The sequence below is a fragment of the Ctenopharyngodon idella genome, chromosome 10, assembly GCF_019924925.1.
Source record: "Ctenopharyngodon idella isolate HZGC_01 chromosome 10, HZGC01, whole genome shotgun sequence".
NCBI lineage: Eukaryota > Metazoa > Chordata > Actinopteri > Cypriniformes > Xenocyprididae > Ctenopharyngodon > Ctenopharyngodon idella.
The window spans coordinates 21,522,257-21,594,345 of NC_067229.1; the positions used below are offsets into that span (position 1 = coordinate 21,522,257).

General features: G+C 37.7%; 1 protein-coding gene across 6 annotated transcripts; it reads right to left on the bottom strand.

Moving 5' to 3' along the window:
• Window positions 1-6,098: 6,098 nt before the first annotated feature.
• Window positions 6,099-54,808, bottom strand: LOC127520532 (ephrin type-B receptor 3-like). 6 transcript variants are annotated; one of them, XM_051908748.1, is made up of 16 exons: window positions 54,257-54,808; window positions 28,939-29,003; window positions 23,415-24,087; window positions 20,101-20,256; window positions 18,994-19,329; window positions 17,235-17,359; window positions 16,700-16,862; window positions 16,383-16,491; window positions 15,363-15,415; window positions 15,130-15,252; window positions 13,846-14,093; window positions 13,198-13,413; window positions 12,950-13,099; window positions 12,672-12,865; window positions 10,761-10,916; window positions 6,099-9,355 (listed from the first exon to the last, which is right to left on the bottom strand). In XM_051908748.1, exons 1-16 carry the CDS (start codon window positions 54,318-54,320, stop codon window positions 9,247-9,249), a joined length of 2,940 nt encoding a protein of 979 aa, XP_051764708.1. In that variant the 5' UTR covers window positions 54,321-54,808; the 3' UTR covers window positions 6,099-9,246. The 6 variants fall into 6 exon arrangements, with proteins under 6 accessions (XP_051764708.1, XP_051764706.1, XP_051764707.1 ...); XM_051908746.1 differs by having other exon boundaries at window positions 15,043-15,252; XM_051908747.1 differs by having other exon boundaries at window positions 15,130-15,264.
• Between the last annotated feature and the right edge of the window lie 17,281 nt (window positions 54,809-72,089).

Below are 72,089 nucleotides of genomic sequence, written 5' to 3' on the forward strand. Positions count from 1 at the left end.
ATTTAAAAGTGTAAAAGCAATAAAAAAGTACTTTCAACAGACCATGAATAAGCCCCAAAGCGCGATTCTTTCCACAGCTATAACGGGACAGGTTTCCGTCATTTTGATGGATAATAAATTGCATTTACCTATGAATACAAACCTGGAATGAGATGTGAGGATTTGAGGAGAAAAACGAGAGATTCTTTGTGCATTTTGGTGAATTATTAATGGGATATATCAAAAATGAAATCGGGAGAACAGACCACAAATGTGCACTATATGTTGTCCTTTTTCATACTATTACAGCGGAATGCAAAGGGAAAAAAACAACATAATTATGAGGAAAAGAATGCAGCAACTGAAAAGAGCTCTTGACACAGATATTCTTGTTATAACATGTCATGCTAAAATACCAAGCGTTACGTTATTCTCATGATGTCTGAAAACAAAACATGAAGGAAAATTGACAGCTGATTCAGTCAAACTGACGGATAAGCTTTATTTGTAGGGTAACCTTATGATTTTAAATGATTCGTTTCAGTCTTTTTAAATGGACGTTCTCCAAACTGGAATATGCCACCCGCAATTCAAAACACAGTAGGATTGTCAGGAATAAGGTGGATAGTTGTGTGGCAAGCAGGATTGCTAATGAGCATCACCTGTGTGCCACACCGGTCTCGTATCTCATGGAGGAGCTTCGGAAGCAAAAAAGGAGGAGCAATGACAGTGCAGTGAAGAAAGAGAAAGGACCAGGCCTGGATTTATGTTATGTTTTGTTTATGTGTGTGTTGCAGTCGTCTGTGAGGGGCTGCCACTTTTACTTTAGTTTTGTTTGTTTATTTTGATATTCAAATATTGAGTTGAAAGTTCGCTGGTTCCCACCTCCTTCTTCCCTGAACAACAAATCTTGCTACAAGTTACAATACAAAATAAAATGTAGATGTAAATGAGTTGTGCACTTAAAGTCTACTAGAAAATACACTTAAAGTATACTTATATAAACTAAAAAGTGGGCCAGTTTAGTCTCAAAGTATTGAAAATGAAATAGTATACTTAGAAGTATAATACTAGTAAATTAATTTTAAGTTTACTTCTTACATAAAGTACACTTTCATATACTTGAACTTAAGTTTACTTAACTTTACTCTATTTTTTTTTTTTTTTTTTTTTTTGTATGGGTAGGTAAGTAATTGGTTACAGGTTCAAAATACATGCAACATGTAAAAATAGCCTGCTTGACAAGTTTCAGTCTTTATAGTAGATCATAATTAATATATTGTTTGAGTAATGACAGCGCATGGCAAACTAATCCAGTTTAGGGTGCGCAGCTGCGCTCAAAGATCTCAACAAAGGCCTGCTTGTTGCACCACTGTCAATGCAGGCTGCCATTTTGGATGGATCAGTCAAGGCGAACAGAATTGTTTTGGGGGTTGGAGGTTAGAATGAGATAATCCTGCTTGATGTTGTTGGGAAAGTACGGTGGAGCCTTCCCTAAAGTCAAAATGGAGAAAAGCCTCGCTTCTAGAGATCTCTGTTTAGATAAAGTCCTGTTTTTCGACTTTTAATGACATGGAAAACCAGAGGACAATGTAATGTCGCCAACACCTTCTGCTATTTAACTTAGACTGAATCAACAGGAAAAATACAGTACTCCAAAATATGCATTCAAGCTCATTAATCACAGTAAATACAGAAGTGAAGACATGACAAGAATTAATAAAACACGTTTTATTAGTCCCCTGGTAAGATTGCGGTTGTTCTACCAGAAATCCTAATGAAACACTATATGGAATAATGCATAATAAGAATGTGATTTGTGACCGTTCAATAGATGACCACTGGAAAAATAACATTTGAAACCCTTAATGACACAGATATATCATACTTGTGTATTAATTTTCCATATGGAACAGTACGTATTTTCTGCCTCGTCTTGGCATTGGCCTCAGCTGCAAACACAGTCCGCTGTCAACTCCTTCTCCAAAACAGCACACATGAGCACACAAACACCCCCATTCTTGTGGGAACCCTCTTCCAATTAAACGTTGTGGCACTGGGCCTGTAATTAGCGTTTCCAGTCAGTTGCTGTCTGCATGTTGCTTAGCCGAGACAGGCCTGATGCTAAACGGCACACTATTTGTCCAACAATTATGTCAGGTCCCCGTGTCATGGCACAGACGTGACCAATTAGTCGAACCTCTGCACCGAGTGAGAGAAAGAAAAAAGGGATTAGAGCAGAGGAGATGGGCGAGGATGAAAACAGGGTGAGGGGGAGAGGAGTGGGCGGAGAATGAGGCGAATCTAATGGGAATAAGAGAAAAGAACACATAGAAAGGCTTTTGCCGGGAGGGAGGTGGAAGGCTGCTCTCTCTCTCTCTCTGTACTTTCTGTATTTTCTGAGGCTGTACTGATCATTTCTTTAACCAAAACATGGTCCACAATATTCATCAAAGGATGCTTGGTAAAGCTCAGTCTATTAAAAGAGTTTGTGAAGCCTGTGTTTATACCGCATTATAAAGGTTGATGTAATACATCACTATGTATTCATAAAAGCTGTCTTTTGTAGGTTCTTATGTAAAATATCATGGTGTGCACAAGAGACTCAACTTACAATGGATTCCGATAGAGATTGACGTTAGCATGGTGCTAATCTAACAACACAGTACTCTTATTAGCATAAAAAAACAGCAGAAAGAAGTTGCATCCTAAATGATGCACTATACATGATGTACTTATGCGCTATGTACTCAACTGTGCAGTGTATCAACTTAATAAGGTTATTTTGTCATTCATCACAAAGTCACTGGAAGGCAAGCCTGCAACCTTTAGCCAAAAAAAGCGCAACGGCTAATGCTAAGGCTCCGGCTGTGGCGGTACGCAGGGAAGGTGTTTTGAACGGTGGGCACTGATGTCACTTGCATTACACAATAGGCTGAGAGGTGCCGCACGTGATTAAGTTAGCCGTTACGCTTTCTCCAATGGTAAGAGATACAGACCCTCTCATCTCCCTATAATATACAATCTCTGATTCATCATCAGAATCTGATAGCCCCTCCCCCTCCGCTAAGTAATTAAAGCTGCAACAGTTGAGTGCTGGAAGTGGTGTCCAACATCCCACACTTTCTCCAATTAATTAAGTGCATCATCTGCGTATTTAAAGTGCACTTTCTTATTTGTAAGTTTTAGTATGAACTCACTGCTCACACTACTACAAAACACCATGAAATAGTGCATAAGTAGTATGTGAATTGGGGTGCACCTACAAACTAATAAAAGTATTTTAATGACACTTCTTAGTATTAAATGAAATATACAAATAAATATATAATTACTATCAACATTTCTCTCCCTTCCACCATTTTGAATTTAGGTTGTCACTGAGCTTGCCACAGAGAATCCTGTGATTGTCTTCTGCATAAAGTCTGCAAAGGATGAATAAACTATTGAAACAGTGCAAATGCAAAGCAATACTGCTCTATAAGCACATAAATCTGCGCAAACGCTATCTTTTCATCTAAAGAACCTTTCACGTCTGCTCTTGTCAAAACATTTTGCCATATAGGATGTGCGGTTGCCCCGTCTGGAAGCACCTCTGTTTCCCTTTCCAGTCTGACAACAACTCTTGTAATGTCATGGCTCTCACCACAGAGACTGACAGGGACTGGTTGCCATTGCAAATCAAGAGATAGCACACAATACAAGCACTGTGTCATCACATTCCTGTCCCATAATATCTGTCAGGGCTTGCTTAACTGAATCTATTATCTGGTACGGCCCAAGGAACAGGGTTTGGTGTGGTAAGATTTCTTTTGTATTCTCTCTCTCCCTCTCTCCTGTGCAGGCAACAAACAAGTAATCCTCCTTTTAAGGACCTCTGAGCGTATTGCCACAGTCCTGAAGAAAATGTGCAACAGCACACAGCTCCTTGACAACAAGAGAAGGAGAAAGAGGCCTATGTAAAGACAAAGAAATTGTTTATATTTTTCTTTGTTTTCTTAGTTTGATACTAGCTCTTGGAAAACATTCTAGCATCATTTGTTTGCATACACCACTTGTATTGATATTTTATTTAATGCACTGGAATAGTGTTTTTTTTTTTCTTTTACTTTTGCTTAATGCTTATTAATATTTTAAAGCCTATTTTTGTCTAGTAAATTGTGTTGTGCAACCAACAGGCAGAAATTTATACACAAAACAAAGCACAAAAGACAAAACAACATACACTTAAAACCAAAATGAAACAAAACACAACAAAACAAAGCATACAACACAAAACAAAACTTAACAAAGCACAAAACAAAACAAAACAACAAAACACAAAATAAAACAAAACAAAACAACAAAACACAAAATAAAACAAAACAAAACAAAACAAAACAAAACATTAGACAAAACAAAGCAATTAAACCAAACCAAAATATAAAACACCCTGAAAATCGATGTTCAAAGCCATGCCTCCTCCAAAACACATGAATGCATACCGACCAGAAGTGAGATGACCAGAGACAATGTTATTGGATTACATCATGTGTCATTCACCAGTGATAAAACTTTACAGCACAGTGAGTAACAGTACTACTAAACTAAAGTTAAGGTGATGATACACGGGGCAACTTTTTGAGCAATGTTGCCGGGCAATGTTGCTTGGGCACTTTCCCATTGAGAATCTATCTGGATACTTTAGATCGGTCTTGGGCAATTTTCTGAGATCCTCCAATCTAGCAGCTGATCACGTGACCGGCTTGGAGAATTAAAAAAAAAATTCAAACAAGATGGCGGCCTCTCAGCAGCAGTGGAGCAAAGAAAAGCAGCAAAGAAAAGCAGAGTGAACGTTGTTATGTGTCAAATGCAAAACAGGGAATTCACCTCATTTAATGCTTAAAATACCAACAAGTGTCCAATTTAATGTGCGCAGCCATCGAATGTTTTCAGTTAAATACTAAAAAGATGTGTTTTGTTTAATGTCTGTAGTGGTGTATTCTGTAGGGCATATGGCACATGAAAGTAGCTCTTGACGCGATTGACTGGTTTGAATCTACCTTTTGCTAAACTCGCTTTTCTCCCTTTTCCTATCATAAATCAGATCAGGCATTTATATTAAATAAAAAAACGAAGAAAATATTTGAAAAGTTGAAATAAAGTGTCTAACAAGTGTTTATAATAAAGTATTTATTGGGCTGGCAATAGATTCGCTCCTCTCTGATTGGTTGCTGCCAACTGTCCGTTGCCCTAATTAGTTGCCCTGTGTCTCACCAGGTTGCCCGTTGACAGCAACATTGCTCAAAAAGTTGCCCCGTGTATCATCACCTTTTGGTTGTTGCTGTTTGCCTGCCATTCTCACTCTGTCTGCACAGCATACGTGAACGCGCTGATGACGTATGATGTCTGCGTGAACAGGCTGCGCAGTGGTATGCAAACACACGTTGACTGACAGGGAACACTTGCTATCATTTCATACGGACTGAATGTAATGACTGAATGAACATTTTATGGTTCTACGCCTTCCAGCAACAATATATATTTATAAAGATACATTTAGACCGCTTAACATAGTGATTGCTACATGAGAAGACTTTCAACCAGCATAACAGAATCACCTATTGTACCTTTAATTATTATTTGTCAAGGCCCCCTTTAAGTGTGACTTAAGTGTCTAAATATTTGGGGGCCACTGTTTACAATTCTTTAGAAAATAGTCCCCTATTGTTACTAGTGGCATGCCATAAAATCACATATTGCTAAGATAACCAATGCAAACTAAAGTAATAAAACATCAAGGCCAATATCTCGGCAGTTATGAAGATTCTCTATTTTGAAAGTTCAGAGCAGTCTGAACAACACATCAACTCCACATACTTTCTCACAGTCTGTATCTGCAAGGCAGGTGCCCTGACCTATAAAGATCAAAGCCTTCCTCACTCAAATACAAGGCAGAATGTTTTATAGAGGAGAATGGTCTTAAAAATCCTCAGGCTTTTCAATTAAGCAAGAATTTGTGGCCCCAACATGCCTGAAAAAGCTACCACAATTGAAGATTTCGACAACTGAACATGTCGATACACAATAACTTTCAACCTTAAAGTAAGCCACGCAAGAATACACACAGCAAAAACAGGTATTTCTTAAATAATTTAATTGCAAAAGGGGTTTTTAAAAATATTTCTACAAGAATGCATTATTTAATCGCTGTTTTTTGTCTTCACCATTAAATACATCTCAATGCTTTCCAAAACAAAACAAAAAGAACAAGAAAAGAAAATATTTTGAAATGTGTCTTGCTTCTCCTCAATATAAGTACAGCACTCAGCAGACATTTTGCTTTTGCATGTCAGTGATTTGTGATGTGATGAGAAGACCGTTTTAACTGCTTGGGAAGAAAAAAAAAAAAAAAAACATTTTTTTTGCTTAATTTTTAATATAAAAGAGTAACTTTGAAACTCAGGAAAAATGTCACAGAAGAACAAGAAAGGAGTGGAGGAAAGAGAGAGTCCGAGATTGGCACAAAGTTACTGAACCAAAATCATGCAAGTTATGTTCCAAAACTGCTTTGATAAAAAAACAATGACAATAGCACCTTACCTAAATACAGTCATACACACAAACATACACACACTCAAATCCAGTTATGAGAGAATATACCATCAGACATGTTGAATGTGACAAAAGCAGCTACGTTTAGTTCCCGAACGGCTCTGTAAGTTAGTTGCAGTGCAGATAGGAACTTTAAGTAACAGGGTTCATATACATCAAGATCAAAAAAGATAATGTCTGTCATCATAAAATCACTTCAGTGTGTTATATTACATGGAGCTCTTGTAATTGAGAAAAGAGGGAGCCATTAAATGATTTGTGAACTTATGAAACGAAACCACAAATAGAGGAGTACTGAGCAGAATATATGCAGTACCATTTCCCAAAGTGCAATATATAAGCACTGAGACTATTCTAGACACAGGTTTTGGTAAAAACGTTCTGTATTAGCTTCAAGCTTTAGTTCTTGACCCATCCGACATGCTACTATTTTGCATATTTTATGTCTTTAATGTTTGACGTGGGGGCATGAAGTCTTCACATAACTACTCAGAGCAGACCAGAACAGAAGACAAGAGCCATTCAAAAACTGAAATATGCTGGTCATCTGTCGCTGCCAGGCTGTAAACAGCCTATTTGCAAGAAAAAAAGATGAGCGAGGTGAAGGAAGGCTTAGAAAATGTGGAAGACAAACCAACAGTGTCAGGAAGTATAACATATCCTGCCGCCCGCATAGCACTAACATGAATTTCCATTGTAGTTGAAGATCTCATTTGAAAGCAACCCCGGAAATCTTGTAATTCCAAAAATATGATTGCTTGAAAAAAATTTACAAAACGCTTGGTGAGTGAGCTTTACAAAAACATATCTTAGTGAGTGAGCTTCACAAAAGGGTATCTTGGAGAATTGTTACTAACAGTTTCTCTTTGTGGTGATGACGGAAAGGCTTAGATTTAATATTGAAGAGATTTACTAGGGATCTGCCCAACATTGATGAGATGTTCAACACCTCTATTCATTTCTCCTAAACCAATTTCAATGCACTTCCTCTGCATTAATTTTTCTCGTCAAAGAAACATCATGTCATTCCAAAATCTTTTGTTTGTTGTTGCATGTCTCTTTTTGAATGTCAGAATATGCTGATTCAAATTTGTATCAGATCTTTAAATAAATTAATCATTCCTTTTGGCCTCTTGGGATATGTTAAAGTAAAATACAAATCATTATAAATTGGTATTTCTCCACATAATATTATTGATTCACAAGTATTAATATATAATATAACTGGAGCTCCTCATCACAAATTATTTCATGCATTTGTGCTCCACTGTGGAACACAACTGAAATGTTCATCTACAGAATATGTGTGCATAATCCTTATACTCTCCCTTTGTTTTATACACATACACACAGAGAAACGCACGCACTACAACATAGTCATTCTGACACGTACACGCACTCATTTTAGAGATGGTCAGTGATTAGCACTGTTTTTACACTGAAAGTATTTTGTCTTGTTTTCCAGGAAACAGCTAAACATTCTTAAAACAAGATAAATTTACTTGAGAAGCAAAATAGTATTCATTAGATTTGTTTTCTTACCCAGTTGAAAATTAGTTTGTTTTAAGCTTATGTTTATTTTTATAACCCTTAGTGAATTATGTTAGATTTATGCTTAACACAAGACAAAAATAGGTATATAGATATATTTATAGATATATTCTTTGAAAACAAGCCTTAATATATTGCACAATTTTGCAATCTTTTTTAAAGGATGTTTAGACATTTTTCCTGGAAAAAGACAAATATATTGATTTAAAATTATTTATTGCAGTGTAGTACAAGTTATCACAGTCCTTCTCATTTCTAACTGCTAAATAATCCTGATATAATGGTTAATGACCAGCTAAATGTCAACCCATTGTGGAACAGAAACTAAACAGGGTGAGGGAAAACAACAGAAGAGAATAAAAAGAAAACATCAAGTGAAATTGTGAAAACATAGCTGAACTATGAAAGCATCCTGAGTTCACCAGGTATATTCTAATAAGTCCTTTTGTCAGTTTAAACCTGGTGGACAAATGCAACTTCCTCAAATCCGGTCCTGCGACATCCGTGATCTTTCGCCCTCAGCTGTGCCTCTCCCTCCTGTCCGTTTGAGGCATGTGCCCTTAAATAAAACACCTTCAATATGAAGATGGGGATTAAGCACAAAATCACACGCACAATAGAACATCTGCTAGCACTGGAGGGATTCGTGTCCACGCGCTTTGTGAATTTATATTCACTTTTAGTTTTTTTGTCTTTATATTCAAGTTATGCGTACTATTAGAAGAGTTTCTCTTCCATAAGCAATGTCCATCCAGGAGAGTCTGTCCCTCAGAGTCAACTTCAGGGAGAAATGCATTATGGGAGGCTTTGGAGATTGGGCGAATCCCAGCCAGCCTCACAAAAGAAAGTATCACACGCACGCATGCAATCGCCAGTCCCATACCGGAGCCTCGTGAGCCAGGCTTTGGGATATGGGCTTTCCTCTCCGTTCTTAAAAATAAGTACAAAATAATCTTATCTAATCCTGTCGTGTGTAAAATAATGCAGTCGTTACAGGAAAACAGGAAAATGGAAAAGAAAAAGTTGTCCGAGGCACTGCAAGCCAGTTTCATCTGATTAGTGGAGATGATCAGGCATCTGGGGTCGTCTGTTAGCTCTCTGTAGAACAGTTCCACCCCCATTTCAGACCTGGACGGGCAGCGTTTGGTTCATTTGCAGTCTCATGTCTTGAATGCTGCCGAGAATCTTCTTTTGGTGGCCGGCTAATGTCACACCTATCCGTAACAGATCTCTGTAAAAAACAACAACAAAATAAAAACCTTATTGCCACTGTTATAAAATAAATACTTAATAACAAAGTGGTTTCTAAAAGAGAGAATAGAATTGATATTATTCAAGCAATAAACTCCCATGGGAATGTAGCCAGGTGAGCAAATCCCTTTAGCAAATTGTCACTGGGTTAAGCAAATAGAACAACCCCACCCCTTGGCTACTAAACTGAGACAAGTTTGTGGTGCAAAACCACTTCTCAAACTGGAGGTAAGTCAAGCGTTGGTCAATGATTTGCAAGGGTTTGCACCTAGGGCTACCAGATGTTAAATTTCACATAAAGAAAGAGCTATTAGCGTAACCACAGACATGACTTGGAATAATATTTCACTGTGCAACAGACAGCAGTCATACAGTAGAATGAGTGTGTAAAGATTACCACAGGCTTTATGATAAAAATGCTTCCTGTTGTTTCATAGGCTGAGGTAATCTAATCCCTTCATGAGGTTTTAGTTTACACAGCTACATGTGTAGCTAAAAGCTAGCACAGACTCGTCTTTTACTCTTTTTTTTTTTTTTTTCACCTTCCGATAAGAAAAAGACTGCAAGAGGATGGACGTTGTCAGGGAGCAACCGGCCCTGTGGCGGCCCCCAGTCTGTCTGCCCTTCTCATCTCTACAATCGCACAACATTAGCAGAGTAATTTCACACAATGTGTAAAAGTGTTTTCTCTCTTTTCCCTCTGTTGGTCCCATCAAGCCAACAATGCTGGATAAAATGATAATAAATGGAGCCCATTAGGAGAATTACTAGTCATTAAGAGCACAAGAAAACCACCGACTGGTACACCTGTCAAGTTGCCAAATTGAAACAAATTACCCCTGCCTCCATCCTTTATTACACTTTAATGGGCGTGATGAATTTATAATTTTTTTTTAATTTTTTTTCTTTGACACCAACTTCTCTCTTCACATCTGTGTAGACAATTAACATGGCGACAAATCATGGAATTCTTTTTTTGGACAGTGACCTTTGTAAGATTTTTTGTTCATGACTTTTTTTGAAGAAGAAATGTTACAGTAAATTAAAGCGAGATGAGAAGAATAATCAGATGCTCTATCACTAACCCCGTTCTGATCATTAAAATATTGAATTTCCTGTTTAAAACTTATTGTCTCTTTAATTCCCTATTGAAGTTCTGTTTTAGGCTGTTTTTACATTGGTTTGATTGCTTGATCTAAACCAGAGTTTGATTCCATGCAATTGGCTCAAGTCCATGCTACAAGCTCCATTATAAAATCGCCCTTATTCCTTACTGGAAAAATTAAAAGTTGGAACAATAAAAAATGCATGGTGCCTTGAAGTCAAACTAATGTTAGACCACCAAAACAAAGAGGAGAATTCCAACAAATGGTCCAGACACTCACTCTGCAGTCATCTGGGCCACCAAGTCAAAAGAAGCAAAGCCAGCATTGAGGAAGTTGTCTCGGTAGCGGCTCATCTTGATGGCATCCAGCCAGTCGCCCACAGTGGTAAAGGTGGTGTAGTCAGGCACACAGCGGTCGAGGAGCGGCTGGGAGGCCCTACAGAGAAAGAGAGGAGTGGAGATAAAAAGAGAGAGAGAGAGGGTTAGGTCACGCCAGGCCTCCACCACCAAAACCTCACCCCCAAACCCCCCACCACCACCTCTCCTGGCCTGTAGGGCCTGTACCTGCCACTGTGGCCTACTGGCTGGAGACATGCAGGGGCCTGCCAGAGAGAACTTCAAGGAAGCTGTGGGTGTGGGTCCATATGAAGCAGCACATTTATGGTCTTAAGATATGTTGCCTAACATGTAATTGATACTTAATATGCTACAATTCTATATTAATTGTATTTTATGATTCTATATTCCTTTACAATTTTCCTTATGCATGGCTTGATTTATCCAAGTAGGACAAAGAAGGTGTATCCACATCTTTTGTTGGTCCTGGAGCAGCACCCCTATTGTGATCTATTTGAGTAAATCATGTTTGCCTGCATGCACACAAACAAGATCCTTCTTGCACAATAGCACAACTAAATGTAATGTCATGCACAAAAGCAGCCATTTTAAATTAGACAAAATCAACAGAGACCAGACTTGATCTATGCCCAGATTTGGGTCTTAATAACTAACAATGAGGTCTGGGCAGTGGGGATTGGGAGGCAAAGTTTGAGAGCAAAGACACTCCTGTCTGCAAGCTCTCTGCTCTGCTGAACCTAGCTGTCTTTTGATGGCATTAGATTAATTAACAATTAAAAGCATAAGAAAAAAGTTAATAAGAATGGAACAGAGGCTCTATTGAAGACAAGGTCTGTAGATGGATGGGGAGAGTGATTTTTAATAAGCTCCTGCCTTTAGGGCTGAAGGGTTTGTGGTCATTAACCTGGAAGGCAGCTTTCCTTAATGGAGCATTGTTAGAGCTGGTCTGGCTCTCACATCTTAGGGACATTGACTTTAAGAGAACACGGGAAAACTGTACGAGAAAACCAAAAGGATAAATTTCCATGCATAAATAACCTACCCTTAACTCAGCATAGAGAGTAATTATTAACTAAACAAACTGTTTTTAGTTTAGTTAAGGAATGGATCACTAAAGATATTACACAGTACATCAAGTACATCGGTACAGGAGCCCATCTCTCATTCTTTCTTTAAGCTCAGCAGGCAGGCCACCTCTCCATTGGCCCCTTTAAAATCTTGTTACTTGCTAATTAAACCATTCCCATCTCTGAATTACAGTAACTAATTATTCTTCCTTTATCCTATGATCATTGCAGAGTAGACAAAGTGTCTCCCACTGTTTCCTGGTTGTTGGACCTATGGCCCAGAGGCAGGCACCCCGAAGAGGGTCAAAACCCGCCTGAAGCTTCTTGCTAACAATTACTGTGTGTATCACTGAAACAATACAATGCTGATCAATTCTATTATATAGTGACTGGCATCTTATGTCATTAAATATCTCAAACAGAAAAAGCTCTAGTAAGTGTAGACCCAAGCAAGCATCTCAGGCAAAACAATCAATAGCCCTGTGATGGTGCAATTAAACTAAATGTTTTATTGACTGAAGGTAATCTTAATTTCTATAATGTCAGAGTTTCTCAGCTTACAATATTGTTTGTCAACTGAAAATTATCTGAAATCAATGGTCTCTTAATTTAAATGCCTCTGTAACTCACAGGGCCTAATTCTGAATTTAAAATGAAAGAACCAGTTTGAATAAGTCTTTAATACTGCTTGCATTGTTGAGAAGATACAAATCATGCAAACATATTAACTAACATGCTAATATGAGTCAGTCCATGTGTGCCCTTACCCAGAATGTGTGCTGGTGACCACCTTAAGGCTGGCGGCATTGCGAATAAGTTTGTCCAGGGTGTTGACGATCTGGGAGAACTTAGGTCTCAAGTTCCTTTCTTTCACCCAGCAGTCTAGCATAAGTTGATGCAAGGCAGTAGGGCAGTCCATGGGTGGGGGCAGTCGGTAGTCCTGCTCGACTGCGTTAATCACCTGTTGATCAAAAAATAATAATTGTTTGGCTTTAGTTTACTCTCAAATTAAGTTGAATAGAGGCAAAGTAGAGCAGAAACTCACATCTTGGTTGCTCATGTCCCAGTATGGGCGTTCGCCATATGACATCACCTCCCACATCACAATGCCGTAGCTCCAGACATCACTGGCTGAGGTGAATTTCCTATAAGCAATAGCCTCTGGAGCTGTCCAGCGAATAGGGATCTTTCCCCCCTATAGATGCAAGATCATACAATGATTTTTAACCTCAGTTAGGAGCTAAACATTTTTAATTGCTATACATATTAAAGGATCAAGGTGTGAATGCTGACCAATGAGCTGGTGTAGGTGGGGTCAGTGGGATCATCCTCCAAGAAACGAGAAAGACCAAAATCGGACACCTTACACACCAGGTTGCTGTTGACTAGAATGTTACGAGCAGCCAGATCACGGTGCACATAGTTCATGTCGGACAGATATTTCATGCCAGCTGCAATGCCTCTCAACATACCGACGAGCTGGATGACTGTGAACTGTCCATCATTTAGCTGTTGGAGAGAGAGAGTGGGAAAATCACAGACCCATTCATAACAGAAATGTCTGCTGTCTAAGTGTTTTTAACTTTCCAGGATGTTACTCATCAGCCAGCTGATTCATCTTTGAATGTCACAGCTAGCAGCTACGCTATTTGTCATCTCTATTCAGAAAGTTCAGGATGTTTTTCAAGGGGATAGGTGAGAACATCTCTTTTTTTATTATTATTAGTTTATTAGAAAACTACTGCTTGGATAAAATGTGTGCTATAACCACAGCAATTATGGTATTCATTTTATGAAGTAGATCACTTTTTTTATGAAATATTACTTGCATTTCCACAAATGTTCCACAACAGGAATCCAGGCATCAAACTAAAAAATAACTAAATAACTAAATAAATAAATAAATTAATAAATTTTATTATGGGAGTAATCATCTCTAACCCGGAGAAAGGAATCCAGTGCTCCGTTCTCCATGAACTCAGTGACAATCATGACTGGCCGACTCTTTGTCACAACCCCTTCCAGGCGAATAATATTAGGATGATCAAATTGGCCCATGATGCTGGCCTCACTCAGGAAGTCTCTTCTTTGGCGCTCTGTGTAGCCTGCCTTCAGAGTCTTGATGGCCACAATGATCTCACGCCGTCCAGGGAGCTTCAGACGGCCACGACACACCTCTCCAAATTCTCCTACATAGGTATTGTACAGACGAGAAAGAGGCAGAAAGGGTGGAGAGGAGAGGGGAGAGTGGAGGAGTGTGGGAGAGAAAGGGGAGAGGGACAGTTACTGGTTAGAATCAAGGAGCCAGGGGGAAGCAGGGGGAGACAGCAAAAGAAGCCAGGGCTAAAGGTGATGCTATTGGAGTGTATCCAGGGGGCAAGGGAAAGGGTAGGGTGAGGTCAGGAATGCTTAAATGGGAAAGGGTCTTGGAGAGTTGTTGGGGGTTGGGGTACCAAAAAGGAAATGGAAAAAGTAAGGCAATAGAGGAAGGGGTAAGGGGCAGAAGCAGCGAATGCTAGGGTGTGGAGGGAGTGAAGGTAGTAATGTGGGAAGTAGGTGGGGACAGAAGCTTGGGAGGATTGGATAGCTTGCGTCTGCAATCTAGGCCAATGTGTAAGCAGGTGCAAGAGAAACAGAAGGGTCAGGGAAGGACATGGTAGGGGTTCATCACTTTAGACGAAGCTGGGAAATAGCAGGTTCAGGTAGCAGCGTTAGATGTTAAAAGCCTTGTTTGTTGGAGTCTGGCATGGGGCTCCTCAACTTCATTCCATTACAACATGGCTGCAAAGTCTTACTGAACCAGAATCCTACTTCTCTTTGCTTTTGGCTCTTAGAAACTAAACTGCTAACAGTAATGTTAAGATGTAGAAAATTTACCAAACAAAGGGGAGTGGTCTCGAGGGCAGGAAGGAGCACCATGGACGGAGAAGTTAACAGGTCATAGGGTCAGGAGGACAATTAGTTGTCCAAGAGGTATAATCAGGCTCAGGACAGGCTTGGTAAGTTAGCAGGAATGGTAGCTCTATAGTTAGCTCTGAAGATAACCTCAGAAGCTCCATTTTGTAAGTAAAGCTGTTAGAGACATTGGTAAGGTGCTAAGGGATTGGATTTTGGAGCGGGATGAGTTGATTGAAGTACCGCTTGGAGTGAAGTCCTCTAAAGGTATGGCCTGGGTGTGCCTAGCTGTCTTCCCCCTGTTGCTCAGGAGCTTGTGTTGTTGGTTACCTGCGCCAATGACCTCCTCGATTTTCACACAGGAAACGTCAATCTCTTTGGCAAACTCGCGGATGGCCTCATTTGGGTCCTCGTAGGTGAATGGGTCAATGTAGACCTTCATCCCCGGAGTGACTATAGGGGATTCAATAGTGCGAATAGCCGTATGAATCACACTGCCATAATACACAAGATTTATAGCATTGTTAGTCATTCAATGGCAAGTAAACTCTGTAGAGACTTACTGTATTGTTGGAGTTTTTCTGTATATTCTGATTCTGAGCCATTGCGTTGCTTCCTGTTAACCAAAGACAATACAGTCGGTTACAAAAGGTTCATGATTTCTTAACTAAATGTAGGAAAATAAGTATTTTGAAAAGGACCTTTTTTTTCCCTGCCAGCCCCTTCAGGGACATAAATTGAGGTCGATTAAAGAAAGGGAATGATATGACAATTAAGAGAACAACAGATTCAGCCTCAAGAGACCCTTGTCACTTCATTTGACTGAATGGTGGAAGTGAAATCTGCATAAAAACAGTAGCAGCATTGGTTGTCTTGCTCCAGTTACATACTAAGGAATCTTTACTGCCACATTGTTTAATTCACTCCTGTCTTTTAATTCTTTCCTTCACACTTTCTCCACTATCAGTCCATTAAATGCAATGCAATTTCAACCCCCCTCTAGTACATGTTAATGCAATCCCTTTGTTGTCTAACTAGTAACCGGGCCAATAATACCCGCTGGTGATTTGTATCTCATTTCCAATTCAAATTCAGTTCCGGAATATGCCAAGGCCTACATTTTTTTAATCGCAGACAAGTTAAGATACTGAGACACACTGTGCTGATTAGAAAGAAAGAGAGTGCAAACTGAGAATTTTTGCATGATAAGGTTTTAAACACACAGCTGCCTTGCCATCAGCTGTGGAGATGGAAAGGTGGCCACAAGATGGAAACTGCCAGTGCCAACGATCACCAGGACACTGCGGAGTTCCAATGTAGGGCACATGCACATTTGAGACCACTGGATACAATTTACAAAGTAAAAGACCCAAAATAACTGACAACCAAAAATGAATCTGCTTCTGAGAGTGCCTAAAATGCATCCATTAATTGTCCAATAGGCTCCAAGCAAGCATTATAGGTGACTAAATTACATATCCATTCAAAGAGTTTCATAGGTATACTTTGACATCTAATTATTTCTTCGACATTTGATGTGATTTGATGTGATACTGAAAATAATTAAGGTAAGTAAAATTTACCTGAGGCAGACAATGGCAATAACCACCACAACAATGATGAAGACCAGCCCTGCCGTTAGAGAGCCCACAATGAGGGGTAACTGCTCCTGTAGAGTCTTGTCTGCATCAGCTTTGTGAGGCACACAAAGAGAGATATCATAGGAAATATTCAAGAGAATCGTATTTCTCAGATCTATTTATAGCATTTATTTTTCTATGAGTGTTATTTATAGGATTATTAATGCAAAAGTTCCTCTTAGATTCACACCAATGCTTGATATGCTTTGGAAAGACATAATTTTATGTGATAATCTAGGAATATAGGGTGTTTTACATACTCTGGTGGTTGGTGCTGAAGTCGGTAGGGCTGCTATAGCGGCCATACCCAGCCACCGTTCGGGCTCGAACCTGCACCACATACGGCGTGCCCGGCTTCAAACCCTCGATGCGTGCCGAGCTACGCTGGGCTGTCATGGTGTGGGCAATAGCTTCTCCCTGGTCCTGTGGGAACAGTGATAAAACAAGCCATATAAAACCAGCCAGCACCCAAAAGAGAGCGTCTGGCAGCTCTAGTTTAATCTGTCAGTACAACACATCAAACACGGAGCAGATATGCCTGGCTCTTTCTTCTCCTCTATGCAAATCCTCCTGCCTCCATCCCTGCCAAGCACCGACTGCCTCGCGGTATCAGCATTCAAAAGAAGGGGATGAATCAAGGAAGGAGTTAGGGAGGAGAGTGTTAGGGTATGAGAGAGAAAGAGAGGAAGGGTTGATGCTGTTGTCAGGATGAACGATTATGTATAGAGCAGAGGATGACAGTGGTGGAATTGTGATTGAATGCCTTTTGCTTCATTGACTTACACTGGCTCTTACCTTCTCATGGTATTTAATCTCGTAATCCAAGATGATGCCATTTGGTTTTTCAGGGGGGAGCCAGGAAAGACTCATGGCGTTGGATGAGGCCCCCATCAGGTGGACAGTAGGAACTGCAGAGGGAGCTATGTGGGGGGAAATGAGAGAAATCCCATTTTAATGAAAACTGAATTTCTTTTTCTTTTCTTTTTTTTTTTTTTTTTTTTCTCCAGATTTAGAGCATGGTCACATTCAGGATTACCAAAGAGCTGCTTTGAAGTATAAGCATCAGACAGCCCTTAGTCTTGGGCACTTTCGGGGGCCCAGCCTCTCAAACTACACAGACAGAATAGATTCTTAAGTCTCTTGTGAAAAGCACCATGACAGACAAACCGGAAGGCTTGGTATCTGGCAGATCCAGTCCACACAACTTACAATACAACCTACACACACATGCAAATATGTGTATAGCTGCACACACCCTCTGTTCACTCCCTAATCTCTTGTTATGGCCCATGATGCCTTCTTCTTACTGACTGCCTTCCACATATAGATTAATCTTATATTTTTTATATTGTGATATCATTTTCATGATGATTATTCACATTCTTTCCCAATTCAATGTAATGTGATTAATGTAATGCGTATGACGTCTTATTGATTGATTTCAAACTCTAATGTATCTTTTGTTTAAAGAATGAAATGTGACATTTTCACCCATATATTTGTGTTCACAGAAGTTCTTCCATAGCACCTTACTTATCTTAGCACCCAGTTTTACATAATCTATACTGTCCCCATTTGTCCTCAGACCTGATGTTGCCGTCTCCAGTTTCTGATGTTATCAAGTTCTGTTCACACACTACAGTAGCTCTCAACATCCCCTACTTTCTTGCCTCTGTCTCTCTCTCCCTTGCTTTTTCTTTGTTAAAAATGTTTTAATCCCCAGGTCCGGCTCTTTGATCCTTTCCCTAGTAGCTCTTTATTATTCTGTCTGTCTCTTTGTCCGCCTCCCCCAAATGCTTGCTCTCCCCAACCCAACAGCATCCACCTCCTAACCTAGGCCTTGCTCAGAAAAGCCTCACCCTGAAAACAATACTCCCTGGGCAGCCTGCTTGCTTACTCTCACCCCAGGATTAAGGGGCCTCATCCTGTGGAGACAGTGGAAGTAACCATGACGTCCCTTGAGCTGACGGCCCATATTTATTTTTTGTCTTAAAAGGTGGATGAATATTCAGGCACAGTCCTAGGAGATAATCTTCTCATAGACTCTCCTGAATTTTTAGAATCATGGGGGTGGGCTGCTGTGTGGGTGTGCATGTCACCCTGGGATTGACTTATGTGCAACAACAGCCTGGGTCATATTACAATGCATGTGGTCAATCCCTGATAGCAAACAGAGGCATTCTTGCAGCTGGGTGCCAGCATAGAGTGCTAAGGAGAGAGTTAAGCATATGTATGACTCTAATAGCTATCCTGAGAAGACCAGTGATCAAATAAAATCTTGTATTAAACAATAAGAGGCTGTTTCCACGTGGTTAATGCATCTCCACATCTCACTAACCCTGGAATGCTCTAGCCTAGAGTAGCTTAGCTTTGCTACTGAGCATTATAGCATAGCTGTCTGGCATCAATGCATTCAATGGGCTGAGCTCTTTGAGTTAGTGTCGTGGGTTGAGGTATCTTAAGATAACCATTACAGTGTTTTTTTTTTTTTTTTAACCATGGTAGCTGGTTGACTGATAACCAACTTGAAGCAGAAACAATTCATTCAACTCACCAGCCTGGTTGGTGGTGATGTTAACAGAGGCAAACTGAGGTGCATAGGGACTCTTGTTGGAGACTCCATTGACGGCCTGAATCTCAAAGCTGTACTGGGTGTGAGCCTGAAGGTTTCTGACCGTCACATGTCTCTCAGTAAGCCCAAGGTGGCGGGGAGAGATATCCACATTGTCATCACACCGTGTACAGGTTCCACGTTCGGGCAGACATTTCTTACAGATGACGTTATAGAGAAGGTCCTCCCTTCCACCTTGGTCACGTGGCTCGCTCCACTCAAGTACAAGCGATGTCTCATTTACAATGGAGATGACACTGCGTGGAGCTGACGGAACAGCTGCAAAAAGAAAATATTTTTCTTGTTATTCTTCTGAAGATACAATTAAACATTTCAATCAGTTAAGCGCTTCTTGTTGTGTTCAGATAATTTAGTATTCATAACCCTGTCTAAAAGATCATCCTAAGGTGGTCTCCCTGTTTAGTAAAGCTGGTGTTCAGTTGGTCTAGCTGTTTGGCCAGCTGATTTCCCAATGCCCAATTGACAAGTTCCCCAAACTCCAACACAACTATCAAGCAGTGGAAACCAGAATGGTGAGCAGCTAAGAACGTCAGACCACATTAGGCTTTTTTTTATTTATTTATTTATTTTTTATGCAGAAAATGTAATCAAATTGGTCAAATGGGGCTTCATTTACACTCAATGCATATTAAGCGCTTTCATGTAACTAAAATTAAGCAAAACCTTGTTTTCCCACTTGTGCTGCTCATTTAACATCAAAAAATGGCAAGAAATGCATGCAGTGTTCACGTGGGAAAACGTTTTTTGGATGTATCTGTTCAGAGTGCTGACAATGAACACAACCAAAAAGAAGCTAATAAAAAAAACAGGAGAAAGGAAAATGTTTTGAAGCAATCCTAGCATTCTCCTACTTGTTGGGCTGTTGATAGAGAAATTAGTTTATATATAACTGAACATATAAATGTATATACAATGTTTGGATCGATGTGGCTTTTGAGAGCAGAGAACATGGCAAATAAACAACACTGTTTATGTTTAGATGAGATCATGATGGGTGAAATGGTGGTTTTAGATGAAGGCGTTACTTACTGGTGCATCCTGATTCAGGTGAGTCATTGTCCGCCCGATAATAGCCTGTCCTGCAGGAACAGATGCTGGCAGCTCCAGAACTTGTTCGACTGTTGGGCGGACATGGGGAGCAGAACCCTTCACCCTGCTTGGACTTGAAGGTGCCTGGACTGCAAGCTAAAGAGATAAAGAGTTGTTTACTTTGACCATTAGAGATAAAAACGATAGTTGTAACTAAATATTCACACCAAGTTTACTTTTTTACTACTAATTTTCGATGTATTGCTTCCATCTAGGTATGTGACAAAACATTTCATTGCATTCAACAGCAAAATCAATAGCAATTTCCCCTCTGCAATTTGCATTTTGTGAGCTCTGTTTGCCTTAATTTTCCTTTTGTTTTCCTTGCCCACAGTATGCAGTCTAATCCTTTCCATCTTGGCATTGTAAAATACGAAGGCCCACAGGTTCTTGCTTACGTATTTGTTTGGCACCATTAATTTGCTGTTGCTTTCCTCCAGGGAAATAACCCCCTCATGACAAGACGAGTTCCAACAACATACCCTGGCCTTGCATAAACCACATGCGCATATGCCAACCGTCAACTTCAATTACAAACAGATGCCTGTTTGTTCCAAACAAGAGCACTTTTCGAAATGAACTCTTTCAATCAATACTTAAACACAGGGAATGTCAATGTTGTACCACAGGAAGTGTCCCTCTAAGATAAACAAAGCATATTGAAGACTACAAGGTAAAGTGTGAGCTGTTATCTTATGAATACAAAGATTAATGTGTCATTCACAGGTCTTTGGCCTTTGTGGAGCTCTGACACCATTTACCGAGATTGTGTACACGTTTTATCGCATCTGTGATAAATGCAGAGGTGCTCTACTGGCACACAATGTGGTTGTGATCTTTCTGCTTGGAATGTCACCTAAATGTCTTGTTAAGTGATCAAGGAGCCAGTTTTATGTTTAATAACAGCAGGGAAGGAGTATGACACCAGTTCCCAGCCTTCCGAGCCATTTTATCAGTAGTCTCTAAAGCGTAGGATCAGCAAATAATGAACAGTTGCTGTTTTTTGGGGGAAAAGATTTGAACATCTGGTTTCTGGACTGATAGTGTTCAAAGCAGAACACACCACCAGTGTTCCTGGGGTCACCTTCTAAGTTATCTTTCTCAGAATGTGCAATATTGACATAATGCTTCATTAGTGCAGGAATACTGTTAACTTGGTTAACTGGGGACTTTGTTTAATCATTAATCAGGGGAGGCCAGAGGTAGGTCGTGAAGAAGGAACATAGAAAACAATTCACATAGCATTAAAGATGAAAGAGTGTAGGCCTTGTGAATTCGAGTTTATCGCACATAACGTATCACTTTAGAGATTAATGAGTCCTCAGTGTTTTGCCTCACATTTCAGAAGTACATAAATCAACCAAAATCTTGGGGAGACAAATGAGACTATCTAGATTCCAAACCCTATGAAAGACTGCTTGAAATTCCCCTTCAAAAAACTGAGGCTGTTTTCTGAAGGGTTGAAAGTGCTGATTAATCGCTTCCAAGAAGGTAAGAAGTCAGCCCTTTCCTTTCATCCTCATCCTTCCTCTAGCTACACTCCTGACAGAGCAATAGAGAGAGGAGAGGTGAAAGAAAGAAAAGAAAATGCAAATCTTGTGGCTTTTTTATGAGTTCTCTTACTTGTGCACTCTCTCCAGTACAGTCTATTGCACACACTCTATTTCCCAAACCTTCTTCTCTCTCTCTCCCTCTCTCATTGAGAGCAGAACATAGGACTTAAGGGAGTGATTAGAATTTGTGGTGAAATTGGAAGCGAGGAAAAAGAATGGATAGTAGAAATATGCAGCGCTACGAGAAAAAAAAAAAACCGTCTTGTCGATTAATATTCATGTGAATATCCTAACTGTGCTCTGGCAGGGTATTAATGAGACCAACGGCCTTCAGATGAAGGCAAGCAAGAGAGAGGTGACAGAGAGATTTATCCCTCCTTTAGTTTCCGGTTGGCTTGATTAGAGAACATTTTATCAGGTCACTGCTGCCAGGGCTTTCACCTTGAGCCACCACAAGCAAACAAATGAGTTTTTAACTGTACATCAGGCAGCAGATTTCTGAGGACTGCCCACTCTCCCCATGGGTATACACAGGTTTATTATCAAGTTGGCAGTAGAAGAAAAATCCTTTATTACTTTGACAACGACATACATTTTCTGAATAAAGTGTGAAAAAAATAATAATGTGAGTGGTGCTTGCCTATGCAAAACTCGCTTCCACTATGCTAAGGTGTTGTAAGTTGTTTTCATGGCATTGTTATGCATCTCCAAAGGTGTTCTTTTTAGGATACTATGTGGTTGCTTGGGTTTGGGTTGGCTAGGTTAGGTCAACAAGGAGTTGCAATGTGGTTCCAAAGGCATTCTTTCTTATTCTTTTTACCACACTATATAGTCGCTATGTGGTTTCTTACTATCTCAAGTAAAAAGAGCCTACAAGTCTCATGATATTCTAGTCCCTACTTAAATGTAAATGTACAGGATTTTCCCCCTGATTTATTAAACACCAGGTGAAAAGTGAAAGTATAGCTTGGTAGTATATGATTTTTAAGGCATCATTCATGTCCACAGCACACAGTAGGGTAGTAACGGGCCACAGTTTAATACTCAGGGTAAAGTATTTGCTCAAATCCACAGCCCTCATAATGTTGATGTTTACCTTAAACACCACTAATAATCGTCTTTTCTCTATACACAAATAATTTGCTGTTCAATTTAGTTCTTTATCCCAGTGGTTCACTTCTCAGTGACTCTGTCTTTGTAGTTCTTACAATGTGTTGGAACCAACTGTCTCTTTGTGACCTTTCACTTCTGGTGCCTTGACTGTCAGGGTTACTTTTCTATCTCCATCTTGTGCTCTTCATTAATGTTTCACTGCAGCCCTTGCCCTTGGTCCGCAAATCGATTCCGGTCTCCTCTCACTCCCAGCTCTCCATTTGACCCCTGACCTCCCGCTGTCTGCTCTGCTCACTTTCATCGTGGCTATGTTACACGCTGGCTTAATTCACCTCAGTCTGAACCTGATATGTTTTTCAGCAAGACCGCTCCTTTCTCTCAGCAAAATGTTCCACTCTGATAGACATACAGACTCTTTTACTTATTCATTGCTTTGCTCTGCTTAAATTGAGGTCGAATAACCAAATTTGCTGTTAGGCCAAACACCTCAATAAAAAAACAGGATGATTTGTCCATTTGGCTTAATGTGATACCAGGAGATAAGACAAACTGCACAGTGAGAAAAAAAACACATATATCAGCACTCACCTTGACACTGCGTCTCCTTAACTGCAGGCTCGAACCCAGCCATGCAAGTACAGGAACCTACAGGAACCATCCACTCTCCATCTCCATTGCAGTAGAGTTTAAGAGGTACAGACACCTCAAGAGCATTCGGCACACAAGTGCCTGGGGCAATGACTAGTGACGTAGCCTCGGCTCCTGTGGCCGTCTCTGGGAAGACGGCAAAATTGGCAATGGTCGTGGAACACTTCTTGTAGAAAACTCGGACAGAGATTAAAGACATACAGGCGCCCAGGTCCTGGAAAGCCAGATAGAAGCCGGCCTTGGAAAGTGGACCAAAACTGCGAATCTTAGTGTTGACTCGACCAGACTCCAACATAGAGAAGCTCTCATCCGGAGCAATGGTGTCCACCTTAACGTAAGGATTCTCCATCCAAAAAGGACTGGTGGCGGTGGCCGAATCCGAGTCAGACTCATAGTAGAACAGATTGAAGGTCTCTTTACATGATCCTGGAATGTTGGGAATACTGTTGCAATCTCGTACGGTGAACTTCATCTCCACATAAACACGGAGAACGTCCTTTCGCGGGATGAAATCACTGCGAAGCCAGTTGTTCTGGTTAAGCTCACGAACATTGCACACTTGGTATGTTCGGATGGGGTTCATGGCATCGTCGTAACCGCTAACTTCCTCCCACTGAGGAAAAAAGAACAGAGGGAAAAAAGAGAACACTGTAAGTCATAGATATACAACAACTTACAAGTTCTCCTTTGGAATGAGCTAGCACTTAATATATACTGCATTTGAGGATTCTTCTACAGAACAATAGCAATAACAAATGTTTTTATCTAAAGTATGGTACAATACGCCTCATTGTCAGTATTATAAATGAAACCATTCTCATTTTGATGTTATCCAGGGCTTTAGAACTCTGAGGTGTTACGCTACAGTGGTACGACAGGCAATAAATTGCTCTTTCTCAGCTACAGCCCCACACGCCATAGCTAAGAAACAATATAACAGAGGGAGCAAGCTGAGAAAAAGAGTGAATGGGGCAGATGAAAGAGAGGGGAAATTAAATTTTGTGCTTTTTGGTTTGTGCCTTTTCAATTACACATTGTGTATGGTGTCATTAAGTGGGGAGCTGCACGATGGTCTTTCATCTGCGTTCACCAGTTCAATGAAGAAACCTGCCTGGCAAATTCATCAAAATTACCGTGGAGTTTCAGAACTCTATTGAATAAAACAACGAGTGGATGTTTACCTCATACCTCGAGTGTGGAGTACTCTCTGCTTCACTTCACAATCAATTACTGTTCAATTAAACCGTCATGATTGTATTGTATTCATGCAGATCAACAAGCAACATTCAATCCTCTACCTAAATGATTTCTCTTATCTACCAGAATTAAGAGTATGCTTCTTTTGAAAAGACAAGTGAAATATGTCGTCAAGAGGTTGATTGTTATTTTGGTACTAAAGGCTGCATTGTGCATCCTACATTAGCATGTTTACAATGAGTATACAGGTCTCAGTGACAATGAACGGAAGTTTTGAGCGGAGATTTGGTGATTTGAGGAGACATTAGCAACACCATGAGATGCGACAAGGTTGAATATAGTTAGAATATAATATATACGGCAGCTACTAATGGTAGTGCAGACTGTGGTCAAGTAAGAACACCTACTAGCCCATACTTTTACATCAACCTCTTCTTGCTTAAACAAACAGCATATATCAATGAGAACTTATTTATCTTCAATTTGTTAAAGGATCAATTAGAGTAATGCTCAGCCTTGGGACACCATCCCACCTCTTTTGATTACAGTGAGTTCAATTTTAGAGCAAGAAAAAACAATCCTAAAGAAGAAAATAAGCTGTATACAAAAAGGAAAAATAAAACTAGCGCAGCATCAAGAGATTTGTTGAGAGAGTAGCGTAGTGTTTGTGTAGAGGTGAAGTCTTTAATTAACACAGCGATATGGATGTTGTGCGGACAGGCCATTCATCCCTACGGGCCCCAGGGACCCCAGGCAGGCAGGGCTTCCAGAAGTCCCTGCTTTATCACAGCCTTTCTGAGCCAAGAGTGCTGAAATCAATAATAAGCATCAGGTCAATGGGACAGGAGAAAGAATGAGGTGTAAATGGGCATTTAGTTCAGTGGAATAAATTGCTGAGAGAGTAAGGATGGGAAAGAGGAAGTGGCCTACACATTGAACTGGTTTGGACTTCTTTTGGCATAAAGCCACAACAAAACATTCCTCTTTCCAGGATTAAGATTGCTCAATCAATTTCTTTTCAACTCAGTATTAGGGAAATAAGCCTACAAATGGTGTTTTCTACATATTAAACTTTGATACGAGAAAGTACTGTACACACTTCAGCTTCAAGTTGAATATTTATGCACAATCAATTTTTTCTCCTGCTGCATATCTTTGATTTGTTGGGGGGGGGGGTTACTGTTAATTTACTTTAGCCAAGGAATGATGGTTCATGTGGTTTATTTATAAATATGTATAAGTGCATTACAGCTTTTTTATACTCAGTTTGTTTATCTTGGAAGAATTAGCAGGTCAGGTTTAAGCAACAGCAGGCCATTATGTTTATTTTTCCTTAATGGTGTTACAGTCTGTATTTATCTGTGTTTATTTCTCAGGTTACAGGTGTCAGACTAATGACTAATAGAGTCTCTCTCTCTCTATCTCTCTCTCTCTTTATGGCAGATTAAGTGAATATAGAAAAAGAGCTGCTGTGTCAGGTTGGGAATTATTCCAAGTTTGTGCCCCTGTTTTTATTATCTTGGCACAGTTCCCACTTTGGTTTTCTGGGTGCGACATACCATTGAACTTAGTGTCACACAAAATTAGAAATGAGTCTGGCATAAGAAAGAGAGATATGCAGGGTGCCAATAAAGCCAGTGGGTAAATCTCCAAAAACAAAATCATATTTCATCCAAAAAGAAATAAGAAATTGTATTTAGCAAAAAAAAATAAAAATAAATAAATAAATAAATAAAAAATTAGACAAATAATTATGACAAGACAAGGCACCCTTTTTCTTATAACTGCAAAAAATAAATATAAACATATTTACTTTACAATTACAATAATGAGAATTTCATGGGAAAATATGCTGAATTGTCATGCAGTGAATGCAAAAAAAATCCTACTTTTCTTAAATACAGTATTCATTTTTTTTTTTTTTTAATTATTATTATTATTATTATTATTATTGCCACAAAATATATTTTCCTATTTTTTATTTTGATTTTGGTTTTAATGTGACCAGTTTTCATACAATTCACACCAGCAGGGAGAATATTTCAACTTGAGAATGAAATAAAAGGTCTCCAGAACACTGTGATATTTAAGGCAAGGACACACTGGTGCCACATTTCCCCTGTCTGTCCTAAAATACAGAAGGGAGGCGTGGGTAAAATGTATAGCTGTGTGTATGACAGAGAGCAGAAGGGAAAGAATTGGAGAATGTATGTCCTGAAAGGAGGCATCTGTTGGGGTGTGAAGGGGTTGTGCTTTGGCCCATTGTGCTAGTGAGTTTTAGTGCTTTAATGGGGGTGGGGAGGGATATTTACAATAATAATATGTGGATGGGGAAGGTGAGATGCCAGTTGATTTGTGTCTTTGGGGCTGTTCTTGCGCTTCGGTGCATTGGTGCTAAGTTACTCGGAAGTAAAGGTTTTGGGGAGGGGTGACTACAACAGCTGAGATGGTATGGCTGGGGGCAGGAAGGGCCAGTGGACACATGCAGAACCCTGAAGTACAGGATATAGAGAAAGAGAGGTGAAGACCAAAAATCGGAGAATTACACAAATCCGAACAAAAGAAGTAAGAAAAGACAGCAGTCTCTGGGTATTGTGAAAGATATACTGAGCGAAGGATACTTCTGCTGTGTCTGCCAAAAGCTTGTGGGCACAAATTTCACTTTTGGAGAATGAATGTAACACAGCTCGGGTGAAATCTGATCTGGGCATTGGCTTTATCTGATGAAACTCAGAGCTTCCTGTGTTTAACATGCTATATTTGAACAAGGCTGCAACAGGACTGTTTATAATACCTCTTGATTTAAAGGTAGTTTAACTGTGACATTTATGAGAGAATCTCACGAAAGATGTCAAAAATATGTCAGGTCATTTTTAACACTCAAATTAAAGATTTCAATGGAAAGAAATAAGAAATTAGGTTTGTCTTGAAAAAATTAGGCTACTCTATATTTTGGAATAATTTTAATGACAATTAAGCACACTTTTAAGTGTCATCTCAGGCATATAGGTGATGCAATATATATATCAGTCCTTCCAGGATTTCGTGGGACTTTTTTCTGATTTTTGCAGCCTAAAATGACTGAATTTGCAGCGGCTTTTCTCCAAATTTGCAGCAATATTTGCGGCATTTCTTGTTGTTTTGCAGTGAAAATATACCACAGACAAAATTCTTTTAACATTATTATTATTACTCTTCTGACCTCGAGAACCATTGCAGGGCTCCGTACTAACATTTGAGGGCAGTAATACCGGTGCCATTAAGTTCTAAGGTGGCACCAGCCCCTGATTTGGCAGCTCTGTGAGGGCTGACAGAAAAGTGCAGAGCTTGAGTTGAGATGCAGATAATATTAACTTATATTTTATTATTATATTTAATAAATATATACTAGGGTGTGGAAATGACTAATAAGTCAATAAGTGCTCCTCTGCAGCATCTACTACATTGGTAATTTATTGCATTTTTTATTTCTAAATAAGTGTTTGCTTTCCTACATCGTGAAACTTTTAGTTTTACAAATGGGGACAAACTATGGAGGATGAACAAATTATGTTTTGGACATCACATGAAAAAAATAACATTCAAATTAGGCAATATTGAAAAGTTGTGTGAAGCACTTAAAAGCATTCGAAAACATTAGTCTATTTCTGCCAGTTGTTTCTGTTAGTGTTACTACGCTACACTTAGCCTCACAGAATTCTCTGTTAAACCACAGATATCAGATCAAACCGTTTCAGCGTCAACACTGTTGGATCTGATATCTGTGGTTTAACACAGAATTCTGTAACGAATTTGAATGCTTCTCACAAGATTTCACATTGATATTATTAATTCTGCGGTGAATTCAAGCATTTTCTTCCCAGTGCTGTGTAATAATGGTGTTGTGTGTTCGAGATCGGCCCGCTGCTCTGAGCTCCTGTCTCGTTGTCTATTATTGGTCCGAGCTACGCAGCTCAAACGAGTTGACTAAATGCATGTTGCGATGATGTCACGGGACGTGTCTAAGCCCAAAATCTGCGGCAATTAAGGAAAAATGCAAGCTCCTCCGAATATTGTGGAGTTTGCGAAATCCTGGAGGGCCCTACAAACAGACCAGTTCATTTTTTTCTTTTTAATGTTAGGGTGAAATGTGACCTGGAGAGGATTTTTTTTTTTTTTTTTTTTTTTTGAGATTCACCTCATACTTTATTTTGACTGAAGGAGTGGATCAAATAAGCATAATGTGCTCTCAGGTTAACCAAAGTCAAACACAACAGTAATAACTCACCCCAGTTTCAGGATGTGAGGTCCATGCAAGTTCAGTGGTGGCCCATTTGGTGTCCATAAGTGTTTCTGCAGAAAAAAAAAAAAAAAAAAAAGATCCACTCAGTTTGAGGAGCAAAATTAACAACGGGAAAAAAAAAAGAAAGAAAGAAAACTAAATGAAACGGAAAACCTTGGGAGGAATTGATTTCACACTGTGAATGACGAACTAAGCAACACATAACAGTTACTGTCCATATTGTTAATAGGTAGGCTATTAATGCATTGTGGTAAATTCACGAGTGCAGGAACAGAGAAACACTATCATGCTAATCAACAGTGAAAAGACGGTAGAAAGGCAAAACAGCTTTGTGGGTGATCCAGAAGGCATTGTCAAAGATTTATGACAGCCCTCCTCTAATTAGATTTAATTAGCCGTGTATTTGCTGGGTGGGAAAGAAAAGCTAAGTGTTTTTGAAAGACAACCCGTTACCCTTCCCACACGTACACATACACAAAACATCCACACACTCGCACCCTTAAGCTAGCAGCTGTAAAACTCAAGAGGATATATAACAGAGCAAAAGAGTTCTTGAATAGCGCCATAAAACTCTCAAAAGGAAGATCTTCACAATTTCCTCAATACCCAATATGTTCTGCCTGTCTGTTTTTTTTTTCTTCTGTTTTTATCCCACCAGCCATATGTGCAGCTCTCTGTTTTTATTATAATGAAAGCACACTCACTCAAACATATTGAGTCAACCATTTTACCTTCCGCCACCTGCTTTGGCTGTTTATGTGTAGCAGTTGCAGTTACAATTCCACGTTGTTACTATGGTTTTACTAAATTAGATTGATGGGATTGTTTTACAAGTGCACTGAAATCATATGTTAGGGAACAAAACATCGAAGTAAGTTTATTGTCCTCCAAAATGAGCGCTAAACCCGGTTACACCTGTTATTAACATCTGTTCCGGGGGTAAACAGGGTTTGAAAGTTGTCAGAAATGCATTTGTGACTGCGATTTAAAATGCAATTTAAAAATAAATAAATAGCTGTCTTATTTCAAACAATAAACCGTAAAGCTCTCTTATTTTAATGGAAAACCACCAGAGCTTCTCTTTTGTTGACAACTGCCAGTTTATAAGCGCTTCTCATTACAAGTTTGGGAAGATGATTGGCACATATTATGTTCCCAAATGCACACTATAATTGTCCCTAACTTCATGTGAAGCAGCATTTATGAACGGAGCTGCTCCGAGACACTGAAAACACAGGATCATAAGCTGCATGTGTGTCAATGAACACAGTGCCATGATTCACTTTCGAACACGCTACACATATATTTAATTATGCCGCAAACAGCCATATCGCAATTTAGATTTAATTTCAATCAATCGTGCAGCCCTACCGCTTTGTGTTTGTAGCACATTGAAAATGCATACTAATGCCAAAGTCCCTTTAAGGTAAGTTATGTGACCCTGCGGCCATCTTTAAAACTATTTCAGTTAAGCAAGTGCAGCTTCTATCTCTTTGAATGGGGAAACATCAAATTCTCCAAAGCTGTTCACCAAGCTTACGATTAAATTTCAAATTTGAAATCACCAATAAAATCTGACAACAACTGTCTCATAAATATTGGTTCTAAATGCTCAAATCATGACAAAAAACAAAACAAAAACAAAAACAAAAAAAAACACTGCATTTATCAGGCTGGACCTGCCAATGCGCATTTTCAGTCATAAGCACGCGTCTCAGAATACATAGAAGGCGTGACTTAATCTGCCATATTGTATGCATCACTTTCTCCCATTCATAGTAATATGAGTGCACTGTCTTTGTATATCAAAAGTCTTTGCTGATCCGTCCCAGACTACATTGAAAGACAGCCTACTCACCTGTCAATCAAACTTGATATTAATAGAGTTGTCTAATTTAACCACCTGAGATTGTATTACTTGAGACAGATGTTAATACCAGGTTTAGATTACTTTTATCTTCTCTACTCATCTTTGTTTACTTGTAAAAACAGACATGAAAAATGTGCCTGCTGGAAATATTGAACTTGATTGTGGCTACTTGAGATGTTTCAAACACTGAGGTCTTTGTACAATAAGTAGAAACCGTCTGAAGCAGTTGTTTATTCTTCATATAGAATATGCCATTGGTTTCCTATTAGGATGTCATATATTGTAATGGGACCGTTTGTCATTTTGTGTTATTGACTGACAAGTCAGCTGACATTCAAACACACTCCACAAAATATCTTGTCGTTTAAAAGAAAACCATAAGTCAGCTGCCAGCTGTGGAAAAGCATACACGCAGGTACTAGCGCAAATAAAACGGCAGGCAAAACCAGAGAAAAAGGAATGGAGTGAAAGAAAATGCGTCTCAGTTCTGACTCAGTGAAACAGGCGGAACGTTCGGGAGCATGCGGCGATTGACTGCAACCTTCTGTTTTGTTTGCGTTTTGTAAGCTGCGCTGAAAAACAGCAAAGCTGAGCATTGTGTCAGCTGAGCGCGCTTTTAGATGAGGAGGCAAGTCCTGGCTCAATGTGAGAGCGAACACAGTGGAGGGTGACCCACCCCTCACCCCAGCCCGCCGCAGTCAGGGGGGGCGAGAGGCCGTGCCCTCAATGCGACAATTCATTCACACTCCAGCATGAAGCCTACAGCAGCACCGAGACTCCATTACGGCCTACGGACAACTTTGCTCCAGTTAAAATGGCTCCACACAGGGAACGTTTTGTTTAAGCAGCAGAGAACCCATGGTTTATTTCCTGTTTCTCCCATTTCTCAGGAAAATCCGAAGACTCTGGGTAGTTTCTGGCAAGATGTTGAACCTGATTGACAAGTGCTCTGAAAAAAAAACCTTCCCTTGCGCAATCAGTCTAGCATTGGATGTTTGAGTGTGAAGCATGGGCAAACTTTGAGCTATAAACCCAATGACATAAAAGAATCCACCATAAACTCAAGTTAGTGAGGCAGAACATTTAAAACTTGAAATAGTAGGCCGACATATAAATTAACTGCCGTAAAATGAAACGCAGGTTTACTTATTCACCCCATGTTGACTTAACTGTCATAAAAATCTAAACTAAATATTTTGGTTTTTCAAACTATAAAACAATAAAGTATAATAAAATAGCAATAACATACTATGTAAACTACTTAAAAGTACATTAACTAAAATATATTTTTAATAATAATGTTTATATATATATATATATATATATATATATATATATATATATATATATATATATAAATAAAAAAAAAATGTCACCACTATTGTGTAAAGTGATAAATGGTTTGCAGTTTATAAAAACAAAAATAATCATTATACATATGGCTATATGGCTTAGTAAGGTTTAGAATATCCTCATAAAGTCTCAAAATGTCAGAAAATGTAAATATGTGAGTTAACTAAAGCACATATCATATAACATAATTCGAGGAAAACTGGCTTGTAGCCAAATGTTTAGAAGGAAATATGGAAATATGTGTAAAATTACTGTAAATTTGTTTTTGCTCCAAACACCTTTTTTTTTTTTTTTTTTTCACTGAAGTACAAGAAAATAGCAACAACATACTATTTAGACTACTTGAAAACTATATAAACCAATTATATATATATATATATATATATATATATATATATATATATATATAATGTCAGCACATTGTGTTGTCACAGGTTTTTAAGTATTGTGTAAAAGGGTAGAACTTTATATTAACTTACTATATATAATGCCGTTGTATAATGTTGAACTTATGTAAATATGTCAATATTTTAATTGCATATTAATAAGGTCTCAAAGACTCAAAAATCCCAGGAAACATACAAACTTGAGGTCACCAAAGCACATTTATGGAAGTATGTGTAAATTGCTAAACAATAAGTCATTGTTTTTGGTTCAAACACTAAATATACAAGTTGCATGGCATACACATATTTAGAGGAAATTTCTCATTCATAGAATTGCATGTTAACACACACACACACACACACACACACACACACACACACACACACACACACACACACGTATTGATGTAAGAAAGGTCAGCTCTTCCATTCTAATCCTCTAATGACAGAGCAGCGTTAATAACAGAGGAAGACAGAGAAACACTTGGTCTCTGAAACAACACACACACACACATACTCATTCTGCGGGTTTACAAGCGCCTTAAAATATTTCTTTGTTCCAGTAAGCAATTTTCTTTAAAAAGAGGGGTATGTGAACAAAACCACCTCTATTGATACAAAGAATGTTCAGTGGATTTAGAAACTGACTCACTGCCGTGTGGGCAGACAGGTGAGAGATTACTGCAGGATTTCAGCCCAACTGCTTTCAGCTTTAGCGATTCCTTTTTTCCGTGTTGTTTGGAGGTTAGAACTTGTGGAAAGCAAGGAAAACTCAATGTGAAACAGCCAAGACTAAAATAATTAAATTTGCATATATATTTTGCATTTAAGAAAATTACAGGTGAAGTGTGTACTTTCTGCACCATTAGAATTGTCAAATGGAGCTGAAAAAAAAAAAAAAAAAAAAGTTGTTAAACTGGTTTTCTGATGACTGCTACTGGTCAGTCAAACAAGTAGCCCTGCCCCAAACACTATTGCTTTTGGTTGAGCCAGTATTGTTGTGACAGCCTGGTCAAAAAAAAAAAAAAAAAAAAAAATATTATATATATATATATATATATATATATATATATATATATGTGTGTGTGTATATACACATTAAATCAATCTAAAATATAATTTATTGTAAAATGTATCAAAATATACATGCATTTATACATTTATTCAATTTTACTGTAAACATTATTAATACAATATTTTCCAATTTTCTTTAATTATTATGATTATTTTAGCCCAGATTTATCTATTCCAGTTAGCATCTAAAGGTTTGCCAGTTTTATCTACTGCTGTGCTGTTGTGGAATCGTACCGAACGACAGGCTTAAAGACGAGAAAAAAAAAACAAGAAAAAAAAAACAATGTCACTCTCTGTCTCCAAACACTTGAGCTCTGTTTTGCCACCCAACATTGAGATCTGTCAACAGCGTGGGGAAAACACTGCATTAAACGTATTAAAGCTATTAGACTGATTGCTTTGTATGTGCTTTTGTTGCTGCTTTTATTAGCTGTTGGGGGGTTTGGTGAAGCAGGCAGAAAGTGGGGGAGAGATTCTGGGAGAGAGAGGGAAAGACGTTGAAAGAGGTTGGAGGAAAGTGGGGTGGGGGGGATCCTATTTAAATTGAAATGTGGTGAGCGGCCCAGGCTTTTGTGCCACACTGGAGTGTGGTGATTAGAGGAGTAGGCTGCTTTTGGCGAGCTGGTGTGCAACCTCTAATTGGCCGACGGTTCTTGATGTAGGTGGCTGCATCTCCAACACCCTGAATCCTCCATGGGAATTCCATGAAAAGAGCCTCCTTATTCCCATCCGTCCACTTGCCGTCAGTCACGACACAATGCCTGTCACTCTCTGGGCCATTTACGTACTAACAAGGCCCACTGTCAAAGTTGCAGATGTAGCTTTCATTTCATGATGGAATTACTATAATTTCCGACCAGTAAAATCACCCATGTCTTTGTCGAATTTGTAATTGTACAGTGGAAACTCTTAACTTCAAGAAACGCAGACTTCTCCCACTTGATTATTGTTGTCATTTTGTGCTACATTTACATCTGTGCCCAAGACTTTTGTCCAAAGCTACATATAATGTATTAAAGCTTTGAATTAAAGCATAGTATATACGTTCCCATTCTTGTCTTCTTCACCAGTTGAACATAGAAACTTTATTTTAAAGAACATTTTAAGTCATTGTTATAATAGTATTTTGTCATGCTTTAAAGAAATACACTTTTTTTTTGCTGTTCAATAGCATATTTTAACTTTAAAAGTAATATTGAATAACACAAAGTTAATATATTTTAAATGTACAAAATTAAAACGTCATTACACATATATTTAAATACATGACATACAAGTTTCTATAGAAATATCATTACCATAAATGCTTCTCAGTATATTTGGCAGTACACTTTTTTTTCATATTTAAAATAATAAAAATAACTATGTAACTACATATAAAGATGTACTACTTAAGTACATTTTACATTTTTTGACACCCGCTACAATGACAGCAAGTAACAGGAAGGTGACAAAGAGCATAAGTGCGCCTGCTACATTTTTGTTTGTTGTGTTAATTAGTTCTTCAGCTGATGTTAGAAGATGGCAGGATTGGCGCAAGGTCTTAGGGGGTCTGATTTTGAAGCTGACATCATCAAGGGAATGGGGTTGTGGAAAATGAGCCCGTTTCATTGATCAAACAGAATCAGACATGCTGTTCACTCTCACAGACAGCACAAAGACAAGCATGCGGGTTCATATGGCGAGCAAAAGATAAGCCACAACCAAGATGAATATTCAAGCTTTGTGTCAAAAAAGAGGTTTGTGAACCCCATAGTGTGTTCCAGTTCCAATTCCAGCCTTAGAAATGGGCATTGCACCCCCTTACCCACATGCATTCTTCCCCCCCTTTCCAAGGTCTTTAATTACAGAGCACAGTCAATCTGGTGAACAGGCAGGCCCTGGGGCGGCTGTCTGCTAACCAGGTGTGCTCACAAGTATGTGTTCCCACTGTCTAAATGGGCGTCCTTAGCTAGTAAGCCCATGCCACCACCGCTTGTGCGAGAGCTCCTAAATAAGTAGAGTGATCATGTCACCTGTTTAACCCAGTGAGACCTTCTCAGTGTCCCCCTCTCCCTCTGAATAACTCAAGATTTATGCATTTTTGTTAAAGTATAGGCGTATATTAGTAACTTAGAGTAGTAATGTGTACCCTTAAGGTACTATTATGAACCCTTGGCTTGCTTAGTTTGGGTTTAAAACACACTTAATATTCCATAATATTATTGATTTGACACTATTGGATGAGAACAAAACTTGAACTGAATTGAGCTGGATGATGACCTGTCTTCTGAATTTGTTTCATAATTGACATATTTTGCAACATCAGCAATGTTACTGAACCAAATTAAATCAACACTGAACTGACTCAAGCTGAATAATGACATTATTGCCTTCTGTAGAGCTGCTTATTGCTGAATTGAACTAATTTCATAATTGATGAACTCCACACAGTTACTGAACTGAACAAGTACTGAAATGATTTGAGCTGAATAATGACACTATTTTTTTTTTTAGAGCCACTGATTTTGTTGATTTTGTCTCATATTTGATGGTTTGCATCATTGATTCTGTTATTTTTCAGTTTATTACTGTGGAGCTGCTTTGAAACAATCTATGTTATAAAGCGTTGTATAAATAAAGGTGACTTGACTTTTAGGCATAAATAAGATACAAAGATGCCACTTTAAGGCTACTGGGACAAAGAATAAGCTGTTTTACCCCTAAAGGTACAATTTCTGCTTTTTTTCTGGGCGTGTATGCATTACGTTTACATTACACTCGAACATTATTACGTATAATGTTATAATATTGTAATAAAGGCATTATTACATGGTTACGAAATATACTAAACATTTGCATTTTAAGTGAAAACCTCCATATATATATATATATATATATATATATATATACATATATAAAATTACTCAAGCCATTTTAACCTGACCACCTACGGCTATTGTGATCAATTACCATGAATTCGGCACGTGTCCCCTAAAGCACTTAGCAAAATAGTTACAATACTGCACATCAGTTACTCTGTTGTGGCTAGACAGGACACAAGATGCGTTGAGATGGAGATAAAGCACGATCAGCTATTAATGAGCACTTAAGCTAACACGCTGGCGTATTCTGATACTGAACGTTGATCCAATTACAGATTTCACACTAAACGGGAGCCGTCTGTTAGACTCACATTGCTACAGGAGTACAATCAATTAATGCATTTGTGTTTCCTCTTGTAGAGGCAAGTTATTGTATGGCCACAAGGCAAACAAGAATGCGTAGGCCTCGTCTGTGTTCATAATTTTAGCTCGGCCTGTTGGTTAGAAAAAGCTTAAATGTGTTCTCCACTAATCAATATCTACCAATGCTTTATTCAAAAGATGTGCACTTTTTGGTTCTCCAATCCTTCCCTCAAAACGTTACATTATGACATCTTCGCACTGACACTTCAGGCATCATTACACAACGTTAATGACAGTGTTTGCTGATCAGACAGCTGTACTTTTATGATGCATGATGTGCTTTTAGTGTCTTCCTAGACTTAAACAGTAGCATAACGTTATTTATGCGTCAGAACATGTGATACTCCCTATGGTCATGTTTCTGTATCGCTGTTGATGGTCATGACGTTTCTGCTTGGGGTTTTTGTACGTAATCATAAAAGAAAACTCTGTTTGAATTTATGGAACCCCTAATGGATATAGTGATGGAAAAAATTTATGAGATAGAAGGGAAAATTATATGTCAATGCTTTTGCGTTCTCTTATCACCTGAGAAAATTTTTTGTTTGTTTGTGTTTCCCTGAAATAACTTTGCATCCACTTGCAAAACTTTACGACTATGCATAGTTTCTTGGGGGAACACAAAGGTTTTGCAAGTTTCACGCACTGTAAACCCCAACGCTCAAAATAATTATTTGGTTTGAGTGGGACAAACTTAAATTAAACTAATTAGTTCAGTCAAATTAACTTTTATGAGTATTTAGCACTTTTTCTTTCGAGTTCACAGAACTGACATATTCTGCTTACTTAAACTTAAAAATTTTGATGTAACCGATTGTAAATTGCTTTTTTTTTTTTTTTTGAGTTTTGCCAACTTATTTGGGTTTACAGTGGGGAGAACCCAAAGGTTTTGTAAGGTAATGCAAAGATTTTGTAAGCAAACCAAAATTTTCTCAGAGGAGTGCAAAATGTTGCATGCGAATGTAAAGTTTCTTGGGGGGAACGCAAAACTTTTTAGCAATACTTTTGCAACTATGCAAAGTTTCTCAAGGGGAACACAAAGGTTTGTGAAGTTCTTGAGAAGAAGCACAAAAGATTTTGTGAATGAACGCAAAGATTTTGAGCGCAAACACAAAGTTTCTCAGGTGAACGCAAAACCTTGTGTGACTATGCAAAGTTTCTGGGGGGAACACAAAACTTTAGAGAAAACGCAAAAGTATTGAAATATATTTTTCTTCTAATTTTATATTTTTTGTTTTACCACCATATCGACACACCTAGGTACTTTTTTATATTACAATTTCTGCATTTTAGAATGGCAGCAAGAACATTAAAAAAAAATATGGAAATTATATAGTAACCATAAAAATGTTAAACCAACCTAAAATATCTTACATTTTTAGGTTCTTCAAAGAAGCCATCCTTTGCTAGGGTTTCAACCGCTCTTTCTTTCTCTCTTTTTAATGTTTCATTCACACCTTTTCTATCTCTGTCTTCTTTTCCCAAGTGTCTGAGGGTGTATCAGTCAACAGGAAGTGTTTTGACAGGCCGGCGCTGATCACAGCCTTCCTTTCCATCCACTTCATTCTCTCTCATTCCCCGCATATCTCTGAAACCCCTTCTCTCTTTTTCTCCCTGTCTATCATGCTCCCCAGGTCTCCATTACTGTCAGCGGGAGGCAGGGCCAGCTAGAATAAATACAGATGACTCAACTAGCCGTTGAAAAATGCAAGTAAGAGTAAACAGGTTTACAGAACACTTGGAAGAGAAGGAGGGACACTTTGACTCTTAAAAGCATCTCATAAAAACCACTAAGAAAATAATAAAACATATGTTAAAGCCATAAAAGGTCATAGCGATCCGAACCAAGCAAAAGTGCCAATTTGCTTCATTATTCACACGGAAATGCATTCTATTCAGTCAAAAAAAAAAAAAAAAAAAAAGCACCAGTGACTTCCTCAGAAACTGCTTTTATGTTTCTGGTGTCACCCTGATGTAATTTCTCTGTTATTTGAAAAAAACTGATTTAGAAATGTCAAATCTGACAAACCTTTAGAGATCTTTGCTTTTAGTGAAGTTTAGACATTTTTCTTAAATGTAAAATGAGGTTAAGAATTTTAAGCAGTGATGTAACTTTTTTTATCATAAAAACAAACATTACACTTATATATCAATTTTTTTTTTTTTTTTTTTTTTTTTTTAATGATTGGAGAAAATTGCAGTTCGTGGAGCGTGATGAATCCTGCCATTGGCTGAGACTAGTGTAAGCACATTGTAACTAACCTTCAAAAACCTCTCCCTCTCCTCAAGCGAAAAAATTAAAAGGACTATAATCACGATAACCTTGTTTTGATTGATTTTCTCGTTCTGGTTGAAATTCAGCTCTGACTGTTATAAACTGCTAGGGATGCAAGTCTGCCAATACTGCTGAAAAAAAAAAAAAAAATCTTTTTGAAACTAAAATATTCCTCCACGCTCAATAGAGAACTCAATGCGTCATTACCCCCAACTCATATTATCATTCAAGCTATGTCCCAAAATCTGGCATACGGTACTGATGGAGAAATTATTTACATAAATCAAAAAGAACCTGAGAGCATTGGTATTTTTCATGTGGTACTATTGAGGCATGTTGTCTCAAAGTGAACTGTATCTTTTTACTGAGCAATAACACTAAAAAAGACATAAATGTCCAAATGGAAACCTGAAAACCCTACCCTGAGAAATTTTTACTCAGTGTTGTCACACAGAGTGTGACAACAAGCCCCGGTCTCCAGGGAGCCCTGCGTCCTTCCTTTTAAAATCCTGGATGTGTTGTGTTTGGAAATATTTTTGTATTCCCCTCCTGTGTTTTGTAATCCAAGTCAAAGAACGTGCCAGGAGGCACCGCTGACTTCCTCAAACTTCCATTCCAGGTTCATTATGGAGGTATTTTGGCACTGTGCTGCCCACTGGCCTTGCCTGTCAGCAACGGAGAGGAGTTGTCGGTTGAAGCGGCTGTCCAGGGACTCATCTCCATTCTCCAACAGCCCGTTTGCCGTACTTGCTTCCCTTTGACACGTTCATTATGCCACTGCAGAGGCAGCCAACAGACATCTAGGCTAAATATATGGTAATGGCACGATCCCTCAGGACCACTGGAAGGCATTTGCCATGCTATAACACTAAGGAGGTACTTCAGAGTGTGGCGGATGTTGAAATGCCCCCAAACTCTCATTTTCTCCAACCCCTTTTACCTTGCGATAAGATGTTTGTGAAAGGATGTTGAGGATGACATCACAGTTTCAGATCGATAAAGGCACGCACACAATGTGAAACAGTGAACACAAAAATGCACACATATATTGGTGTTTCTTCAATTATCGTCATTTTTTCAAGATACAATATTTCCATATTTTACAATTGAAAGTCTAGGTGTGTGAAGTGTAAAACTATGCAATATACAAATATAGCCTACGTAAAAGGCATTGAAACAATTGCAAAGATAAGATATTAAAAAAGAAAAGTAGCAAAAATAATAGTTAATGTGACAGTCTAGCAAAAATTTGAATTCTGTTATTGTTAACAAAGATAAGCTATCAAAATTAAACATGCCCATATAATTGTATTCATCCTTGCAGTCACTCAGAAGGACCTACAACTCTAGCGTATATAAATGTAAAGGCTTTGGTTATAACTTTTTTTCTTTACAGTTCTGCTATGAATTAGGTATTGAGATGTACGTCAGGATACAATTACTCCTGATATAGCCATCAGCCAAACATACCATATCATCTTACTATGCAAACATACAAATAACCTCTAATGGCTGTTAAATATGAGATTTCTGCTTTGTATCATGAGACAGCTGTTTGTTAGCAGCTACGTTGGACTGATGTAGGCCACATTTCCAGCGTTCCAGTGGCTTTGTAATGTTTCATCGTTTTGTAATGTTTCAAATATACCGTCTGGGGCGACCAGTGAGGTTGAGATTCCTTTTCATTTCTTGAAAAGAAAACCCAAGCTGTGAGGGCAAGAACCCTGCTAACTTTCCAGTGCTGTCACATATTAGCATTGGCAGCTACTGCTGAAGACATGGGAACAAATCTGTAGCTCAGTTTCGGCTGTCATGCTGCATGCTAATTATCAGGATATGTTGTGGTTTACCTGCTCAAACAAAGAAAACATGTCTAATGGCTCCAGCTACACCGCAGCGTAATAGGAGTTATTATGTTAAGTTGTTTCTTTTTTTACATTTCTTGCTACATGTGACACATTAGCCTGAGGCACTGCAGGTCTCTTTCGACTACCTCTTCTCACGTTAGCTCATTAAGCCCAGAGCCACTCGTTAATGTTTACCTGCCCACTCATTATCTGATACAGGTCAGAGCCGCAACAAAAAAGAAAGGTTAGGCAGTTACATACAGGAATGTGCCTGGGTAGGGCTTTTGTGACTGTTTAGCCGACAAATACACACAAAAACAAATACACACCCACACAGATGCTCTGAATATGCTCATTGACTAAAGCATGGTTTGGAACTGCCCTGAGTGAAAGGGACACTATCATTCATGCTATATTTGAGAACACTCTTCCTGGAAATTTCTGCCCCACTCTGGCACTTTGGAAATATGTCAATAGCAGAAAGTAGGGTGCAGAAATATGCAAATCTCCAAGCATATTCAGGCACAAGATTTTACCCCATAAAGCATGTTATTAATATTCTACTGCTCAAGCCAGAGGGAACTGATCGGTTGATGGTAATGTTGTTCAGGGACCAATAAAGTTTGCTGATCCAGGTATGTCTTACCTAGGTAACATATTAACCTACCTAGAATGTGCCTCCGCTTATTTCTTCTCTCTCTTTTTTTTTTTTTTTTTTTTTTTGCAAAACTACAAAAATGTACCTATACATACAATTCACTTCAGTTTCTGCTGCATCACAGCTACGTCACTTGCAGCTGTACGCGCATTGTGGTGGCAGAAAAACAAGTAACAAGTGAAGGAAAATGTGCAAAATCCACGGAATAAGAAAAGAAATGTCTTGTGCTTTTGGATGTCAGAATCTTAATACAAAAAGTAGTCTTCATTTTTAGAGAATACCGTCGTCAAAGACGCCCTTTGATGCTAAATGCAGACATGTATGGTTGCAAGCCACAGACTGGACTAATGAAACCTGCAATGATTAATCTACTATTAAATCATGGATGTAAACAATAGATCTACATAATATTCACATACGCAGTTCATAGGGGACATAATGTATTAGCCATAATTATCAATAATAATTAAACCTATAACATTTTACGTAAATAACATTTAAACATATAACATTTTTATCTTACAGTTATGACTTTTTGCTCACAATTGCGAGTTTACATCTCCCAATTCCGACTTTATAACTCACAATTTTGAGTTTATATCACAATTCAGACTTGCAATTCTGTGGAAAAAAGACAAAATAACGATTCGCAACGATTCACAATTCTGATTATCTTCTCAAATACTCAAAAACTCGAAACTTTTATTCCATGGCTTCCATAGACTGATACTGCAGAACTCTCATTTTCTGCCACCAGATAGGCTCCGCCCACAAAAATGTCATTGCTGTTTGCAAACACAAAATAGGTCTATATATATATATATATATATATATATTTTTTTTTTTTTTTTTCAAACTTTTAACTCCACTCACCACTCGTCATTTCTGAACTGCTGCAATATGTACAACAACCAAAATAATAACACTACTACATTCACGTTCACCTGTTTTGGGGAAAACTCAATACACTTTTAGCACCACTCACTGAACATTTCACTTTGATAGTGTTGTAAAACTTGAGAAGAAGAAACATAATAATATTGCAGAAATGTCTCCACAGCCACATTTTTTTCAATGAGCTTGGGTTGTAATTGGAGGCTATAGCTTATTATTTCCGTTTTCTCCTTGTATCCTCCCAGTTGGCTAAAGCAAAGAATGTTGCTTACTATTCGCCCCATGCTTATCTGTTAGATCTTTTCAACCGCGTTCTTAATTGATGCTCAGTTAATTAATCTCACACTTGGCTGCAGTAATAACTTGACTCGTTAGACCTCTCTAAATGGTTTTGGCTGTTTAACGCACAGATGCAGACTGGTGGAGTGTATGGAAGATGGTCATCAGAGTAATTTATTCATGGACTCCACCCCTGAGACTGTTGATTAAAAAAGAAACAACTGCCTGATTAGGACACGTGGCTGTCTAGGTCATTGGCGATCACACAATCATGCACTTAAGTGTTTCACTTACAGCAAATTGACTCACAGATTGTGACAGAAGGTATTAGCGATGGAAGTTCATTTCTGGGCAATTATGGTGGAGAAGGTTGATAGAACGGTTGACATCCAATTCTAGGGTGCCCCATATGGCCAGGGGTTTAGATGTCTCTGAACAATTAAATAAAAGCCTTGATACATTGGAGGGAGACTGTGAATGTTTCAGTAATTGTGCATGCAAGGAAGGGGACTAGCCATTTGAAAATCTTCGGATATAAATCAGTACACAGTGCAGCTGGCCTGAGAAGGCCACAGTTCTGGGACCGTTTATGCCACAACAATCCATCTCCACAGTCCTTGCTGTCCGACCTGGGTCAGTTGCAATACTTCCTGCCCGCTTCAAATTATTAACCTAGACTTTATGGGTGTCACTTGCAGCTCTTGACCCCAAACGAAAGGAATGGTGCAATTTCTTTGCATTTAATACCTTACATACAGTGCCATCCATACACCACATGCTTTATGAAAAAGGAACTTAACAACTACTTGTATGGGAAAAAAAAAAAAAAAAAAAAAAGTACACTATTCAAAATTTCTCTTTTTATATAAGTGTTATCTATTGCTCACGCTCATGTTGTTCCAGGTTTTTTTTTTTTTTTTTTTTTTTTTTTTTTTTCATTTTTGGAAGATCAACCCCTTTTATCCACATAGCAGGCGTTTAAATATCATAATATTTGCATAAACAGTAAGTAAATCAGGTGGAAGACAGGTAGGCCAAAGCTGAGGTATGTCTCCAGAGGCTGATTATGGCACAGATGCGCTGATGAAGGGCCAGGGGAGGCTCCGTCTGCCTGCCTGCCTAGAACTGTACTGTCAGGGGCTGACTAATGTATTATTCACCCTTCATTGATGTGTAACTAAAACCAGCGGCTAGGGAGCCTGGGCCACCAATACCCCCCACAGACGGTAAACCCCCGACAGGCTACTGAGCTCCATTGATTTATGGGTCTCAGTAGAGGGCCTGGTGAGAAGGCTGAGGGAGGGGGAAAAGGATGGAGTTAGACATGTGATGGGTCACATTTTTTTATTCCAAAAAATGCTTTCATTATCTGGCTATGTAATATCTAAAACAATTTTAGGTTGAATTTCCTGTTAAAATAACCTTATGCAGTTAAAAATTATTTTACCCATACTTCCCACTCATAATCTAAATAAAATAAGGCATATAAGGTCAGACTGTGGGTGTATCTGGAGACGTGGTGCTAAAATGACACAGCTATCATGTGAAGACAGTGGCCCTGGTGGAAGAACTGAGGGAAATGGCCACATGAGATAACAGTTGAATCAACAGGAACTGTGTATGTGGGATGGGAAATGCAGGGCTGCTGCTGCTGGGCATCTGTTTGAAGTGCAGGTGACATGGAAGGTTATAGCAATCTAGAGTCAATCATTGACTGATAAATCAAACACAGTGGCTTTAACAGCGCCTACACTGAGCCAATAAAGTCCTTTAGTAAGACTGTATTGTACAAACACTGGTTTGTTGCGGTAATGTAAAGTGCCTGGGAAACCAACGGCACAGAAAATGAGGCAAAAGACTATTACTGGGGAAGAGAATCTTATATGAAAACACCCTTCAATTTAGGAAGTACTGTACAGGTGCTAAGAGATGCAATTGTCAGGTATAGAGATAATGAGAAGTCTGGGAATTGTCTGCTGTTGTTCTCTTTCACACACATAGATCCAGTAAATCCAACAGAGAGAGAGAGAGAGAGAGAGAGAGAGAGAGAGAGAGAGAGAGAGAGAGAGAGAGAGAGAGAGAGAGAGAGAGAGAGAGAGAGAGAGAGAGAGAGAGAGAGAGAGAGAGAGAGAGAGAGAGAGAGAGGGGGAGACATGCCGTCACGAAGACTTGGTGGCCTCAACACTAATTACAGACCGGCTAACCACACCTTGACTGCCTGGAACCTACACATGAACTTTTGCATTTCAGGTATGTTACATCTCTTGGTGGTCTCAAAGCAGGATGAGTTCAACATGGGAGCACTCATCAAAAGAACCACAGGGTGTGCACTGAACTTCAGCATGGATTACTCATAGGAACAAGGCAGCTGTACAGGACTTCCATCACTGGAGGACTGACCATATGTATTGGTTTCAACCCTGTATTTACATCTTCCTCAGAAGAGGGATGCATGAATGGACATGTTTCCCCGAGTCTGAACTTCATAAGTACAGGAGAGTACAGATGCAAAGGAATGACATAAAAAAAAGAGAGATAAGGATTGGCTAATTTCCTGTCCTTTCTGTATTGAAAAAAATAAGGGCCAAAAATGCTTAAGCTAAAATAAGAATCTCTAGATATTACCCTCTCTTTAATCGTAAGTGCCTTCGTGTTTATGACACCGCTGCAGTGTCTTGATTAATTAACCAGGCACAAAGCTGTGCTCAGTGTTGAACTCTATAGATTACTCTTAAGTGCTTGCTTAGCTAGCTTCTTCAGACCAAGCTGTCTCAAATTGATGGGAAGATTTATGAATAAGTAAGAACAGTGACAAAGTGCCTGCTTAATTAACCAAGAAAGAGAAATCTAGTCCTCAAAAATTTCGATCGCCACCTTTTTTTGATGGCAAGGCAGCATCAACAACGTTCTCCTCTTGGCCTGCCATATTGACCAATGGCTGGCTAAATTGAATGGCTAATCATCACCGTCCTTTTAGGTCATTTCCCAGAGGACACGGCAGGGCAAAAGTGGCAATGAAGCTGTTTCACTGTGGTGTATCTCACACCCATGATACAAATATGGCCCCTCAGTTCACCATCCCCATCTGGCCATGGGATATTTTAATTTGTTTCTAGTGCCAGCTCCATTTCACGTCAATATGCTATCTTTCACACCCCATGAGGGTTTGCGTGACGTCAGCATGCCAATTTTGCTCTTGTCCTTAGTTAGAGACCTCTGTTTGACTCTCCTCCATGCAGTGCATGACATTAGGGTGGTTTTGGCCTGCTTTGTGCTCTCACACCTTCATTATTTCACATATGTCATGAGTGAGAACTTACACTCAGATTTTCTTAAAAGCCATGGGCGATGAAGTATCAAGAGACTGAACTTGTCAAATCTATCCTGCAAGAGCTTGACTTACATTGCTTATAGACATACCACTTAGCTCCCATAGGATAACATGACAGAATAGAGTTGTAAGAACACACACACATAGTCACAAATCTTATCAATGACTGGATACAACAAAGATTTTGTGGGTAAATAGGCCCTGTCCCCAAGCTTCTGCATGGTCCTGTTCTGGGATTCTGATATCACTGAAGGGGTTAGATAAGAGACAATGAAAATAATGCCACAATTAGAATTATCTTCCTGATAAGATACGACCACATAAGGTGCCCAGGGAGAACAGGGAAGAGGGAGGGCTCTAAAAAGGTGGTGGGAAAGTGTAGCAAAGAAGTGACAGGGAGCGGAGAGAGGGATGGTAAACAGAGTAGAGAAAGAGGTGCATTGTCTTTACCCTCTCTGTCTGGATAAAGCCCACCTGTTGGGGGAGAGGCCTCTGAACTTCCCACACTTGTTCTCTGGGTTTTCACCAGGTTGTCATCCCTTTTACAGTCGACATGCATCTAGATGCTTTTGCAGCCTTACAAATGAGTATACCAATAAAAACGAGTGACAGTTTTAAGCCACCAACTGTTGCAACAGAGGTGATAACATCTGTCTGTTACACTGGAAAGCAAATTTTTTCCTGCCTCAAGAGTTTCTTCATTCTGTATGCAGACTGTAACCTTCTTTTCTACTTTCCCACTGTCAGGTGGACCTGATTTCAAGTGCAGGCTCAAGGCTGTCATTGATTGATGCTCGCTGGCTTTTCAGATTCATTAAAAACCCTTGCATATCCCTTGCCCATCAAGAGTTTCTTAGACTAGCGCTGAAAAAAAGTGATAGGTAGAAAATGGACAGAGAGAGAGAAAAGGCAGAAACAATGATCTCCTCTCAGGCATAGCTAGGCAGAGCAAGTCAAATTTAAGATGCAGGGATAGATCCATGGCAGCTGTCCAAGACAGAAGATGAAAACTCTCTGCTCTCGCTGTCCTGAGCTCTGCCTCAATTCCCACTGCATTCATAACCCCATCTGACCAGCTCCAGTGTATTTCCATTGTCTCTCCTCTCAGCACCTTTTCAGATGAACTGCTCAACCAATACTGTACCAAGTGCCTTTTGGATACCAGACAATTCTCTCAGTCTTTCTCTGTCCCTTTGTACGCCTATATCCTCATCTCTCCCGTTCAGGTTGAGGGCACTTTAATAACAGACAAACCACTCATCACGGCTCACAAGTGACTTGGGGTGCATGGCATACCTTATATCAAGGGGTGTTCATCCCTGCTACTGGAGATCTACCTTCCTGCAGAGTTTAGAGCTGTAACTCACCTGTCTGCATTTATAATCAACCCCGAAACCTTGATAATCTAGTTCAGGTGGGTGCATGGTTAAGGGTTCAATCTAAGTTCTGCAGAAAGATCTCCAGGAGCATGATTGCCTGTCTTATATCTAATGCTTCTAATCTTCTCTAGACTTGAGACAAGGCTGGAAAAGGGCAGTTCTGAAGTCGCTGAAGAAACATGTCACTTCATCTACAGGGCTGTTCCTGAGACATGACGAGCGCCCTTTCTCCATGGCAGTTCTGGCCTATGTCAGCTACACAGGAAGTTGATGGGAAGATGACTGGACAGATACTATCTTCTAACTCATCGGTTCCTCTATCTTGCCATTCTTCTATAAGTCCTAAAAAGCTGGTAATGAGAGGCTCTCGGAGGCTTGGCACATTTCGAAAGGGCAGTTGCCAGAAAGGCTAAGTGAGAAGGAAGTGTGATCGATCAAGCCTGACAACAAGCCATAAATGAATCAGTCACAGAGATTCATTGAGAATCCCTGATTGAATGTGGATAGTGACCCTGCTGAAACTAGATGTTATAGCAACAGTTAAAAAGCAGGAGAGGGTACAAGGGATGTTGGGAGAAAGTATGCTTATAATTACAGAAGCAAAATATCTAATGAATTACATAGAACACTGAACAATATCTTAAGTTTATACTCAAACATGCATGGTAATTCAACAAAAATGTTATCAGCAAAGTAAGATTACCATCATGTTTTTAAGGAATTTACCAAAGAAAAGTGTGGTAAATGCATACGTGGCACTTTGCTTTGAATGAATCATGAAGACATGAATCGTCTGATCCACTTCCAAACTCGCAATGCCTTCCGGGACTTTTACGACACGCAACCAACTGTTTTTCACAAGCACCTGCATTTGCACCTTGCCAAAGTGTCACTGCTCTAACCTCGAACACCAAATGGAGAGGTGACAGATCACGCAAGCAGTAAAAGAATTCCTGTCTAACACCAGTTCATTTTGTATTGTCGGCTAAAACAAATTACCCTTACATAAGCATACCATGGTAAAAATAGTTTCTGCTAAAATAGTTACTGCACTTACTGTCTATACAATAAAACTGTGAAAACTTGGTATATTATATTAGCTAATAATAATATCCTGTATTACTTTACAAAGATTTTACAATAAGAGTAATCGTATTCCAAATACAAAATTACACATTTTTGTCAGCAACTATGGTTACCATGTTACATTTGTTGTAAGGGTATATTTACTGTTATTAATATTGCCTTAATATAAATAAAAACATTAAGAGAATTCAGCTTTTTTCCTCTTCCTCAAATATCCCCAAATGCAAAAATCAAACCAGTCAGAACTCATTTTTGTAGATATACGCATTAACAAAATGAATGGCTAAGAAAGTCTACAGATGTGTAATTGAACAGCCTGGCTCAAAAGTGCAAATTCTAGTCTAGATTTAACAGAAAGGGTAAAGGGCCAGTGTGCTTTTGGGCCCCTGCCTGGGGCTCCCAGTGTTTGATGTGGAGATTATGAGCATGTTTTAACCATCTAGAGGCCTGGTTTGATTGGTAGCATGGAGTTTAGAAGCCATCATTAGCCTAACACCCCCCACCCTGTTCGCACATGCCCATATTGCTAATCAAAGCAGACATTTGCACCTAGCATTAGCATTAGCCATTTCCTGCAGGGCTTCTAACATCACACATCTCCCTAATTGAACTGTGGTTGAAAACTAGCACAAATATTTCTGACAGTTACATTTTTTTTTCCACTGTGTTGCACATTAATGTCAGTTCAGTATCATTTAATACCCGATTTTGGTTTATATTCTGGGTTTAAAAGCTAAAATGAGGTTCTGGTTTGTGTTCTCTCTCTCTCTAATTTTGATGAATTCATATCAAAGAACTCTACTGCTTTATCAGCACTGGTTTAAAGCTCATAAACATCATCCAGCTAAGGATTAAAACAATGCAGCAAAAAGTCTGAAAGGTAACTACTACTTGCCAGACAGCTTTACTATAAAGTAATGGCTGTGGCATTCTTGTAAAAATGTGTTAGTCATTTCTCAGGAGCATAGCAGGACTACATGTGTGTGTCAGATCACATGTTATCTCACTTCCATAGTCTGAGCACATGCAGCCTATTTCTGCGTGCTACTTCTATTCATATGTATTTTGACACACTACGTGCATGTAGAAAGATAGAGTTCCCTCTATTATATCTGGTGGTTTGAAAATGAAGCAAATTATTATTTCACTATATGCAGCTTATATACTGCAACTTATGCAGCAAATAGGTCACACAATTTCCAGCCAGTGTTACAATGCTCAAGTGTCCATAAAACACATCCTATAACAGTCATAGACATACCATGAAAATGACACATTTCAAAACCATTAATGAAAGTTTCTGAGCAGAGAAAAACTCTCTGCTGTATTTTTCTCTGATCAAATTGGCTCTGACTGTAAATTCACTGTAGTAAATTCACTGTAAATTCCAAGTCCAAATTTAAAAATCCCTGTAGGTCGGAGAGCGAAAACCATTCAGATGGAAAGAAAAAATTATTGTGCTTGTCATCATGTGACTTTGTTTTGGTATTCTGTGCTGCCGCCCCCCCTTTTCAATGGCTGTTTGGTAGCAAATATATTCCCTGCCAGCACCACCCATCTTGCTCCTGACCAACCGAAGACAGAAACCAAGCTCCGATGTCTCTTTTTCTCTCGGTCCCTCTTTCTTTCTGCCCGTCTTTAGCTCTCGATTTCTCTCTCTCATTCCGCTTCAGTAGCTGCAGACAGCAACGGGGGGATTTTGGCAGTGTTCAGGCCCAGACACATTCTCTCCTCACACTGTCGTGAGTGTCAAAGACCTATTTTTCTGTAAAGGCCTTTGCGTCAGCTGCCAGGATTGCCCTTTTGAGTGGACACTCCAAAAAGAGTGAATTCTACATTCCAGTCAGCGTCCAGTCCACTTCTTCATCAATTAACAGAGCACTTGGTTAAATATTGGCCTTCAGCACAAGTTATTGCTCCACGCTGGGCTCAGAATGCTGGCAAATTTTACATCCAAAGCATTCCTGAATTCCAAAGGTTATCAGTGCTAATGTTTATAGGTTAGTGATGTGAGTTTACGCGGACCACCAAAGTAAGTGTGCTCATGATGACCCTGCCTAGTTTTCATAGCATATTTAAGCCTGAGTCTGAGAACCCTTTGAGCTCCTTACGAGAGTCTGAAACAAAGCCAGCGGACATCTGTTCACCCTATCCTCTGTTTAACATATGACCTTTCAATGGCTCTCACACATGACTTATATATTAATAAAATTCATTATTTTATATACATATATTCTATGAAATAAGCTAAAGCTATTGTACATACATTAAATGCAGGCCCACCACCATGAGGTGGACACGTCCCACCCAGTATTATATTATATAAGATCTTGAATGAAGATCTTGACTGTTACACCTATGCATACCGTAGATAAGTGAGGTGTGTGTGTGTGTGTGTGTGTGTGTCTGTATATATATATATATACACACACACACACACACACACACACACAATAAATGATCATTTTGGCGCCTATCATAAAATAATAATAATTTTTAATAATAATAATTATTTATTTATTTATTTATTTTGGTTTGTTTGTACTTTATTAGTGCTTATATTTAGTTTGTCTAATTTAATTAGTTCACTCAGCGGAGTGTAGGCCGTGTGTATGGTGTGAAGAACAGATCAATGCTGTGACCTCTTTTTAAACCTTTTGACCGGAGATTTTACAGATCGATGAAGTCGCATCGATTACTGAAGTCTGGTGTTGCTCTCAACAGCTGTCATAATAATAATAATAATAATAATAATAATAATTGCTTTCTGTTTTTAATATGTATTAAAGTATTATTAAAATATTAACAGCGAGAAAAGAAATAATAATAATAATAATAATAATAATAATAATAGCGATGTAGCCTAAATTGCTGTCGTATAGCCTACGCGTAATCTTTAACAACATCTAGAATTCTAGGCTAAATTATATGTTTTAATGGAAAGCAGACTATAATTTATGCGATGTTTTAAGTTTTTCATTATTTATTGTTTGCCATCAGCAGTTCCATTTTAAACGGACCTGTCTTGCGGTGTGATAAATGGTTCTTAAAAGTGCAAACATTCCATTTAGCCTCTCAGATAATGAATAAAAAAATTAAAAAAATAGTTTTAATAAAATGTACACATACTGGCCTATAACATGTCAGTTTACAAAAGCTCACATGTATGAGTAAATTTTACCTTTTTCTAAATATAAATAAATGTTTTGCTCACATTGCGCGTTTGGGCCTTTCCTAAAACTCACATTACGACTCTTCAGTGAATGCGCCCTGTAATTATTCTCCTGTTTTTCATGTTAATGCTGTTTACCCCCAAAATTAGCCTGCTATTTCGCCAATAAAGGCTACATTTGCTTTAGCTGCGTTTACCTTTGAATTACCACTTCAATTAGACATTGGTGGGCAGATACACGCTCCGAAAAAGCATAAAATGTTCCTACAGGCGTAGGACGTTTGCTTTTAACGACTAAAATACTGTAAATAGTAGGCTATAGTGTATTTTGGGGGAAAACAAGCATGAATACTGTCAGATAAGTTGATTCATGGGGTCAAATGGTCTTGTCTCGCGTTATCCTGCGAAGGTCTGTTTTACCACATTCCGATGAGATATGCCTTAAATTACTGTAGTTACCTCAGAGTAAGTATATAGCACAAAATGTGTTTATCACGTGTATGTGCTAAATAATAAGTGCAGTGGGGTAGTGGGAATTAAAACCAGGCCTTAGACTAATTGGACTAGAAGAGAGAGAGAGACTTGGATCCTAACGCGTGTGATTTCACATTCAGACAGAGACAGACGCGTAACTAATGATTTATACAGGCAACATATCAGAGTAAACATTAGAAATGCATTTAAAAAAAAAACAAAAAAACAAAAAAAAAAACAGATTTTAATGCATGTTGGACAGGTTTTTTTTAGGTTCGGTAGACTCTTATAGGTGGAAATCTCCAGGGACCAAGAAAATGACACGATTCTTGTCAGCGATAAAGCTAGAAGTATAAATGTAATTCAAATACACTTTAAATACACTTCAGTATTAACGGACACAAAAGATGGCTCGAACTTACAGCCCTAAACGATATAGGACTACTGAATAGTTGCTGATTAAGTTATTCATTGTTCGTTATTTCATCGTATAACTCTGAAATTCCATTCTAGCCTATCATTAGGCCTATATTTTCAATTAAACATTAAGATACTTGCGTGCAATTAAGGGCAGTTAATAGGCTGCTTGATTGTTATTTAGCGAAACAAGGAGAACAAACTTAGTAGCTAAATGAGGCCCGTAGCCTTTCATATAAACGTGCACTTTTTTTTCTTTCTTTTTTTTTTATTCATTTTTATTATTTTTTTAATAGGTTATCGGACAAGAACATGAGTTTATTTCAAAAACAAATATAGACATATCCTATAAAAACATAGATAAATAAATTTAACTAAACAACCGTATGAACCGTAAACAACCTTTCCGCATCCGACATCCACTCACTTCACTCATTAAAACATTCAAATAAAATTAAAATAAACAAGTAAAGCAATTTATCCTCTCATTTAGTGAGTAATAGAGTAGATGGTGTGTAGAAAGTAATAATCCAACATTGAGCAGTAAATTGAAAGGCTTTTTCATCTAAAAACAAAATAGGTTATTTGGAGGCTCTAGTTAAAACAATAGCATATAAAAAATCCCCTGTTAATAGTAGGCTATGATACGAATTTTATTGAATTATAAGTGCTGTTTTAAAGAATCTCACTGGCACTTTCAATGATTTTAAACAATCCTTCACAAAAGACAAGTCAATGCAGAAATACAATAAGCAATTGTTCGCGATGCCATGCTTGTCGCTAATTGTATAAAAATAACAATAAATAAATAAATAAATCGACTTTGTTGTTCTCCATGAAAATCTATTAAAGCGCCCACTCATTTTCATCTTTATTGGTGTCAAAAGGTCCCCTGGTCTAATGGGGGTCCAGACTTCGAATAATTAATTGAATCAAAAGCCAACTAAACTACCGATCGGAGTCATTTTAAAATAAATGAATCATAATTTTGATTAAAAAGAACACACACACACACACACACACACACACACACACACACGGTCATAATTGCTTCAAAATATGCCTGACATGAGAGCAACAGATACAAAGAGTAGCCAATAAAATGTTAGCCTAATGATGGTCAATTTATGGGTTCAATATATCGCCCAAAATTTTTCCGAAATAAAATGCTCAATTCCCCGTGAGTCTTTTGAGGGAACCTCAAATTTGTGTCTCTCTGACTGATAGAAAGCCTGTTCAAGTGGGACTCCCTGTAGATACATTTCCTTTACGAAAGACGGAAACTATTGTCTTGGTAGAAGAAAATAAACAACAATTAAGAGGGAGAAGTTCTGCAGTGTAATTGCATGTGTATTGGTGTCATTCAATAGCTAGATCGATTCTCCAGTGCTTTTTAAAGAAATATCGGACCAGACGCGTGTTTCTGCATTAATTAATAGCTTGTGAATAAAACTAAAACCTCGTTATTATTAGCCTATTATAAGCGCAACTCCCAAAGACGCGCATCAATAGTATCGACCGGTGACGTGCCTCCCTTGATATAAGCACTGCGAGTAAAATATATTTAATAGACTATCTTACCTTCAACAGCCGAGGACAGAGGCAGCAAAAAGCCGCATAAAAACAGCAAATAATCCATTGTCATAAACCAGAGACTTCGGACATGAAAGTGGAGGAGATTGTAAAATCCTTCAGACCCTCTGTCCAGCTTCTGAGACCCTCTTCTCCAACTTCAGATGTCTTCTGCTCAGCTCTGTTTCCATAAACCAAAATCCTCTAAACATACAGATAATTTCAGCAGTGTTTATGTAATCCAATGTGCAAAATATCTAAAGCAGCGCTAAAAGAGGTTTAAAACTCATCCACCGGGTGCTCTTTCTAGCTTATTTTTCATCAGTGGAGAACATGTGTGTCCGTTTATAGATGTCGCACAGTGAAATCCCTATACGGAGAACAGTTGTTTAAATGTCCATTTGTCCTCTAATAACATTCTGTTGTAGTCCAATAATAAAGCGCGTCCCGTAGAATCACCTTATAGCTGCTTTACGCGTAAAATCCCTGAGCGCGTTTCACCTTCTGAGCGCTGACCGTTGCTGCTCCTCTGCCTTTCCATGTGCACTGGAATGAAGATCGGCTTCTCTGAAATCAGGGAAAGAGTGAAAGAGGGAGAGAGAAATGAGGTGGGGGGAGGAGTTACGCTCAGAATCAGCTGTCAGTTATTCTGGTGGTTCCGCCCCCTTGAGAATCTGGCGCAGTTGGCAGGGTGAGAGCGCCGCTCTGCGGGTCTAACAGCTTGCATGTCTTCAAAATCTCTCGTGGAAACGAGCAAACCTAATACTTTCCATTCTATGTTACAATGTGTATTAATAAACATAGGCCTATTATTTTAATAATTATTACATTATTAACATTTTTAAGACCGTAAAAAAATGTGTAATTGTGCGATTTTTTTTCTTTCAACAAAACTGGCCAACACAGTATACTGTAGTAAGTAAAAGTTAAAACTATTTTAATTTATATTGATTACATGCATAAATATACTGCAAAATGAACGCTGTTATCTTTTATTGGTAGTAGTAGCCTATCTGCTTTATTAATTGCTGAATTATGGATGCTACTTTTGAAGCATAAAGCAGGATGGAATTGTTAAAGGTTTGGCATGGGTTGGGGAAACGCATAAGATGTGCCACGTTGACCTGTCTGTTCATTTTTTTTTTTTCTTTTCTTGGCCATGTTATGATTTATGATATTATATTAAACATACTGTTAATATTTGTTCTACATGAAGTTGTTACAAGTTGTACTTTGCAAGCAGACTTACTTATCAGGTTCTCTTCATCTTGCTCTTGCTCTGTTTCACACACACACACACACACACACACACACACACACACACACACACACCACACACACACTTTTTTCCCCATCACTCCCTCTCTGTCTCTGTCTAGATGATAACAATTTTGAAGCCTCTTTGAAATATAGTAACTATATCCAAATTAAAGCATTGTTTACCCTGTTGTGCTTTGTTAAAAAAAAAATAAATAAATAAAGTGTAAAATGCAGTAGTAATATTTTAATTTAAATTATTGTTATTATTGGATGTTTATTTTGCTTTGTTACTTTGGGTTTAAGTTAGGCGTTACATAATCTAAATTATAAATGAAAACTGAATAAGTTACTTTACATTTAAAATGGCCATAAGGACCATTCACCCATCCCTTGATTTATTTTATTTTAATGTTATTTATTTTTGAATAATGTTTTAATCATATATATTATCAATATATTAACTTTATTTTATCTTCAATGTTAGTTTGACAACCTTAACTTCATAAATGTTTTACATAGCTGCTTGTATGTTGTGTGAACACATCAACACACTTTAAGGAAGGACCGTAACTACTGAAGGTGGATATATGGATGTAAGTGAACTGAGGGATTCAGAGAAGTAACCCTGCAATGATAATGAATGCTCTTTTTCTGGTATTTGTGCTGCAGTAGATAGGACAATTCGCGGTCTGATCTTTTTTTTTTTTTTTTTGGAAGACTGCACGAAAGCATTGCCGTCCAGTCTGCTAGTAATGAAGGCATACATCAATATCTCTGTATTTGTGAGAGAACAATGCACTTTGACAGTGATTTTAAAAAGATAAATAAAGCATTTATGACATAACTCTCACAGTACATTGCTGTTTTTAAATGAGTATGGTAAGAGGTTTTAATTTGTTTCTCTTTCTACACATTATTACCTTATAGCTGAACGTTTTTTGAGACTACAGTCAGTTCATTAAAACATATAGTGTGTATGGCTGAAATAGAAAATGATCTAGAAAATTGTAGTTGTGTGTCTTAAGTGTATATTATATAATTCTTGAAAGTATTGTAAGATAATACAATAATGAGGTATATATAGGAGCTAAATGTAAAAGGACCCAGTATAGAGCCTTGATTCACCCCAAAGGTTTAATTTAGTTTTATCTGAGCACTGATTGCCGATAAAAGCAAAAGTTTCTATCATATTTCAGATTTCAGAAATCAGATATTCTAATTATGCTTGAGAGGTTAAGTGCTTCAGGAGTTGGGTGCAAAGTTGTGTTTGGCGTCGTCAATAGCTGAATCTATTTCTATAATCTTTTTTGTCTTCAATATTATGTTGATGTCATCAAATTACTTGAAATAGAGCTGCATCATTTTTATTTTGCTTACTAAAACCAAATTATTTACAAAATACATTATTATTATAAATAGAATGTTGCACTAGAGTTGGAGTTTCTAAAATGAAAACAATACAGTATTTATTTTCTATCTACAGTGTCATTTTTCACAATAAAAGACCAGTTAAATACTTCTTCAAAAGTGGTTAATGTAGTCTAAGTGTAACTGAGTGAGTATCAATTGCAGTTCCAACATTTCTGTCATAGAATTGTTATTTATGGGGGTGCTTTTCCTGTATAAAGACAAGTGAGATTTGATTTATTATGTAGGCAGTCTTGTATTTTAATGAAATCTTATGTGCATTTTTGAAAGAGGGCTGGGTCATGAGAACGGGGATTAGTCGCACACTAAGGAAGTCTTCTAATAAGAATGTTTGTTAAACTAAAAAAGTATGTGCGTGAAGCCATAAATATGGGGCCAAACTAAAACCCTGACCAAAACTCTGGGGTCTATTTCGCATGAATGGAAAATTCAAGTTAATAGACTGATTGGCTCATTGCCTTTAGGTTCTATGTTGTTTTGCAAACGTTTTATTACTTGGTTATTTGTCATTATATGCGAACTGTTTTTAAAGGTTAAACGTTATTTGAATTCTAGTTTTCATTGAGAACTTTTTTTTCTGTTTTATTGTCCCTATGAAGGGTAATAACCGTTCGGCTTATTTTATAATACTTGAAAAGTCTGTTTTTGGTCAAACAGCAAGATTTCTTTAAACATTCTTTTTGTTGCGTATCCATGGAGTGCCTAGAAGAAAAAAGAAAAAAAAAACAGACTACGCACCTGGCATTAATTATAATCTCAATAAGTAAAGTGGCAGACATTTTATTACCATGTGGACATATGGAAATTTCTCAAACTTAAACCCAATCCCTTCCACTACTGGACTCCATGCCTGCCTGCCCAACGCCGTCACTAACTTTGATGCTGAACTAACAAACACAAAAGCTAAAGCAATATGGACATAAGCATATTGTTTTGTTCTGGGCATATGCAGTGAGGAAACAAAAATTTGATGACAAACTGCAAGTTCGGAGACAGTCCACCCCCAGGATGGTGGTACTGGTGTCAGCATATCACAAGTTAAAAAAATAAAAAATAAAAAAAAAATCTGAGCTAGAAAATGGCACTTTTGCATCGGCCCCTTAAACATGCTAGACTCAAACCAGGAATGAATAACGTCAGTGGCCTGGGGTGCAAAAATGAAATTGGAAACTTAAATTTGATTTTTAAGTAAAAACAAAGTTGAAATACTTTAAACTTTTTCACCACTTTGAATTTAATTACTCATGAAAAAAAAAAAAAAAAAAAAAGAAAAAAAAATAGTTCTATATAATAATATATACAAAGTAATATTTTATAATATCAAGAAAAATGTGGAAAAAAATGCTCATTGTCTAAGAAATAAGCATTAAGTTGACATTCTCATATTTAATGTACTTTAAATCAACTTCGGCCATTTTATGTTTCCCATTTGCATGAAATTGCTGAAATAAATTACCTTGGATGGTAAAACATATTTTCAAACCTAGTAATACTTCTAAAAAACAGATGTGGTGTTTATTTGTGGGTTTATTTCAGGCACTCAAGATGGAGGGGAACTGCTAATTGATGTCCCAGCACCTACAGAAACACTCCCCCTCTCTTTATCACTGCCTTCGGTTATAGTTTCTTCCTATTGAACACCCCCCCCCCCCCCCCCCCCCCCACACACACACACACATGCACGCGCACACACACACACACACACACACACACACACACACATCTGACAGGTATAGACTCATGTGCATAAGGCCATAAGCGTGAAATGATTGCTGACAGGTTTCACCCATTTTAAGTATAGGGCTTTGCAAATGCATTGTCTCATAGAGCAAAACATAATTGCTATGCCACAGAGAGCAGACGATGCCAACAGACAACAATGATACAGTTCTTAGAATTGAATGCTGGCATTCAGTTTTCTGATTCGTGCCAAAGGTCTTACAAAATGTCATTTCTGACTCATAATATAATACTCAAAAAAAAAAAAAAAAAAAAAAAACAATTGTACAATATCTTTACAATGACAAATAGCCATCCAGACACCACCAGTACTGTATGAAAATTTTAAACCAAATGTAAATGCTAAGTGATGTCCCTTCAATCTCATTCTGCCTCTCCTTTTTGACCTTTGGCCTCTCCTACATATACTAAACGAGTCCGTTCTTGCCGTATTACCACTGCGATACCAGTACAGTGGCAGCGGCTATTAAGAGTCGATCACAATAGGTCAATGTCAACACACCCTCTAAAACATGAAAGGAAGCAAGACGTTAGAGGGCAAGGGGGAATTCACTTTCATTTCCAAATGCATTGCGGATACGATCACTCGGTTATTACGGGATTGAGGTGATCCAGAGGTCAGGGAAGTTGATAAGTTTTTCATCCAGAAAAGTCCATTACATATACGGGTATTAAAAGCCAATCTGTCATCAAGCCCCTTGCGATTGTGCAGATCTCGTTTAATTTGTTTTATGTTTTATAATGTTTTCGGCGTAATGGCAGGCCCATGGCAGAGAGTAATTCTTGCACCTTTGTGCAAAGCTCTCTTTAGTATTTACTGTAATGCACCTAGCCGCAAGTACGTCTGGTTTGAATTAGGGCCATGCTACTTTTAACATGCTCCCTATGGTCATGCAGCGTGTGATCAAACCACCCATATTTCTCAGCTCAAGAACTCATGGGTAATGGGAACCAGAGTCATTGGCGATGTTTGGGCAGACCCGAAATGCACAAACGCCCTCCATCTGACTGATGTTCTCTGGAATCTTCCAAGCAGGGGGCTGTTGACTGATACATGCGTTTAGGAAGAAGAAATCCCGACATGACAAAACATCCACACACTTGATCATTGTTCTTTGTCTCCAAATGTCAGATTGTTTTGGGGGCCTCATTAATCTTATTGTAGTCTGCTTCATAGCAAACACCTGGAGATATTGAGCAACGTTATGAACGCAACCCAAATGCAGATAAAGTTCACTGCGACTGCAGGAACTTTACAAACTTCACCGTTTACTGCCAAAATTACAGCTAAGACAGTAAGATATATTGAGTCAGTGAACTTTCAAGCTAAGAGCAGTAAACCAATGATCTGAAATGTTTTGGATGCTGGTGGTTGTTCTTCACCAGTTAGGTTTTTCTGGTGAATAACATGATTATCCAGCATGACGTCATTAGTATTCATAGATTTTCATTTGGACTCCAGTTTAAAAAACTTTGGAATCATTATGGGGGTTTCTTTTAATGTTTTTGAAAGTCTCTTAGGCTATGGAATGACTATTATTTAACCAAAAGCACAGTAAAAACAGTACTATTGTGAAATATTATTACAATTTAAAAGAAATGTTTTATTTTTGAATATATTTTAAAATGTAATTTATTCTTATGATCAAAGCAGAATTTTCAGCATCATTACTCCAGTCTTCAGTGTCACATGATCCTTCAAAAATAATTTTAATACGCTGATTTGCTGCTCAAGAAACATTTCTGAATATTATCAATGCTGAAAACATTTTTTTTTTTTTGCTGCTTAATATTTTGTTTGTGGAAATAATATAAATATATTGACAGCATTTAAAAGATCTTTAGGAATCCTTAATATTAAATTTATACCATAATCATATTTGTACAGTTACTTACATTTGACTATTATGTAGATATTTTGTGGCCCAAACCTCATACTTACTATAAAGCTAACAACTTCTCAACAAATAATAAAAACCATAATAATATGGAAGTTAAATAATCAAATATAATGAATGTAGCCCCCAAAATTGCAAGCCTTGAAAATACAATGCATTTTTAATTAGTGCAATTCAACATGCTTTATTGTTTTAAACACATATCATTATTTTAATTCCATATTTATTAATATGGCAGATAAATGCACATTGATAATAATTTTAGTTACAATGTACTTTTTATGTAGATATTTTTGCATATTTTTATTTATTTATTTATTTATTTTTCTTTTACCTATCTCATGCATGGCAAACAAAATAAAAATGATTAAATAATGATTAAAGGATGACAAAAATTTCATAAAATTTTAACATCTTAAGTTGTAGGCTTGGGAAACGTGATGAAATCCTTTGAAACAAGTTTTACGTGACAAGAATACAGCACCAGAAATCACACAGAACAGAATTAAACTGTTATAATGTCAACTACATGTAATAAATGAATGTGATGGCACTGAGAATATCTAATTATTGTCATGTATTTAATAAAATCAAACAATTATTTCAATACATACAATAAACTTAAAATGCTTAAAGTTGATCATACAATAAATGCTTACATTTTGGATGTTGTCAATACACTTATAATGAACGTTTCAATGTCTATTCAAACATACAAAAATATATGTGTGCTAGAACCACACTTTATATACGAATATCAGGATTGCTAATGAGATTACGTGAGATAATAAACTTTAAATGGGTACCAAACCAGCCCGTTATTATCAACCTATAATTTTAGACACCAGAAAATGCCTGAAAAATGATGTGTCACTCTCTCCTGAATGTATATCTTGTGAGTTACATACATATGTTAATAACAGTCTTTTGGCTCCCATAGTCAGGGATTAGCATGGAAACTATGGTTCATATCAATTGTAGAATGTGTGGCCTGTAAATCTCACTGGAGCGTGTTGTGACACAGAACTCCAACCCAAGAAAGGGCAAGATTCCTGCGAGAGAAGGTAATCCACATGTACCCCCACCCATATACACACACACACCAGTCCCATTGTTGCCAAGACAGCAATCAGAGAACCGGTCCTTTTTTTGTGCATCTTACAGGTGGTGGAAATGAGACAGATAGCGATCCATCAAACCCAAAAGATTAACTGCTCACAGCTGATAGAAGACTATGAAATAATAAATCTGATATAAAACTGCCCTTAAGCAACGTTTGTCAGTGCACAAGCCCTGAATTGTTGCGGAAAACAACTTCAGTTAAAGTTTCACGTCACTACAGCTTGTTTCACCTCTAAAGGTTCGGTCACATTTAAGGTGAAATGCAGTCATTTCAATAGGAATCCAGGCAATTGTATGGAAGCTTATAGTACTTGCGACTTTTTATCTCTCAAACAGTTTAAATCTTGCAATTCTATCTTTTTTTTTTTTTTTTTTTCTCAGAATTCTGCATGTGCATGCAGTCAGATAAGGTATCTAAAAGTTTTGGGGAAAACATTATAGATATAAAGATATAAACTTATAATTCTGAGAACAAAAGTGAGAATTGCGAGATATCAACGTAGAATTCTGAGAACAAAAGTTACAATCGCAAAATGTAAATTCAGCATTCTGAGAAAAGAAAGTCAGAACTGCAAAATGTAAACTCAGTATTCTGAGGGGGAAAGTCAGAATCGCAAAATGTAAACTCAGAATTCTGAGAAAAAAGTCAGAATTGTGAAAAGTCTGAAATCAGAGAAAAAAGTCAGAATTGAGATGCAAACTTGGAATTCTAAAAAAAATTTTAGAATTGTGAGATGTATACTCAGAATTCTGAGAAAAAAAGTCAGAATCGCAAAATGTAAACTGAGTATTCTGAGAAAAGAAAGTCAGAATTGCGAAATGTAAAATCAAGATTAGAATTGCGAAATGTAAATTGTGAAAAGTCAGAAATCTGAGAAAAAAGTCAGAATTGCGGAAAGTAAAAAGTCAGAACTGTGCGATGTTAACTCAGGATTCTGAGAAAAAAGTCAGAATAGCAAAATGTAAACTCACAATTGCAAGAAAACATAATTTGAGATAAAAATTTGTAAATACTTTTTAAAATATTTTTATTTCATGGCATAAATAAAATTCCAATTTCACAATTCCCAAGGACCAAATCTTTCCAAATGCAAATCACGCAGTGAGTTCATGCAGATTCACCGCATTGACCAATAGAAAGCTGCTTGGTTTGAAAGTGAATTCTGTGTGAGCTGTGCTTCATACATTATTACACTATTAATAACAGACAATAGACCTTTTTTGCCCACAAAATTTTGTTAACATGAGTGCACCCTAATGCTGAGATCAAGTGGTCAAAAATGGGAACATTATCGGCTGTGTGTGGTCATTGGCAGAATATTGCAAAATGTATCAGGCTTTTAGGCCATCATGGCTTTTTTGTCTTCAGCCATCTCCGCTGCAGTACCTTAGGGAAGGTGTAGCATTGCTGCAGGTCTCACAAACGACAGAACAAGGGTGTCTGGAGTTTCTCTTGGCTCCTATGTTGAAATATAAACACGTAGGATGCCTGGCGTCACCAAGCGAGCACCTGGTATTTCAAAGTGGTCCCTGGCTGTGACAGTCAACAGGCGGGCTGGACTGCATTGTATGTTCGTTTTTTCTCTCCCTGGTGTTTTAAACCTCACCTGGTACCTTGTTTAGTCTAAACTCTCTGTAATGTACACGACTAGATTGCCACAGACTGCCTGGATTTGGTCTGAGGACATGCTGTCCCTGTTACCTCAAACAAGACAGGCTTCTAATCAGAAGTGTCATGCTCATTAATATCGAATGTTCCTCTCAGATGTTTGAATGCAATTTTAAATAAAAGTAAAAATTAAAAATAAATAAAAATAATAATCAAACAAATAAACACTTGTTTTCTAACATTTGAAGTTCACCATTTATTCTGCAAAAGACATGAAGCAACTCAAGAAACCAATTAAAAAAATTGAACCTGCAATATTTTACTGTTAGATGGAAAGAGGAAATAGACGCCCTCGAATAAAATGTAATTTTTGTCAAAATTTACATCATACTCCCTGTAGATTGGGTGTATTTATTGACTGAATTAAACTGGTACATTTTTGGCCCAGTTCACTGGTATGATGTCACATGACGGATTGAACGGTACTGTGTTTGGCATTCCTCATTGTTGACACACACAGCAAGAAAATACTGGGTTTCTTTCAGCACCACTCTGACACTTTCCACGCCCACCCACAGCTAAATAAGCCGAGTTGTGAGGCGGACCTCTCTGCTGTGACATTATACATTCCCTGGTATCTTTCTAAAGCTTTTCTAGGTTTTTTTTTCTGCCCCAAAGTTAGTTATTCATAAGAAGGGATAAGTGCTGCCAAGATATCAGTTATGATTTCAAATCTACTTTTCTTCACTTTTGTTCTGATACACCTGTTTCGCCAAGCACTGTCCAGAATGCAACTGTCCTGACCACCATTTTTAAAAGTAGATAAGACACAGTAAGTGTTGCCAATTCAAGTACCTTCATTGTGCACAGTACAAATACAGAACCAATGAGTGCAAATTACATTTAACTTTTGTAAATGCAAATTGCCAACACTAGGAAAATTTGCCAAACCTACATTCTAAAATATGCTGGGTTGTTTCAACCCTACTTTTGGGTCAAATATGGACAAACCCAACTGCACTGGGCCTCATGTGGTGTCCATGCCTCCATCTTGGAACAGTTTTGTTTGAAATGTTTGTTTTCTAATAATCTCTGTCAGGATATGAAATAAAGTGCAGTTTGTATGCACAAAAATCAATCACTATTTTAGGGGGCAAAATACATATCTCATTTGAAGACTGAGAAATTTGGGTTCACAAAATATACATTCTAAAATGAAAAGTTTGTTCAACCTTAGGTGGAATAAATGGAAGAAACTTGTGTGCTTTGAATTTGACTTTACATTTCCATTGATGAAATGCAACTGCCTTTTTGTCTTTCTGTGTATGAAACAGTGTTTTTACGTCAACTTAAACTAATATTTAAAAACATTGACATTATTTGAAATAAAATAAACATTAACTGAAATAAAAGAATATATAAAAAACAAACTTATTTTATTTCTTGCCAATATTTCAAATTTTTATTTAACTTAATTTGAAATATTAAAATATAAAAATGCATTTAAAAAATCTAATAAATAAAAAAAATAAATAAAAAAAATACAAAGTTACTAAAACTTTAACTAAAAGTAATAAATACTATATTAGTACATTAATGACACCAAAACACCACTGGTACGAAATGTGTTAATGCGTAATCCATTCAGTCCACAACATTAGCCAGGGTAAATAACATTTGCCGCACAGTTAAATAATATGAAACTAAATTGTTAAAATGACCATGTGCACTGTAAAAAAAAAAAAAAAAAAAAAAAAAAAAAAATGTTGGTTTAACTTAAAAAGTTACCTGGTTGCCTTAAAATTTTGAGTTCACTGAAATAAAAAAAAAAAAAAAAAGAGTTAATACAATGAAGGCGATTGATTTAATCAACAAAAACTCAAAATATCTGAACCACATTAATTATCTAAGTTGATTTGACAAAAAGAAAAAAATGTTGTCATAAATCATTTTACAGTGTATTAAATTATTCTTCTTCTTCTAAAAAAAAAAAAAAAAAAAAATTCAGCAGTTCTAGTGACACCATATGAATTGTAAAAAGAAATAATTTTCACACAGGCTTCCAGAACTGTCTGCCATTGGTCAGACAAACAGATCCCAGTCCCACCTCAGACTCACGCCATTGGTTGTTATGCTGGACTGACTGTTGTGCTCAAATATACAAAACAATTTTGATAGTACCACAGTGACAAAATGTTTACCCTTTCCATGGAAAACAAGCTGCCTCTCCATATCAAGCAGGGAGTAAGTTACACACAAAAATGACACCATACCCATTAACTATTTTAATTCTTTGAATTTAAATGTGTGAGAAAGTTTAGAAGAGTACAAGCATGAACAGTTTGGAGTTATCAAGGTCACTGGTCCTCCCTCACTGTGTCTAGTTTCATTTTATCAAATTAGAAAAGGACAAACCCGTCCTCTGTGCTGGGGGCAAAGGTGTATCTGTATTAAAACACACCGTAAATTGAATTCACAGTTGATGAAACAAATAGATTTTTTCATATTGAGTGAACTCAAATGAAACGAGATGGCCAGCTCGGGGCAAGAATCTGTCCCATCTTTTAACACTGTGCTCAGCGAGATAATTAATGAATGTTTAGAGCACGATCTTTGAAAGAGAAATGGTTTAAATCCTCTCACCCCCCCGAGGGCCAGATCCTTACCTATTACACGCCAATAAGAAGCTATTTTACATCACAATGAATAGCAGCGTTAGGCTGAAATGACCCAGTAAAAATAAATATCTGAGCATTGGCCTGAATATCAAACAGCAGTCTACATTAAAGAGACTTTCAAACATTTTGTTCCCATTTTTAGCGGAACAAAATATATTGAAATCTTTCCAGAAACCGGCACACCCACAGACAGTTAACTAAAAAAACTGAATATTTTTTTCTGATTTTAAATAGGAATAAAGCTGCATTTTGACAAAGTTGCAACTATATATATTTTAAAACAAATATTTATATCTACAAACTAGATCCACAAGCAGAATGTTCTATTTTGGTTTCTGTCTGTGTAATAAGTACAGATTATTACATTTGGATGAATAGAAATGTCTGCATTTTCAACCATTTATAGATTAGACCCTCCTGTAAACAACAAGTAAAAGCAAAATAAACAGTGACTGGTTGCTTTAAACAGTCTCTTTCTGTGGGCGGCTCTTATTCTGATCAAAAGTTTATCACATTGTAGACTATAAATCTGTAAATGCATGCTTTTCTATGTTGGATATTATGTCTGTTCATTAAGGTCCATTAATAAACCAACATATTTTTCCTTGATTTCACACGTGGTCTAACTGACCTCAAATCTAACTTTAAAATCAACAAGCTGCTCTTTGTCACCCAAAAATCAGTTTGGGTCTTAACAGAGTACCCTACGGCCAGCCACTCATCCTGTTCCGGATGTCACGGTTTTGAGTCCATGGCACGATGGGCACCAGTGCCCACAGATAAACCTTCAGGCCTTACTCGCGGGAGGAACACCCACATGGCAAACGCATTGACGCGTCTCCTGCTATTACCAGATGGAGGCCTCTGTCGGAATTTCACACCCTATTGACACTGTCTTTCTCGTCTGTTTGTACTTCTGTCTTCTCCGTTCTAACTAACTGAAAAAAAAAAAAAGGGGTGTAGGTGTAGTGTTTGAGAGGACGAACCTAAGTTTAACAGAAGTAAAAGCTAAATGTAGGCTATAAATGAACTACACCACGACGGCATGACTTCACATCACCACAATTAAGCTTCTGACAACTCTTTCAGTCTTTATTTAAAAAACAAGATTTCAGTATAACTTTCTTTGAAGTCCATGCTTATAATGAATTATAGCTCAATTTATACTTATTACTATCATAGGCATAATTTGTGGGTGGGACGTTTGGGATATGTCCCCACCACTTTTTTGCCAGGGTCGATATTGTCCCCACCACTTTTTGACACATCTCGCGGCAGTGGCGGCACAGATGTATCTAATACAAAAGAAACATCTCTAGTTGATTAGCAATTCATTCGTTTGTGTTAAATAACAGGCGATCTGGCGCTGGGATGTGTTGTTTTTGAAATCATGTTGAGTGCTCGTTGCCGCTGTCATCAGCAACAGTGTTCTCTTGGCGCTCGTGCACAGTGCGCACTCTTCACACGGACGAGTGCTTCAATGTATCGCTTAAAACGCTGTTGCGGAGACTCCCTGTTCGTTCCAATGAAATCACAAAACAAAATGCACGTGTCCCTGCACTTGATATACAATCACTGATGAACATCTTTGGTTTAAATGAGAAAAAAAAAAAAAAAAAAAAAAAAAAATTATATGAGAGTGGATTAGAATCCAGAACCTCTGGCATGCTAAACAAAAACTCTACCAGTCATCCATCAGGACAATCAAATACTAAGTGCGGATCTATGTATTTATTGACTATATGTAAATACTCTCGAGACTAACAATATGTTATATTACAGTAGATGTAAGGATGAAGCTGTCATATTTAACATGAGGTCTATATCAATAAATTTTGTACATTTATTATTGTAATAATACAATTACAATACACCCCCCACCACCACACACATTCCTGTCTCACCCAATGTTAAAACAAAGTTATGCCACTGATTACTATTCTATAAATATATTTATAAAGACACATTAAGACCTGCTGCATTATAAGAACAGTTATATTTACATTTATATTATTTTTATAATTAATTATAAGTAATGCATTTACTTTTTCAATGTGCATGCTCATAATCCATTATACACTGATTTATAAGTATTAAAATTTATAAAAGTATTTATAAGTATTAATTAGGCAGTCATATGGTTCCATGAATGTATTTATAAAGATGCAGCCTGCATTGCTATAATGTTATTATATTATAGTTACAATGACTTTTTAGTAATTCAGATTTATTTCAGTATAATAAGTGAATATATTGTTATTAATGGCCATGGTATGAGTACTTATTGTGGGTAATAATACAGTTATTAATCCCTATAAATGGATCATTGATGGCTTTAAGTAAAGTGAAATATAGGATGCAATTTAAAGCAAATGTTACAAAATCGTGAAGATGTGCCCATTATAAATTTTAAGATGTTTATTTATAAATTTAACTAATGAGCAATAATTCCTGTGATAAAATAATGGAAAAAAAAAAAATAAATAAATAAATAAATAAATATATATATATAGTTTTTTTTTTAATGTTACAAAACACTGCAACAATATTTTTTAAAGTATACTTTCAAACTGCTATAAACAATATATACAGCATATGGCTGAGGAGATATAGAATGACCTCTAATGCAAACATTAGCCATTAAATACATAATTGGTACAGCAAACAAGTGTCTCTGGAACTGTTTTATATTTGATCATTTATAAATCAGTGCATAATGGATTATGAGCATGCACACTGAAACAGCAAATGCATGACTTATAAGTAATTATAAAAAAAATAATATAAATGTAACTGTTCTTATAATGCAGTATAGGTCTTAATGAGTCTTTATAAATATATTTATAGAGTAGTAATACTTACCTATAAATAAGTATAAATGGGGCTAATTCATTATAAGCATGGGCTTCATAGAAAATGTTACCAAGATAAACACAACAAGGCCGTGAAAGCGGACAAGTGAGTAGATGAGTTTACCTGTTCGGATGATGACGATCAGTGTCCTGACAACCTCTTTAGTCCCATATAGATGCCTTTTTCAAGACAAATAAAAGCCTTAAAAAAATCACAAGGGTGTATTACCGATGTATTGTATGTTGTAGAATAAAATGTGATCTTCTGTTAACCACATACCTTATTTCAGGCATTTAAAAAAGTTTGACTTCAGGAGGGGGTTTTGCCTACAAAAAAAAAACAAAACAAAAAAAACACTTTCTTGAAAGTGGTATAAATTACGGATGACGCATTCTACAGAGCCCCTAAATGGGCATGGTGATGGAAAAAAACATGAGATGGGGGGTGGGGGGAGAAATATTTCAAATGCGTTTGCGTTCTCTCGCAATTATACACAGTATATGTGTAGTTATGTTGTATATAATTTGTGGGCATCAGAAAGCCTCTTTCTATATGCAGGGTATTGAAATCGCTTTTTACTTTCACTTTCCAATTCGTGATCACACATACTCTGTGTATAGGGAGTGGCCACACATTTTACAAGATAAGGTATTTTTTTAAATGAAATCAACATGAATACAAAGAGTACAATTTTAAGTATGCGGTACATGCATTTTAAACTAGATTATTAAGATATTTTCTTTATTGTGGATACATTTATATGTCATTAGCCAATCAAACACAATCTAATAAACAGCTACTTTCAAGTCTTCTAAGGTGGCCAACCAAGAGAGCCCATGTGTCAAGCATGACTTGTGATGAAATGAAATCGGTGGAGGGGATCTGAGTTAATTAGCTTAATCAGATTGGTTATAGGGGGAGGGGCCGTTAGGTGCATTGGGTGTCCCGTCCTTCAGCTCTGAGATCATCAGATGCCCGTGGCGTTAATCCCCCAAATTGAAAGGTGCCCGCTCTTAGGGGTTAAAATGGCACTCGCTTCCGATCCTCAGGACGAGAGAGCAAAATTGAATTTTGGTGCCAAGACTCCCTACGCCTAGTGCTGATTGAATTTGCGCCCACAAACGCGATGTGGTGTAACTGGCAGGGTGAGCAAAACAATGGCCAGTGATGCTGCCTTCACATGCTATCAGAAATTTCCTACTTTCTGTAGATTTCTGAAGTCGTAATTATAGGTTTCAAGTTCTTCATTGCCGGAAAGAATAGAAGTCATGAAAGACAGATAAATTTTGGTCTATTTCTTGGGGAAATCTTTTAAAGTCAAAATGTCAAAAGATTTTGAATAAAATGTAGCACACCATTCATTGACAACCATATAGGCTAAATATTACCCGCGCTATTATAGCTAAACATTTACCGTACTATCAAGATTTCAGTAAAATAAATGCTATTTACGCTGTGTAAAACACATACAAAATGCATCAAATGGTTTTTTATATACATTAATATACATGACTGTAACAGCAAGATAAAGCAATGTAGATGTTGAGGGAAAAAAATAAATAAACTGTCACTCAGCAATAGTTCTCTCCTTCGCATTGTTTAAAAAAAATAAAATTCAGGTCTCAGAATTCGTCATAAATATGAGTAGAGAGTCCATTCATGTCTAATTTCCAACTAAACTTGTATTTATGATAATTCTGATAGCATGTGAAGGCAGTATTTGGATACGTTCACACGACAATGATGTACTAAAAACAGAATTGTTTTTCCTTTGAGTTTTTCATGTACAGATGACAACACTGTCAAAATGATGTCACTTTGTAAAGAAAAACTATGTGCCTATAGACTGAACATGTAATATACATGCGCATATGTCACAGTTTTTGTAGTTTACACGGAGACAATAATGGTATCATTTTTAAAAACATGCACATTGAAATCCCTTTTTCAAAAGGTTCCGTTTTCAGGCCCCCCAAAAGCCGTTGTCACATAAACAAACAGCCAAAACTAATAAACAGCTTTACATTTTTAGTTGAAAACCGTATTGTGTAAACAACCCCTGAGTTGAATCATTCAAACAAAAATATGCCTAAATAAATTAAAGGCAGGGTAGGCAAATTTCTGAGAGGCTAGCAATAGCAAGCTAGCTTTGAAAGCATAAGATCCCGCTCTCCCTTCAGTCAACTCTATAAAGCCACGCCTCGTACAGTAGGGAGCAAACAAAAGCATCACGAGAGACGCCGTTAAACTACTTCATGCCTAAAAGCACATAACATTACAATAATAATGAACATAAACAACTCAAAGAGCTGCAGATTCATTTCGGCATTGATAGTGCTGCCATGAATAGATAATAAATTAGAGTCACAAACCATAACGTCACAGGTTGCATCTATTCCAAATTACGGTAGTTATGGAGTGAACACAGCATAAGCGTGTTGTTTTGGTTCGGGAGGAATGGTAAAAGGCAGCTGCTAATTGTTTTTGGTGTACAATGGCAGTCTGTCCACAACTCTGCATAGCCTTATGGAACGCGCTGATGACGTGTGATTTCTGCGCGAGCAGGGTGCGTGGAGGTATGGAAATACATACACTCAAAAAAATTAAATGTTGGACACTCTCGACACTCTTCTGCATAATGGTAACCACAAAATTCAAAAACATTACAGAAACTCCTATAAATGTCCAACATAACTGAACATTAAACACTAACATAAACTAGCAACATCTTTCCCTTTACTGAAAAACACATAAAATAACACTTTAATCCCTAAATTTACTCTCCTAATGCAGTCCCCTGCAAAGCATGCTGGGAATTATGGATCCACTGCACAGTTAGTTCTGTCAACATTAATTTGTGCATTTCACTCAGCAATGTTAAGTTGACTGAACAAACACTTAATAAGTAAAGCTGACAATACTCATTTTTAGTAGAAACAACGCAGGTAAATTACATTCATGTAGTTTTTTTTTAAGTAATGTGAACAAGGGTGGTTTGATTGAAACTAACAACAGTGAAAGTTCATTTTTTTGAGTGTAGGTTGACAGGCAGGTAGAACATTGTATCATTGCATTTGGACTGAATGATTGGACGAACATTTTATGGTCCTACGCCTTCCACAGATGATATATATATACATACAGTATAAATACATTTAGACCACTTAACTTAGTGATTGTTATCAGGATGCGTCCTGGGACTTTTAACCAGCATAACAAAAAATTGTTCCTGGAACAAGTCATCCTGTTTTATA

What these genes read in the sequence shown, in the direction of transcription:
- LOC127520532 (XM_051908745.1), bottom strand. Translation starts at nt 54,320, where the DNA reads ATGACAATGGATTATTTGCTGTTTTTATGCGGCTTTTTGCTGCCTCTG. An exon ending in AGATTAAATACCATGAGAAG is followed by an intron (nt 16,863 to 17,234) that starts GTAAGAGCCAGT and finishes CTGTTCCCACAG; the next exon opens with GACCAGGGAGAAGCTATTGC. An exon ending in GTCACCAGCACACATTCTGG is followed by an intron (nt 10,917 to 12,671) that starts GTAAGGGCACAC and finishes CTTTCTCTGTAG; the next exon opens with GGCCTCCCAGCCGCTCCTCG.